Below are 70,499 nucleotides of genomic sequence, written 5' to 3'. Positions count from 1 at the left end.
ACAAATCATTGCTGCAAAAACACTGCAAAACAAAAACATACGATGCTAAATATAAATGTGTCAACTACTTGTCTCTGAAATGGTGGATGAAAGACAAACGTCAGTGTTTCATTGCTGGTGTTTACAGAAAACACAGCCAGTAAGAGAACCTGTGTACAGCGGGTGTTTTACAGTTTATAGTCAAGTTGGCAGCCGGAGATGAAGGTTTGTCAGATCCTCAAAGTGACAGTTCAGGCTGTTTGAAAACATTCATGTTTGGTTTTGCACTCTCTCTTGTTCCTACACTGTCACTTTCTAGTCTGTAATTTGTAGTCTGTAATAAAAGCTGTAAAATGATTTACCCAATAACCAATCAGTGTATAAAGTATCAACTAGCAGTGAAACATCCCGATGACAAATTCGAGGCGACCTCTTGTTTTGCCTTGTTTGTCTCTTCTAGGTTTGTGCATCCAACTGTCTACAGCCAAAATAAATAAAATAAGACTAAGACTAGTAAAACTCAATATTTTAACGAAATAGAAAACTCTGTAGAACCAGACCAGAAAATGTTGTCTTTTTGATGTTCTGTAGCTGTGATTTGCCGTAGATTTGCTTGTTTTGCTGTTTCTGTGCCGCTCATCTGTGTCTAAACCTATTGCCCCTCATCGCTGATGTGTGATAGCTCACCTCCTCGCAGTCTGGATCACAAGTCACATCAAAGGTCTGCTTGGCGCACCGATCCTGGCCTCGTGCTGGCTGATAAAGCAACACCTCATCCGTGACTTCAACCACATCCCTCAATTCTGTACAATCTTCCTATCTGCTTGAAACCGGTCTATACTTGTACGTCTGGGGCTTATTTTCAAGAAGGCAAAGCAAAACTGCATGAACGTGCCAAAAGGTGGAGAAGTACAGCAGAAAAGAGAAGGCCAGTAAGAGAGTCAATGGTGTGCACACGTAACTTCACTGTAATGTCTGTGTGTGACGAGAAGAGATCGAGTTACATGCTTAAACTACTGTCTGGGCAAATCGGAAGCATTCAAGACACCCAACCCCCCTCCCAGATATTGCTGATTAAATAATAAAAGCATGATAATCGAAGCTGCATTTCCATTTATGAAATCTAACTCACAGGCTGTTCTACCGCGGGGGCTGTCGTCCCGTCCCCCCAAATCATTCCCAAACAGTCTGCCTGACTTCTGCACCCCATGCCAAATGCAGAGAAGGAAAAGGGAAGGAGAAAAATAAATAAATCCTCAATTTTAATGGCTCATTTCCGTGGGACACTACCCTCAAGCCTTGGGCCTGACATCAGTAAAGAGACAGCCGCTCAACCCCAATCCTCCATTAAATGTTCCCATCCGCACAAACTCTGAGTAACGCATAAGAGCAGGGAGTATGTCTAATCTGATTTCTCAGTTTGGTCCTCCTCCCCAGAGAGCAGACAGGCAGTCGGACCCGCTGGTGGCAGGGCAGGTGAAGCTCCCGGCACAAACAGGCTGAATTCACGATTAGTTATGTATATGCTCGCTCCTGTTTGTTTGTGTCTGGGAAAACTAACTGAGACAATACAAACTGAATTTCTTGAAACATACAAAAGAGATAAAAAAAAGTAACAGTGACGGTTCATGAGTAGAAGTTGTATTTTCTGAACTTTAAATCTCCAAACCCAATCTGTAAGTTTTGGCCATATTAATAAAACCGCTGGTATTTTTGGATGTATAATGAATCGCTTGAAAAACATTTAGCTTTTGATTGCAAAACTAATCATGATTGAAATTATAGACACAAAATAATAAACCAGCAAATAAAGAAAGAAGGAGAAAAAACAACAGACTTCAAATGAAAAAGATCCGTGTCCTGTTTACAGATCTTTGAAAAGATAAGTGATGTAGAAAAAAAATACATGATACTTTTATTCCCCGAAACTTAATGACAACTAAAATAATTTTTTGCTGTATCATAAAATAACCAATCTTGATCATTTATGTGATTCATTCTTGGATTACGATATCACAAGATATCTTCATGCAGGTTTTTTGGGGGGGATTGCTGCTGCGTGGCTTGAAGTCCACTGAGACTTTGTGTGATACTGGACGGTGCAAACAAACCCGATTTAAAACTTTAACCCCACGATTTAGCATTTGTGAGCAGTGTGCAGTGTATTTGTTCATGTATTTGCTGACAACAATCTGTGACGCATCTATAACTGGTTTATAATGTTAATGAATAACTGACAGCATAATATAACAAGTTGTGAAAATAAAACACTGTAATGTAAAATATGTATTTACTCATTTTTGGTATTACATCTATTACTTTTCTTATCAATGAAATGCTTGTTGTTAATACTTATTTCAAACTTTCATGAGCAAACATCATCCACCGATGAAGTCCACAAGCTGTAGCTGAAAGCTCATGAAGAAATCTCATTAGTGGACCTCGAGTTAAGACTTTGTTTTTAGAAACTAAACCTGCCTGGGAGTGGTCGTACAGGAAGAAGACAAAGAAAATGTTTTATAACACGGTGTTAGAATCTGTTCATGTGTGTAACCGCACATCTTAAATATGATTACAGCTATGTTACACTGTGTTGTCAATCATTCATTACATGTGTTTATACGCCAGTTCAAAATGTAAGGAAAACCCTGCAGTTCATTCTGGCATCGTGTTGGTGACATTCTGATGTAAACAAACACGCATGTATACATAACGGCCAATATAGAGGTCAGCAAAAATGGTCGAGGCCATGTCCACATGTCATGCGATAATTCCTTAAAGTAAAAATGTACGAGGTCACGTCCACATATTGTCGGATAATCGATAATGTACTTAACGTTGCAGCTCTAATTGGTGTGTTATGAATATATATTACGTGTTAATATAGTGCATATAAATGCTTGCAAGTGTTACCCAACAATCCATCATCAGAAACGAGGGCAAAATGATCACGCAATTGAAGATATGTTTCATACATATCTCGGAATACATGATATCATTTTGCTCGGTGTGTCATATAACTTCTGTCTGATGCTTCAGGGAGCAGATGTGGAATCATATGAACAAAGAAGAGAAGGAGATATTTTGTTCTGCGCTATCAGTCGCTATCTGCCGCTCAGTCTCACCCTCGAATGGCCTCTGCTCCTCTGTTGTCTCCTCGCAATGATGTTATGTACACACACCTGATTATTAACATGCAGCCATGGAGCAGTGAAAAGAGGAGCGAGGGGTAGAGGCAAAACAGAGGGAAGAAAGGCCTGATGGGAATCTTTTCGGGACAGTAAACACTGCATGAATTAACCTATCAGAGAGCTGACGAAGTGAGGCGTGACCAGGAAACAAATGAGGAGAGGGCGAGAGGAGTAAGAATATATAATAGTATATACTGATAAGATAATGTATATAATATCCTGGTGTTTTTACTGTGTTTTTTGCTATATTTGATATACCGCACTTAGCGCAACTGTTATTTTTAAATGTGCTTCATGAATACATTTTTGATTTGATTTGGATTTAAAATAGAACAACAGAGCTTTTGAGAATATATGTTTACATATATGTACATTGTTGAATTCTCTTAAAATATACTTATACTTCTATTACACAAGTCAGAGATATATTTTATTGTTTTAAAGAACGCTTATGTATGCATGTGTGTATAAGTGTCAGTGTGTATCAGTGTGTATATAAGTGTGTATAAGTGTGTATAGTGTGTATACAGGTGTATAAGTGTGTATAAGTGTGTATGTGTGTGTATAGTGCGTACACGATGTCAATCAACCCGGATTCTAATTAAGAGTTGCTGTGCAAGGTTAGCGATTGTTGCTAGGGAAGGAAATCACTATCAGCATCCCATTTTCATATGAGCTCTTTTAATTAAACTGAACAGCTAATGGGGAGCCTATATCAAAACATTAAAATGTTTTACCAGCTATGGCAGAAATGAACAAAAAAAGCGTGATGATGACATATAGGACGAAAAGGAGCTGAAGAGAGAGAGAAAGACAAACGGAAGTGAAAGGCAGGCAGATTAACTGGTTCAGAGCAGAAAACGGATATCTGTTGTCTTTGAACCTGTTATGTTATTTCTGCGCTGACAGAAGTTCAAAGAATGTGGAGGCACAGATTGAGTTAGACTTTGGTGCACAAAAGGAACCAGGAGGAGAAAGAGATGTTGTAAGTCTGGTGCGTATACCAGTCTGAGAGAGAGAGAGAAGCAGAAAGGGAGATCTCAGATGAAAAGCAGAAAAAAACCCTCTTCTTCCATTGTTGGCGTCTGTGTGGTTGTGTGTGTGGTTGTCAGGCGTGAACGCATACTTGTGTGCCAGCTATAATTTCTCCATTTGAAGGTTAATTAACGCTTGAAGTAAAAGCTACAAGACTGCAAATCAAAGACAGTAAACAGTCTTCCAGCCTCAGGGGATTATTAGAAAAATAAATGAAAGCTGCATAAAACAATTAAAATATTTGAAATGTAAACTTTTAGAGGCAGTTTTCCCTCCGCTTTCCTTTGATAACACTAAAGTGATCAAGGACAAGTGAAATAAACTTAGAGGAAAACTATGTGGAAGAGGCTGTCATTGCAATATTAGGAGAAAAACAGTAATGCTATAATATTTACAGTAATACAGTCAAATTCATGACTCAAGTATAGAAAATGGCGATATGATAATCATAAAATGTGAGGTTCTCCACTCTGCATCTGCCACTTCAAACAGAAAACAACAGATTACTGCAGCAGCCTGTGGGCAAGCAGCAAAAAACAAAACAAGGGGAGGAACAAAAATGCAATTTAGGCTCCTTGAAAGTAGAAGAAGTAAGAAAGTGTGTGATGTTAGCGGTTGGAAGGGCAGCATATATATTTGATTTGGGGCTGTGCCTTGTGCATGTCAACACCCTAAATCTGGCAAACCAGAGGGGTATGAGCTAATTAAGGAGAAAGACAACCGAAGGGGCAAAACAGAGGGAAAAAATCAAATTAAAGGCAGGAGGGGATTAGTGAGAGAGGGAAAGTACTTTCTACTTTCTCTAGAGTTCAGCTCAAACATTTGGAAAGAGTGAGGACAAGACAAAGTGGGCCGGTAAACGGGGAATAAAGAGTTAGAGAGACGGATGAAGAGAGATTTTGCTAAAACTGGTTTGGAAGTTATTTCAGACCACATTTGCATCAAATGAACCCCCCTGCCCTGTTTTTAAGTTGTATTTGTCTTACTGTCTCTTTTTCTCTCTGTCTTTGTCTGTCTGTCTCCTGTTAGTTTTCTCAGAGGAGCTGTCCCTGTCCCAGCCCCAGAGCTCGTATCTGATGGGCAGCGGGCCACTGTTTTCATAAACACAGTTTTTGGAGAGCTAGCATACATACATAAACAGCAGCACCACAGGCTGCAGTGTCAGATCTCCTCTAAACCTCCGTCACTCACTCTGCTCTTCTAAAAGCCCCCATCAGGCAGTGTTTGGGCCAGCCTGACAGTGCCGGGCTTTCAGACAGGTCCCAGACAGAACCAGAGCCATGCTTGTGTCCCCCTGCAGACACGGAGCCCCCCCCGGGCCTCGTCAGAACCCCACTGTCCCACTGTCAGTCCAGGATTAACTCCGTATACACACTGGCCCATTACAGTACACACAGTGTAGCCCTCAGGGCACAATAAATATCCTTTCATCTGATAACCTTGTGTTTGCTTGAAAAAGAAAGTATAGAGGTTTGTGTGGGTTTAAAATGGTACGTTAGCATATTACTCTATGAAGAGCTTCCAAATCTGTAAACAGTTTTTTTTTCAGTTAAAGAACCATTTGTGGTTTCCTACAGCTGAGATTCTGAGGTTCTTAAGTGTGCTTTTGGTTTTCTGTGTCACCAACATCCTCTGCATGGCAGTGCAGCAGCTGTCCCATCTATAAAAACACATATTAAAGATATATCCACCTTCAAATAAATAGCCCAGCAACTCAGTCCCTGAAAATACAAGTGTTCCCAGACTACACTTGCATCACTGAGGGGTTTTCTCCAAATACTCAAGTGTTTAAAAATCATTTAAAGCAGCTATTAATCAATATTTCTACATTCACAATGGATCAAATGACTGCATGTATCCAAAGAGGTTGCTCGCAATGATGAACCCACATAATTATCACTCGACTATGCAGTTCCACTCGGGTCTATGGAGCATTTTAGCGTCTATCAGCTCATGGTTTTGGTTTCTGTCTCGCAACTTTACTGTTTTGGTTCACTCACAACTGCTCTCATCAGCGTTGTTCTCACAGCAGCTGTTTTTACCAAAGAGCTCTTAAAACCCCACTGGACACTACCTGTTTAGCACCAAACAGCAGACAGCAAAGTTAGCGATAGCTGTTGAACATACCGGAGCATTTAGCCGCTAAAGAGACAGATATTTAAATCAGAACAGACCTGAAAGAAGACCGCTAATTGGACCTAAAGAAGAGTGAAGAATTGTCTTAAATTTAAGCGGCAGGACATGTTTACCAAAGATTTCTAGCCACTAAGATGAACTCGCAACTACAGTGGTAGAAAGCAACGAAATACATTTACTCAAGTAATGTACTTAAGTGCAAATTGGTGGTACTTGTACATAACATGAGTAAATCCCATGCTAGTACTACTATATATAGTTCTACTCCACTAGATTTCACTAGGAAATAGTGTACTTCATACTGCACTAGTTTCAAGCTACTTTACAAATTGAGATTAAACATAACAAAGTCTAAGCTTACAAAATGTAATGCCTTTGAATAAATCCAATTACCCAACAGTATGTAAAGTGAATTAATTAGCTACACCTCCACCAGCTTCACCAGTAAAATGTAATACATATAATTATATATCAATGCATTAGTAATAATAATGTGATTTTAAAACAATCTTTGGTATCCTCCATTTGAGTATTTTTGACGATATTGCTACTTTTTAATAACGTAAATGATCCACTCCTGAACACATGTCATTGGGCCATTCTAGCCATGGGATCGAACTTGATTCTAAAGCCATAATAATACATAATAAATGCAATATTTAGCTTAACATATTTTAGGCTCTGGATTCAGACAGCGAACGACACAGACTGCGTAACACATACGGAGTGAGTTAGGACTGGTTTCTTTGTTTAGGACTAATTTGTTGACTAATCTAAACATAACATCTACCTCTGGGATGCAGCAGACCAAATGGACTCCCCTGAAGACATTTCATTAGATTGTGAAACAAGCATGAAAATTCAAGAATCACTGACATCTCTTTGACATCTTTTAGAGTGGAAGTGACTTTTCACATGACCCCACACATCACACGACCCCACCGGCAGCAATTTTGGTTGAACTGGACCTTCAGTTTTAAACGCTCCTCTTAGCCTGAAGTCCCCTCAGCAGTAACACAACGCTCGAAAGGGAACAGCTTCAGGCCTTTCCTTCAAATTCATTACTATGTTGGTTTAACATAATTATTGAGAACAGAGCCGCAAAGCAATATCCAAAAGTTTATATATATATATATATATACACATGTATATATATATACATATATACATATATATATATATATACACACGTATATATATATATATACATACATATATATATATATATACATACATATATATATATATATACATACATATATATATATATATATATATATACATATATATATATATATACATACATATATATATATATATATATATACATATATATATATACATATATATACATATATATATACATATATATATATGTATATATACATATATACATATATATATATGTATACACATGTATATATATGTATACACATGTATATATATATATACATATATGTATATATACATATATATATACATATATATATACATGTATATATACATATATACATATATATATACATATATATATATATATATATATATATGTATATATATATATATATATGTATATATATATATATGTATATATACATATATATATGTATATATACATATATATATATATATATGTATATATACATATATATATATATATATATGTATATATACATATATATATATATATATATGTATATATACATATATATATATATATATATATATATATATACATATATATATATATATATATATATATTGTTAATTTGCTTTGAAAAACATTATTTGTATTCCACTTCTCTTGAGTCAGCAGGTGATAAATAGCAGTGTGCCTTGTAATGTGTTGCCAGGTGTGTGATCGTTAGCTTAAGTATTTTTAAGTACTTACAAACATGTCAGCCTCACTAAATCAACACACTGAATAGAGCCTGATTGACTACATTGTACATAAAATATACTGAAACTGATATTTAAGATTTTAAGAATCTTACAATTTTAAAACAGCTAACAATGACATATCTACAGATGTTTGTTTGTTTTTTTTACATAAAAATATAACATAAACAAAGGAACCTTTAAATTCGTTTTTTCAAAGAATATTGACCAAGATAGCTACTGAGCGGTACATTTTACATTTGGCAGTGCTTGTCAGTGCTTGTTTCTAAGATACCACAACCATGTCTTTGGCATTTTGCACCCGTTTCTTGTAACTTAGCCAATATACTAAAACTAATATATCAGCATTAAGCTGATATCAACCAGTACATTGACCGGGCTGAATTATGAATTCATCTTGAACACGAAACAATAAGAAAAACACACCCTCCCCCCTTTCCTCTGTGTGAGAAGGTGAGCGACGTCGGCAGGTACGCAGAGTACTGGCTGGCATTTTTCAAGGTGAGGCCGCAGGTGACCTCTCACCTGGACGACTGGACTTTGCTGAACTCAGCTGTAATGATCGACTGTTATTCTTCACACATCAGCCTCGTCCTTTCACAAACTGTCCCTGAGGTGACGAGAAGGGAGATGAGAGGATGAAGGTTGCAGTAGAAAACAGACGTGTGTGTGTGTGTGTGTGTGTGTGTGTGTGTGTGTGTGTGTGTGTGTGTGTGTGTGTGTGTGTGTGTGTGTGTGTGTGTGTGTGTGTGTGTGTGTGTCAGGGTATGGAAGAAGCATATCAATACATTGCTTTAATGAGGTGCCAGCACAAATCTGCATTTTCTTTTCTTTTTCTGCATGCGTAAATAAGACGGGAATAGATATGGCAACAATTGAGTGGTGATGGGAGAACAACGGTGGTCTTAAAGGCGTTTCTTTCATTCGAGTGAACGGCTTAGCCCTGGCAACAATTTTGTGGACATAGCAGCTAATGAGCCTCTTTGATATGCAAAGGAAATTTAGTTAGCTGATTGCAGAATGTCCGGTCTTTTCTAAAATGAAAGACTCCAAGAGTCTGCACTGAAATTCTAAATGTGTTCATTATGAAATGTTTACTATACGGCCATGCAGAGGAGAAATTAATTTAGAATTGAAATCGTCAATTTAAAGCAAATTTTGACAACAAACTTAACACAGGTACCGATGATCCTGAATGGAGCGGAATTATAAAGAATCTCTCGTTATCATCATCTTAGAATACTCATCCCATTTACAAAAACAATCCTCCACTGCCAGACTGAAAGAGCGAGCGGGTTAAACGCGAGTGCATAATCAGTTACTATGGACAATGAGCAACAATTGATTTAAAGCAAAAAGGCTGACACAATAACACTCTTTGTTGTCGGCATAAACGATTAGTGTGTTCACAGGTAATTATTTTCCTCCTCTTTAGTCTTATATATGCAGTAACAGCATATGATATTAGTTTAAGTCTTTGTTTAGGGTTATATGCGTGCTGACATTTTACACGTAATATATAATATAAATATATAATATAAACTACTCAGTTACATTGAGCTGCTCCACTAAATATGTGCTTTGACTGAGTTATTTCACAGCCACTACCACACAAAGCAACAAGTAATACAAGCCATACAATTCAGAGGCTCTAATACTTTGCTTATATTCTCAAACACACCAAACTATTTCCCTGCACTACAGAGGGAAGTTTTGCGCTTTTTATTCCACACTGGGATAACAAACCGGCTGAATTCATTGAAAGAATTAATTATGTCCAACAGGATACAAATGAGTTAGCGTACAAAGTGCAAGCTATTGCATTAAAACACTGCTTACACAATACAGCATCAATAAATAAGAGTAAGTACATTTTGTCTAATACTTTGAATGCAGGACAATTACTTTGTGGTGATCTGAAAACTAAATAATACAAGACTTCACACTATTTTAGGAGCAGTGAAAACAAGTCTGACGTTAAACCTTAGGTATAATTGGCAAAGCCCGTATTTCCAATCATGATTTATAAAGGCATTAGTAAAAACTTCCACAGCTGATGGGGGGGGGGGGGGGGGGGGGGGGTAGATAAGCAGTGCCGGAAATGGAGGAGTCGACTGAAAGAGGCTGCGGCGGTATTAATTAAACAATGCCCATTTTAATCATAGCTAATTATATTTGCAGGCGAGGGTTGAGAGGAGTGAGGGGGTTGAGGGTGATTCTATCTGTGTCTGTGCTCATTAGTACGGTGAAGCTGTCTGATACAGCTTCTGTCATCAAATAATCAGCAATAAAAAGAATCTGTCGGAGTTCGGTGATACTGTTAAAACTGGTACAGTGAACACCAACACCAACACGGAAACAAAGCTGGTGATGGATCAACCACGGACAAATGTGAAAAGAAGTACATAGAGCTGCTTTCAAGATTAAAACAGATGCCGTGAAACAATAAAGAAGGGAATATAACAGTGTGAAGTAAGATGGGGATTTATTTGAGGAAAAGAGCAGCCTAACCAACTCCCCACTGGTTAAATTGTTAATTAATGTTGCACCCATTTATCAGTCAAACGGTTGCTAATTAGTCTTTTCAATCTCTCCTCTGCCTTGAACCACAATTCCCCCCCCCCTCCTTCGCCTTGTCAATAAACCAGCCACCGTTCGCTTCCCTCTGTTTCTTTCTCTTACTCGGCTGCCTGTTATCTCTGCTCATCAGTGACCGTTTCCCAGCTATAAACATTCAGGAGCTCAGATGTTGACCCTCGACTCCTGGCTGACCTGGAGGTCACCAGCAAAAACAGTACAGAGGTATTGAAGGGAAAACATGGTGGCTGTGTCTTATCTCTATGAGGGGCAATTTAAAAGGACAAAACTGCAGAGAGTCATGCAGTTAAGAATATGAGCACTGGGCCCCAAATACAGGTCAAAATGAACATTAAAGAACCTTGCCCTAGCTTGGTGACAGTGAGTGTGAGTGTGAGTGTGAGTGTGTGTGTGTGTGTGTGTGTGTGTGTGTGTGTGTGTGTGTGTGTGTGTGTGTGAAGCCGAGGTGAGAACACACTCCTAGCTGCAGTCCCACAGCCTCCCTGTTTGTTACTTCCTGCCACAATCAGCTACGGCTATAAAAAGCGGATGATGCAATCCGCCCAAACCTCCTCACCTAAGCTCGGAAAAGACCGGGGTGTCTCTCTCTCACCACACACACACACACACAACAGGATTAGCATGCATGTTAAAAAAGAAGGGGACACGTGGTATACACAGCATCTTCTAACAAGACACATTGTCAAATTGATTCAGTGTTTACAATCATATTAAGGCAAAAGGCATTTTATTTGTTCAATTAGGTTGAAATGCAAGTAAAGAACAGCTTTCAGCTGATGTATTTATTAGTGGGTATGGTTTAAAGAAGGATAACATGCAGATAAAGATACAGATTAGATATTAGATATGGATCTGATTAATATGAACACTAGTTTTTAGATCTAAAAAATACACTCCGCTTTTCAAAACAATATTGCAGCATCAACACAAATATGTGCATCATCATGGTCTGCTTGTGAAATTATGACATTGAGGAAAATCTTTAGGAGCCTAAAAGATTATTTCCATTTCTGTCTCATGATGAAACAAATGGGACCAGTAATGGACAGAGAAAAAGGGTTTTCAATAAAAACGGGAATGGATGGAGAATGAAAGAGGGGGGTAGAGCGAGAACGAGAAATTGGAGAGACACAGGAGTAAAAAGCGAGAGATTTTCTTTTTCTCTCCCCCGTCTGGTTTCCTATAAGAGGAACGAGAGGAGATAAGACTAAAAGGACTGTCACTCAGAGGAACAATCCTTCCAGTGTCCCCTCTTGCTCGTGCTGCGTCTCCCTCCTCCCTCCAATTTCCACAGATTCCTGCTGAGATAGAGTCGCTGTTCACAGGGACAGTTTGCTGACATCATCCACTACATACTTAGTGTCCTGCACTCTCACTGCCCCCCCCCCCCCTCCCCCGCACTTCTGTGACAGGCTGGACACACATATTTACAAAACCCTCACAGACACATGGTCATTTCCACCATGTAGTTATCAATGACGAGCTGATTAATAGCACTATCAATCACATACGCTCGGGAAAGTCATTGATCATTTTTGTTCTGACTACTTCCTGCTTGCTTTTGTATCGTTTACTCATTGAAACATGGTAAAACGTGCACTGAAAGAGAAAGAAGTTCAAACATCATAAGTACACACGTGGTTACAGATACTGTCCATCTCTAAATAGTCCAATATATGATTTAACTTTTCAATTCAAAGAACAACTTTAAAATCTGTATCAAAATAACTATAATGTACACAAACAGCTCCCTTTTCCGAGTGATGTATTGATCGTTTGCAGGCCACTGTAATACGATTCAGTGGTCCGTTTCAAACTGCATGCTACAGTTAGTTACACTTCTTTTGGATATTAGTTACAGCAGAGATTGCATATGTATAGAATTGATTGTGAACAGTGTGACATCTGGAAAACTCCTTTAAAATGTGCCCATTATGCTGCACCATATGGATGACAGCATAACAAACTAACCGGGGAGAGATGCCGGTTAGACACACGTTCAAGTTTATAGTTCAGCATGTATTTAGCCCGTAGGAATTGCAAATAAAATATGTGGATACAGTGGACTGTTGTACACATGCTGCCGTAGGTAGTGCACATACAAAGTGCAGCTAGCATGGAGAGCGCTTTATATTGTTCATAATTACTGATGAATTCAGCTTGTTCTGTAAATAGAGTTTGGGACACAACCATTATATCTGTTGCTATCATATCCCTATTGTATACATCAAGGGCAGTACCAATGATTACAGAGAAAACAACAGTCAGAAATAAAGTTTCAGCATTGGTTTGCTTTATTCATCATTCTGAAAAGATCAGTATTCAATTCAATTCAAGCAACCTCTGGAATAACGGCTGTTCTGTGTAAACTGCAGCTCTACAAAAACACCACGAAAGTAAAAATTCAATGAAAAAGAAAAAATATAGAAATATGGAGAAATCATACAGATAAAGAAGCCTGAAACATAACATGACCGTCATCCCAGCGAGAGAGCCAGACGCAGACAGTGAAGGCAGAGATCTGTTGAAATCCGTGAGTTCAGAGTTCCTGTAACACGAGCCGATGTGTTTGTGCCAATCAGGGCTCAGCTGAATTAGAAACGTGCAGAAAAAAGTTGCACGTCAAAAGAATTGATTCTGACTTACAACAAAGAATAAAGATACTGATTTGTTTCAAGACAACTCAAATGTATCAGGATGGAAGAGTGGCCTCAAAGCTTGTGACGGCGCAAACTGGATTATCTCCATAAAGGAAGATTTTAAAAGAAAAAGGGTTGTTTCACACGCATTCGGCATTCCACAATCATTGCATTGTAGCAGACTGTCTCCGTCAGAGGCTGATAGTAGAACAAGATCATACCTCTGATACAGAGGCCAGTATTCCCCTCACCTCCACATGATCTCTGAAGCGGCCCTCTGCCTGTCTGAAGCACTGTGACTCCTCGATGTCAGGCTGAAGTGAGCGCAGCAAAGGTCAAGACTGAACCATCTTTTTATGGGGATCAAAGACGAACCGCTTGAAATGCAAGTGGATGCAAACAGGCTGAGAATCTGTTTTGGGCTCCTCTTCATTTGTTGGTCCACCTTTGCTTCCACCCTTCCCTTTCTTCTTAGAGGTGGAGGACAACAACCGCTTGGTTTCAGGGCAAAGACCCTCTGAAGAAAAGATAAACAAGCAGGTCAAGTAAAAAGGTTGATTATCTAAAAAAAACAATTATATAAATACATCCCTTCCATGTAATACATCTAGATTATAACTGTGTTACACCATCTACAGCACTGAGGTCAACTTAGTTATGTAAGTGTCATCATGTAATGCTTGATAGGGATCTTTTCCTCCTGGTTATGTGTGCAGTAGGTCCTGTATCGGTGCTGGAGCCTGCTCACTGTGCTGACCTCGCAATCAACTGATCCTCCTGACGTAACTGATGAAAATGTGCAGCGTAGTTAACCAGTTGCTCCTCGAGTCTTCTGCGTCTGTGGGACTCATCCCGACGCTCTCCACTGAGCCGTTTCCTGTGAATGCTGAGCTCAAGCGTGCCCTAAAAACATGCAAATCGAACCCCTCGTCTCTTTGTATGTGGCTGCTTGTTTGCCGTGTTGCACAAGGAAGGTACGACGTGTTCTGGGTTGACTGCTTTACATAGTGGCTGCCTGACCTCACGTACAACGGCGCCAGCAGTCTTCTTGTTATCGTTATGCCAATGTGAGGGTTGTTGTGGTTATAGCGCAGACAGAAATCTCCTCTTGTTATCTACGATCAGCTGAAAATTTTCGTTTACCACCACAGAACACACTCACTCGCCCCAAACTTCAACGATTTGTGTTCACATACAAATGACACATTGGAATTGCACTTTTACAAATTTGTTCTCAAATAAATTTCTAGGTATTTGTGTGAGGAAAATATATTTAAAAAAATATATACAACATGTACTATAGAACAGAAACACTGTAAACACTCCAAAATAAACACCTAATAAACACAAAATATGAGTATAAATTAGCTTTGGTGGAAAAATAAAATAGGCCATGTTAGCAGCAAGTTTATTTTGGAGGAGCAGTATAGCATCATGTTCAAACCACTGCGTTTCCTCTGCCTATACCAGATAAGAGTATGAAGGAGTGATTATCTCACTCCACCCCTTACGGTAATTAATCAACACAAAATTACAAAACACTCTAATTCTACCTTTTCAAATGTACAGATTTACTGCTTTGAATATTACAGTAAAATTTATATTTTGTTGTCAAACCAAACAAGAAATGTGATGGTATCGCCTTAGGCTTTAGGAAACCACATTTTAATTGAACAATACAGAAAATAGTCAGCAGATTAATAGGTTATGAAAATAATCGTTAGTTGCAGCCCAAAGAATAATGAAAGTATGAGTCGTAGGTATGAACGAAGTCTGCATGAAAGCAGATATTCTTACACATTTTCATTCCCTCTCTTCATCTTATGTACGTCTCCTTGAGAAACTAAATTAAAGACAAAGTCTGTGGAGCAACAGGCAGTGAGCGGAAACTCACGAAACTGATATTCAACCGCATTTAGACATATGACCATATCGATAATTTGACCAACACCTTATCAGCAGAATAGTGACATCTTTGCTCTAATGTCAGGGGGGCTGTTCGATGAAAACCACTGGATGTTTATATTATGTCCATGCGTGAAGACGTGAGCGTTAGTATGTCTGAGACTTCTGAGTATGTAGGCAATAAAGAGGATGTAGGTGAGGTTCTCTTTCTAAATGTTTTTGTTTTCTCTTCCCTTCCCGGCGTGGAGCAGCGGGTTCGGAGTAACAGAAGGTAAAATAAACACAGAACAGACTTCCCCCGGAACACAGGCAATCCCCAGAGGAATCCTGGGAATGCGGCTCAGGATGTCGGGCCTACCACTCTTACCGCATCCTGAAAACGGTTCGCAGAGCCCCAATGTCCCGGGAAATAGAGAGAAAGTGCTCTGGGTGGGTGTATTGATGAAGGTGGAGACGTGCCTGTGCGACCTTATAATAAAAAGCCACAGAGAGTTTGATACGCGTGACACGGCCTCCATTAAACAGCATCAGTAGTTTTAGTACTGGAGCGACAGAGGAGAAGAAACAACAACGTCTCACCTCGGGTGAACCTTACCTTGTACTCGGATCTTGAACTTGCCGCTCTGTCCAAACCCACCCTCCACGATGCCAGTCTCGCCTGTCGACAGTGTGACCGTCAACCCCAGAAAGAGCTGCAGGTTGGTCTCCTTCTTGAACAGGTTGCGGCCAATCACAGTGTAATCGTCAGTCACCTGAGCACAAGAGAGCGGGAAAGAAAAGAGCCTTATGAGCTGCAGCACTCGTGAAAGATGACGTGAAAGCACAAAAAGTGACACGCATAACAAGAAGTACTTTTTAAACATGCGATCTATTTATGAATGAGAAAATGTCAGGACGTATTTTAGGAGCTGAATCTCATTTTTACTTCCTCGGATGTCTCAATCTTGTGGGATGTCATGATTTCACTCATTACAGCAGAGTGAGGAAGAGCAGCTGATCCTCTGCACTGTGCCCTCACTAACTGTACCACATGCCGTAGGCCACATTCTCCGAGGCCTGCCGCCATGCTGTCTCACTCCTTCTTTTTCATCCTGCATATTTTATGCTGCATTTGTTTGTATTTCTTGTCCTCCATCACTAACCCGGCACTAATCTGATAACATGAGGGCACCGCTCTGTCTCAAACCCCCCCACTACCAGTTCTTCCTCTCTCTTCTGCCTCGCTCTCATTCATTCTTGAACATTTGACCCAGACGTCCCTCAAGCGTGACTGATGCGCTGATTTAAAAAAACCACAGTCGCTTTACACGTCTGACAGACGCGTGAATTGTGACTGGATGAGGCCGTCATATCTCGACAATGCCAGTAATGTGTTCTTTTACAAAAAGGAATTTTTAAGTCTTGCAACATAACTGCCTCTTTCTGTGAGACAGATGAAAGACAAAAGTAATGTCACATGACCACAGTCTAACCTCTCGCACACGCTGTTCTGCTTCTGAGTCACTGACTGGAGCTGTCGACACCCTGAGGTGCTAACAGCAGGAAACTAGTGCACACACTTGACCCCTGACTTCAGGCTGAACCTAACAAGGGTGCACACGGAAAAACTGAACTGTACAGCGCAGAATGAGAGTCACAACATCTTCAGCGCACCCACAGATGAAAATACCAAATGTAAAAAGTTGGAGGGTGTTGACTTTTTGAAAAATTCCCAAATCAGATGTTGAGGTCAATCACAAAAAAAAAAAAAACAGCATCAGATAAGGTGAGATAGGGATCGGATCGGTATGAACTGGAGCTCAGGATTTAGGACAGAACGTAACAGCTGAACCAGAGACAAGTGGAGGTTAACTCACACAGTCATGTGGGTATTCCTGTGCAGCTCAGGTGTGTCCAAACAGTGGCAGCCTCTGACAGCTAGACAGAGCTAGTGGCGTCAGTCGGCCACCCACGCACACCTCTGTGTCACAGCACACGCTAAGGCATGCGTACCCATCCGTGCCTCAAACACTGATCACCGGGGCTGACTGTGCATGCTTGTTTGTGTGTGTGTGTGTGTGCGTGTGTGTGCGTGTTTATGACTGCACAATAGGGGCTCTGTCTGAGAGGCACGGTCCACTGCCACCAGCAATGAGAAACATCCAAAGAAGAACCACAGCCAGAAGGAGCACAAGGTGACAGAGAGGGCAGAGGAGCAAGGGTAACACTCAAGGGTAAGCAGAGAAGACGACAGTCAGAAAAAGGAGCATTTTAAACACACTGCTGAGTGTCCCGCTCACCCTTTCCACCTGACCCTCCTTGTGTTTGGTCTTGTAGATGCGCAGACGAGGCAGGCCAGTCTCAGCGTAGCCTTTATCGTCAAACCCCTGGAGCAGACGGCCCTGGAAAGCCAACCGGCATGCATTGGCGTGGATGTCTGTGTCCAGCTTGGAACCAATCACCAGGCAGAGTGAGGGGCATGTGACTGGCTGCTCAAACTCCAACAAGGCCCATTGTTCTGGCTCAGGTCCTAGACTCGCCTCTCCCTGACCGGTGACATATTCATCCTGGTAGACGTACTCTCTCTCGAAGGTGAAGGGGGAATCCAGTGAGCGGGGCTGAGGTGGAGGTGCTTTCGTGTCTGAGGGCGGCTCTGAGGGATCCACAGGTGGCAGGCCAAAGAACATAACCCTCGCCATGACGGTCTCATGGCCCACTGTGATGTGGAACTTGGCACGGGTGGCAAGAGAGCCCTTGAAGTAGCCTATCTTCCTCACAGAGATGACTGCTGCATAGAGGGTGCGCAGGGACCCTGGGGTGCACACCACACCCCGCTCTAACAGTTTAGGGTCAAACTGTGTCACGCACACACCCACACGATCCCCCTGCATGGCCCCCGACACTGGCTTCCGAAACATCTGCACCGATTTTATCTTCTTGGTCACCTGATGTCAGAGAGCACAGAAATACAATAAAAAACGAATTTCTAACATCAATTCAATACTTAACTAAAACATCAATAGAACATATTTGGAACACAACAAGAAAGTACATAAATCCACAGTATGCTACATTATTGCTGATAAACGTTCATAGCTCACAGTGCTACAGTCATGCATGCGTTTGTTGTTGTTTTTTTTATCCTTTGTACCAATACTTCTTCTGGTTCCACTTTAGTTTTATATTTTAAACCTAGAAACTATACAAACAGTACAGCCTAAGATTAATGGAGACAAAACATCATTATTATTATTATCTTCACAGTACAGAGATGTTTTACAACATCTTTAAGGCAAAGGTCTTACGTGTTTTTTTTGTCAATAAAATGTGCACATAAGTAAGTACACACAGCTCATTAAATATGCACTGTTGTTGCACAACTTGCAGCTGTGCATCATATTTGAAATATGAATTTTTCAAATATTTATATTGATTTATAGATTTATTTCAATAATATCAGGTTTTGATAAAAATAGAATTGTGCCTTGTTTTGTTTGAACTATACATCTTCAAACTAATCACAAATACGGAAACGAACATTTAAAAGATATCTGTCTGACTACCTGTCCATCTCACATCTTTGATTGTGGGATCTGGCGTACCACAATGTTTATGTGCTTGTTTTTGTTGTCTATTATACAATTACCAAATCAACAGTAGTGGCACAGATCAAGGCTCCATAACAAATTACTGTTAATTTAGCCATTTGCTGCCACCAAGCGGTGGACATTAAAACTGCATAGAAAACTGCTGAGCCCGGCTGAAAGTGTGCATCTGGTCTAAATTAGCCACCGCTGCACTGCCAGTCCAGCCAGAGTCCCCTCATCCTCCCCTCACATCAAACTGACACACGGACATCCTTCCCTCTGTCTGCCCACTTCCAGTCAACTTCTAAACTTCCGAATCTCTGTGGTTTCTACAAAAGAATTCCCAGCACTCGGGTATGTTACCTGCCTGTAAATATCAGAGATTCTGAATTCATGCATTTTTTTTGGAGCATACCTTTAGTGCCGGGATTTCCACAGTGTCATTGATGGCCAGCGACCCCTGCAGGATGGTTCCAGTCATGACTGTTCCCTGACCACGGATGGAGAAGCAATGGTCCACAGCCATCAGGAGGTCGCCTCCAGGCTCTCTCTGAGGGAGGTATGTCTCCTTCTTCAAAAGCTGACACGGACGACCAAAATGGCAAGAAGAAAGACACGTTTATTTATACACACAAAAGAGAACTGCAGGGTCCCACATACACAAATATTAATCCAGATAAAGGAGAGAGAGAGAGAGACACGAATTAGATCCATATCTAGCTGTGATTCACAAAACCTGCATAACACACACTGTCTCTGGTGGTAGAAGTGCTGCTCTGATCCTGATGTGTGAGTCATACTGCTGTTTTTTTAATTAAGAATATAACCTTTTTCAAATACAGTGCAGAGAATACAAAGATTGTGTTTACGGATATTTAAGACACAGTTTATTATCCACTACATAGTTTTTCCATCAGAAAGTACTGACAAGTTTATTTCTCAATGAAAAGTGTCCAGCTCAGTACAGTACATATCTTGATGAATTCAACCAAATTTGAGATATACTTGTCAAAAATATTGGTTCATGTTATGCGCTTGAAACAAAAAGTATTGTCCGTTGTTGTCATCTTTCTTTAATATCGAATTAAGTACGCTTCAAAATCTAGTATTGCGTTTGCCGCAGTAGCTCACTGAGTAGAGCGCGTACTACTTGGCTTCCTACTTGCCACAGCGGCGGGGTTTGAGTCCAGATGATCAAGATATGTACTGCACTGCATGTCATCCCCTCTCTGCCCCGCCCTGTGTCTCTCTCACTGTAAAATAAAGCATTAATGCCTAAAGAAATCTGGTACTGGTCAGGCAAAAGACCAGCGTTGTCAACAATAAACATGTTGGTATTTCTTAAACTAATGCTTCTCCTTGATCATTTGAATCATTACCAATCAGATAAGTAATATACAGCAATTAACAGTTTGCCAGTAACCACCGACATTTTGTACACAGTGCTGTACTCTATCAACCATATACTCTGTTGACTGGATGAAGACAGTCTGCTGTTGTTAGTCTTAGTCGTGTGGTAAATAAACACAGCTGAGGACTTGCTTTACTCATTTACCACCACTTGAACAATGACAGCTGACTAACATGACTTGTTCATAAGTGAGAACGCATGTGCTCTTTTGAGCTACATTAGTAACAATGGAGGGGAAACGGAGTGTTTCCGGACTTTACCTCTATTAACTCTGGCAGTCCATGTGGCTCCTCTGTGTCAGGAGCCTCCGGGCCCCCGGGCTTCGCTGCCACAGCAATCACTGGACATTCCTTAAATCTGGCCAACAGAAAAACATAATATTGAAATTACTTCATGCTTTGATGTTGAAGTAATGATTAAAGTTACTTTGAATGAAAAACAAGTGGGTCTGACGGACAGACCACTGGAATGCAGAGAGGGAGACAGAATGTGTAACGAATGGGGGAATTTTGGCAAGAGATTCAATCCTGGCCCCTGGGAGTACATGGGATGCCCAAACCCACTTAGCTGCCTGGGCCTTCATTTCCACAATATCCAAATTTATTCTGATACTTGTAATGAATTCAGACCTGGTGCTCTCCAGAGTTTTGTGCAGTCTCTTGGTCATTTTCTCAATGGCACTCTGTCTTTTGTTGGGTGGCAGTAGGTCAACTTTGTTCAGGATGACCACCATGCGAGGGCAGGTCAGCTCTCCTATCAGCAGACACTCTGCAGTCTGAGTCTGCACTCCTTTCACCACATCCACCACCAGCATCATCAGGTCAATAATTTGGGCACCTAGAGAGAAAACAATAATCAAGATGAATCAGAACAACACAATAGTTTGCCGTTAAAAGAAAATTCCAGCTTTTCTGTTGTGCACCTGAAGAAGAACTGTGACTAGAGACTAACCCGACAACAGCACACAACCAGGAACGGACACAGATTCCCAAGAATAACAGTGAAACAAGAAGAGAACTTAGGGGAGGGGTGCATAAAGGCAAAAGAGAGAGTAAACGGCTAGAGGGTTGAAACCAGAGCTGCAGCTCACTTGGTTGTCTTTCCTTTCCCTCTTTTCTTTTCCTGACTTTGGCAGTCTCTCTTTCCTGTGTTCCCCTCTTTTCTCTCCTTCTATTTGGCTCCTTCTCTTTCCTGTGCTTTCCCCACTTGGGACAGGAGGGGAGGTTTAATACATACCCCAAACCCCACACTTTCCTTCCTCCCTAATCTACAGCATGTGACACCCCACTGGCTCATAGGTTTCATTCAGTTCTTTGGTAACACAACACAGCAGCATTCAGTGGTTGCGTGCCTCAACTCTGCTATCATGCCAACGCCAATACTTCTACCAAAATCTGCAGATTTCATTTAAGTTTAAAACAGTCTGATCAATCAAGTCAATTAGGGCTGCAACTAATGATTATATTCATTGTCCATTAATTCATTATTTTTCAATTAAATTATTAATTGTTTGGTCGACAAAATGGTAAGAAACATTGATCAGTGTCCTCAAATGCTCTGTTTTGTCCACAACTCAAAAAATATTCAGTTTACTGTCAAAGAGAAGTAAATAAACTAGGAAATATTCACATTCAAGAACTTGGAAGCACATAAAACTAGTTAAAACCAATAAACTGATTGTCAAAATAATTAATATAATAGTTGACAACGAATCGATTAATCTTTGCAGCTCTTAGTTAATATGACATGATCAACCTTTCTGCTTGTAGAGGAACAGCGCCCTCTGCTGGATCGTTTTGAGGGTTTCTAAGTAAACTATTCTGTTAACTTAGTTTGCACAGAATGAAAACAGTCAAGCTATATAAGGGTAGTTTTTATTAAAATGTAATAGCATGACAGCATGGACTTTATCCCCGGACATTCAGATTAAAAGTCAGATGCTGAAGTGACTGTTCTGCTGCTTTGGCAGTTTGTATGTGTTTCACATTTAGATAATGTGTGTGTCTGTAAATAAGGTTAAAAAACGACATGCACTTTGGTTTCAGTGTACTTGTATTGTGCATGCTGTTAAAGTTATACACCTGTGTTTTCTTTTGTGTGTGACAAGTCAGAATGTCTACTGTGAAAAAGGCCAATTTAAGAGGCATGCTTATTATATTAAGTTGTATATATTCAGTACATTCAGCTGGCAGTGTATTAATGACACCTCGCTTTAACTAATGCAGTCAAACATAACAGCCCTGAAATAAACCCTAGCTTCATGGAGGTTACAAATACATTGTTTCATTCACAGCCTGCCATCAGTGACATTAAGCACCAACACTTGCAGAGAGTTAGGAGAGCTCACCCCCAATGATAGTGCGGATAAGAGAGGCGTGACCCGGACAGTCCACCAGGGTGAACTGCAGGCTGCCGTACTGCTGCTGGCCTCCACTGTCCCGCAGGTGATCAGGAAGGTCCACCGTGAAGGAGGAGAAGCCGAGGTCCAGCGTGATGCCTCTCTCGCGGGACTGCGGGTTCTTGTCGAAGGCAGCCGTGGAGGCGGTGCTGCTCAGCGCCCTGGAGAGCGACGTCTTCCCGCTGTCGACATGTCCAAGCACCCCGATGTTGAAATTTAACGTATTGGTGCAACTGTCAGCAGACTCTGACATTTTGACACCAGAGTTTGCTGTATAGGTAAACAACAACGTGCGCGTTCTCTATCAAGTCAGAGTTGGACGTTGAACTCGGCTCCAACGGAAACGTTAAAACGGCAGTATTCGCTGTCCTTGTGACTAATCCCGAAACACCTTAAAAAAAACAAGTTGTTTTAATTCATTTGCGGCTTTCAAAACACAGATAGCTAAAAGTAGGACGTCAAAGTTACTTCAGCAGTTGAGAGAAACGTCTTCCTCGCTGTCAGTGCACTCCTCAGGACAACATGCTAAAGCGGAACGTTTGTTCAGTGACAAACAAAAGTAAAAAGGAGAACTGACATGACATAATGTCTGTTTGATTAAAACCTAACGCTAAATATAACATTTCGACGGGGAGATGAGAACATGTATCGGTTTAGTTCTACATTTATTTTTAGTGTCTCATTTACACTTTGACCAAGTTTGTTTGCTGTTTCCACTACGACAAAACCCACGGAAACACAAACGGAAATGAAAACTGTCCTAGGCGGGGCTTTTGTGGGGGGGGGGGGGAAATGATTGACATAGACTTCACCCAATGAATGTGCTGCATCAGGTGAAAGGGTCCAATAGGAGTAGTTATAGGAACGGTCCTTCGAGGTATCACTTCCGCTGATTTTCCCTAGTAACCCACATGGAGACCGATTTCCCTGTGTTTGAGTTTCTGCGCCGATTCTGGCGGGTGAGAAATTAACGGAGGCACAGGAGGTAGTTTCTCCATCGTAAACCTGTCTTACAATATTTTACATCACATATTTATAAAGTAACAGTAACTATGAAGATCGAAGAGGTGAAGAGCACCACGAAGACTCAGCGGATCGCCACTCACAGTCACGTTAAAGGACTCGGGCTAGACGAGGCCGGGAATGCTAAACAGTCAGCATGTGGTCTGGTCGGCCAGGAGGCTGCTAGAGAGGTAACGTTACTGTCCCTGTTTCACTGCACCGGACGTGTATTGCTTGGAGGAGTGCGGGAGAGCTGGTGATTTATTTTGCAGGGAGGATTTCGCTCACTACGTGAGGCGGTCAGGTGCACACACAAGCTAGTTCCGTTAGCACTGTAGTGTCGCTGTTCTCTCGCTCTCAGGTTAGAGGTGAGCTAAAGGGGAGGTCCACCATAAATAAGTTCATTCGTTCTTTCACGTTCATTCATATTACATGTCTTAAAATATATTATGCTAAACGTTTGATTTGTAAAGTTGTATAAAGAAAAGGTGTATTAATGACAAAAGACCAGCTTCAACATTGTCAACATCTATCGTCACGATGCTCTGACTGCTTGGAGGTATACATTACTGTCTAGTAAGGTGTACATTACTGTGTAGTAACACAGATTAACAGTCAGGGGTTAACATACACAATGGGGATGGTGCAGATACTAAGGGATATATTAACTAAAATCCATCACACCTGCTTTGATGTAAATTCTGACAACATCCCACATCCTGCTGCTTGTATTCTTACCATTGCTTGTCAATATACACAATACTGTTGCTTTATATCATCTTCTCTTTCCAGGCTTGTGGCATCATTGTTGACCTGATCCGTTCAAAGAAGATGGCAGGAAGGGCAGTGTTACTGGCAGGACCACCTGGAACAGGAAAGGTAAGTGTGCAGTGTTCATTCACTAGTAACACAGCAGTAAAGCTTCATTGAATGTGGCCTCTGTTGTTGTTGCAGATTGTGACTCTTTTCTACTTGTTCCCCCAGACTGCCCTTGCCTTGGCTGTTGCACAGGAGTTGGGAAACAAGGTGCCTTTCTGCCCCATGGTTGGCAGTGAAGTCTACTCATCTGAGATTAAAAAAACAGAAGTGCTGATGGAGAATTTCAGGAGGGCCATTGGTGAGTGTCACGTAAATATGATTTGGCTCCTTGGCCATAGTTCTTACCCCCAAAACAGTCACTGTAACCGACGTTGTTGTTTTTGATAGGATCTGATCTTTGGTCTGAGTTGGGAGTTGTAAAATGATCATGATTGGTTTTAAACAGGTGCCATTTTTAAATATAGGCAAACGGTTTAACAGAAGAAAGCAAATAATGAATAGAGGAAAATGCAGATTAAAAAACAGACAGAGTCATATAATCATCAGACTTTCTACTGAGACTGAGAATTATCCTAACTAAGCATATTGTTTCTGGAAAAACACGAAACCAACCCAATTCACTTCCATTGCATTAGGCCAGGGCAGTATACGAGCTGTTTCAAAGCTTCAGCTCATAAAACTGAAATTGTCTGGATGACTTCATGCCTCGCTGGCTAAAAGAAAAGAAAGTACATATATATTTGTTCCTCTACTTTCTTTCATCTCTTGGTGTTAAAGGACATTATATGATCAACTCTCCCTCAGTGAGGAGTCCTTGGGCAGGACGAGCAAGGTGACCCGCAAACACCGTTCTCATGAGCTGAAAGGCGACACTTGACAGCGGATTTATGAGAATTGTGTTGAGAAGGAACGAAGGCTTGAGAGGGGGAAGGGGTTTGTCAGACTGCTGAAGGTACCTGTCACAGGACAGGAAATGGAGCTGAGGTAGAGGGAGAGGTGGTCATCATCAGCACCTTTGCTCCTCCCCTAGAACAGGATCTTCAGGGGGAAGGGGGTTTCATTTTGAAATTGTCATCACTCTGCCGATAAGAGTGGCCTGACAGACGGTCCCTGCCGTAAGCATTGCTGCCTGACCCTCAGCACGGCGGATCAGCCACCTGTGTGCTGCTCATACTCTGTGCCACCGGCTGCATGAAAGAGGAACAAGAGTGTGATCACGTTACACAAGATTATGCCCAGACCTTTCATGGGCATGCACACACGCATGTTCCCTCTCTGTAATAAAATGCGTTGTTCAGTAGACTGAAGGATGCGGCGGCTTAGTTGATACAGGAATATAAAGGCCCAATTGAGTTCTCACTCTGCACTGTGACTGTAATGTTGCCCACATTCAGGACTGCGTATCAAAGAAACAAAGGAGGTGTATGAAGGGGAGGTGACAGAGCTGACCCCCTGTGAGACTGAGAATCCCATGGGTGGTTACGGAAAAACCATCAGCCACGTCATCATCGGCCTGAAGACGGGCAAAGGCACAAAGCAGCTCAAGGTCAGACTCTGAGCTTTAATCTTTGTTTCTTATATTAAAAACTGAATTCATGGGAACTTTGTCAAGTCTGTTGTCTCTTTACACCTAGCAAGGATGTGTATCTTGATTGTGTCTGGATTAGATTTTCCTTGCATCTCTTTCCCTTCCAAAAGTCTTACCTGAACATGGATAATAAAACGCTTTCCTTCTTCCTTAATATCAGTATTTTGACAAACTATTTCTGTCACAAACAACCCACCTTACTTTCACCGACCAATTGTTAAGAACCAATGTCTTACTTGAAAATCTCTTGTCTTGTTTCCTCAGCTGGACCCCAGTATTTATGAGAGTCTTCAGAAAGAGCGTGTGGAAGTGGGAGATGTCATCTACATTGAAGCCAACAGTGGAGCCGTCAAGGTATTTGTGTTACTCCCTCACAACTGCCACACATTTCGATCGGAGTAGAAAAATATGTACATACTAGGCTTTAAGTCACCAAATTGTTTAGTTCACAAATGACACATTTGAAATAAGTAAAAACCGAAAGGAGTATTTGGTGAAACCAAAGTTCAGTGTTTTCTGTCTTGTGTGTCCTCGTCAGTCCTTCATGGTGGCGTTCTTTCAGCTCTGCATCAAAGCTTTGCTGTATTTCTGCTGTACTCTGGAATTAGCCTCTCTCATTCCTGCAGTTCTTCGTGCTCTCTCTATCTCTCCATCTCCCACAATGCCTCTTTTCTAGCAGCGTGGCTTGTGTTGACAGACCCCAATGACGGTTCCTTTAATCGGTGCAGGTGGGCCGGGGGCGCAGGGCGGCTCAAGTCAGAGGCCACCGGAGGGGGGCTGGACAACACATTTGTTACTGATGACAGCTGTGTCATGACCTGCCTTCTGAAACTCTTTCATCCCTCAGCTGCATGCCCTCCTCTCGAGGATGGCCTGGCACTGGGTTCAATTATACACCTGCTCTACCTCCACCCCCTACGCTGTCTTTTGTTTCACTGTTGTCCAGAGCAATGTGTGAAATTCCTTTTTGTTCAACAGTGGGGTCAGTTTTTTAATTCTTGTTAACACTTTGTGGTATATGGTGTCTTTGCAGAGACAAGGTCGCTGTGACACTTTTGCTACAGAGTTCGACCTGGAGGCAGAGGAGTATGTGCCACTGCCCAAAGGTGATGTCCACAAAAAGAAGGAGATTGTCCAAGATGTCACACTGCATGACCTGGATATTGCAAATGCCAGACCCCAGGTATCTAACTGCAGATGTAATATAATATCAGTGCAGCTGTTTTCTTCTTAGAAACTAGATAACCAGTTTGCAGAGTTGTCCCCAGTATGTTTAAAATAATTACTCACTGTTTGATCTCAGGGAGGCCAGGACATTCTCTCCATGATGGGACAACTGATGAAGCCCAAAAAGACTGAAATCACAGGTGGAAATCGGACAACGTCTCAGCTCACATTACCAGCTGGCTTCAACACTTTTTGACCGTTTTAATATTTATCCATCCCTGTTTTCTCTCGTGTTTTAGATAAACTGCGTAATGAGATTAACAAGGTGGTGAACCGCTACATTGACCAAGGTGTAGCGGAGCTCGTACCTGGAGTGCTGTTTGTGGACGAGGTGCACATGCTGGACATCGAATGCTTCACATACCTCCATCGAGCACTCGAGAGCACCATCGCCCCCATCGTTGTGTTCGCCTCTAACAGGGGAAACTGTTTGATTAGGTAGGAGGTATACAAGAATTGGGGGAAATTCAACAAATAGCGTTTTTAGATTTGCAGTATTAACAATTTTTTGTTGCTCACCAGGGGGACAGAAGACATCAGCTCTCCACACGGGATTCCTCTGGACTTGCTGGACAGAGTCATGATAATCCGCACCATGTTGTACACGGCTCAGGAGACGAAGCAGGTGAGTCTCTGCATCAAAGTATATGCATGTGTGCTGTGTGCCATCTGAGCGTGTGTCACTAACGACGACGTGGTTTGTAGATCATCAAGATCCGTGCTCAGACTGAAGGGATCAATATTAGCGAGGAAGCTCTTTCACACCTGGCAGAGATCGGCACCAAGACCACCCTCAGGTAAGAATATACACCGTGCATCACTCAACGGAGTGAAGAACTGAGCCGCCTCACATTGAGTGTCCACAGTGGTCCTGTTTTTGGAGCAACTATTATCAGTAAAAAAATAAGTGCTTCTTTGACAAAAAATAATTATTTATCTAAAGCGTAAATAAACACATTTAGGACCTGCTGTAACTCCTCACTTTTGTCTTTATAGTAAACTGGCTTAGACTGTATATGTGTGAGTATACTGAGTGGCTCTTTGTTCCTGTTTCCTCTCAGGTACGCTAATCAGCTACTGACACCAGCCAGCCTGCTGGGTCGTGTTCAGGGAAAAGAGAACGTGGAGAGGGAGCAGATAGAGGAAATCAATGAGCTTTTCTACGACGCAAAGTCCTCCGCCAAAATCCTCCAAGATCAACATCACAAGTTTATGAAATAAAACTGGATTTACACCTTTTCTTTCACAACTCGCAGGGGCTGTTACATGGTTCGCTTTGATTATCCGTCCTTTCTTTGGGGCTTTTTCCTTTGTTTTTTCATCTTTACCCTCTACACACCATGGCTCATTCTAGTGTCCCAGCCTCATCTACTGTAGTAGTTTTGTTCTATGAAGTTTTATCTGTTCCCTTTGTTGATTAAAGTAATTTTTTGAATACAAAGCAAAACACAAATGACTCAGTTTTCTTCAACAGTTACTTTTTTACTGGCACTTCTTACAATGAAACAGGATGGACGAGACAAAAGATTTCAACTTAATTTTCTTCCAATTGTTTTGATTGCAGTATTGCTCATTCCTTAAAATGACCCTTAACCTGAAACTGGATAAATGCTGCTGTTACAGAGGCAACAAGGATGGTTAAACATTTCTCTAAATTTTCTTTTTTAAATGAAAAACTGGCTTGCCAGTGTAAGTTATTCTGTTTAATGAAGAACACCTAATTTAAATTTTAAAAAGCTAAATTTTCATGGACTGAAGTGCAGCTGGAAAATAACTGATCCCGAACCCATAAGGTGAAGGGAGTGTTGTCCAATCATGGTCAGGAAGTCCACTGCTACTTCCTGATAGGTCGAGCTGACTTCAAAACAGTCTCCGCTCCCGACCTCACTCCGCTGAACACGGAGGGAGCAGCTTTACCAATTTTCTCTGTGAAGAAAGAGAAACAATCAGAATATTTCACTGTTAATACTGCAGTAAGAATGATGATGTCAAATTGTGGAAATACTCTAAATAAATAGACTTTATCCCATTGGGTGAGAGGGAAGACTGTTGATGGGAATCTCCTATCAGTACAACCCTCCTTTCCTCACTGTATATGGAGTGGAAACTTGAGAATCATGAGGAAACGCCCCCTCACACACAACTCACTGCCATAACATGATCTTATCCAGATGCAGAAAACCAAAGACTGCTTCCTTTCAGTGTCATCTGTAAGAGAAATGTCAAATTCTATTTCCATGTCTTTGTATGTGTCCTCACCACACTCCTCCAGTACTTCAAATGTCTTGCTCTTCGCTGGCCCACTTGTACCCAGTTTGGTCTTCGCTTCGGTCAGGTCCTCATCTTTCACCTCGGGGCGCTGCGCTTGTTCATCTTCTTCCTGACCTGGCTGAGGGGCGGTGAACACAAGCAAGTACGACAGCACACATGTGATTTCTGGCTCTCTGCAGAAAGTCTTTTTTTAAACAATGTGAAAAGATGTCATCTCATTTTAAAACAATGGTCTTACTTGAGACATGTTTGAGCAGTTGAAGCTGGCCGTAAGAAAATCTGTCAGATGTGCCTCTTGTTCTCTTGTGAGTCCAGCCTAACACACATTGCTCTCCAGTGGATAATAAATCTGTTCTTGAGGGTAATAAATGACGCAGCAAGCGTATACGCTCCTCCTCTTTTCTGTCTCTGCCTCTGTTTTTTTCATGGTCTGCTGTCATACTTGCTGCTTCATTAGGATGTCACTGCTACAACTTGTGACTTTACATTTTCCCAAATAAATCCCAGAGATCCAAGAAGGTAACAAATGTATGTCTGTGTATCCTCCACCGGGTAATAAGCAAGCCACGCAAATTGGACTCAAAGTTCAAAAGGTATGACTCAAAAGATAAGTAGCTGGCTGTCTTAAGACATCAACACACTTTATACCATGCCTGGCTTTTGTACAAATACAAAATACATGTAACAAAAAGCAGCAGAGAGGAGCATTGCCATCATGCTGTTTCCACCCCTTCCTGCTTATTTTCCCTGACATCATTATTCCACCCCATGGATCCTAAATTCTTTAGCGATAAGAACAGAGGAAGGACAAACAAATAAGAAGAGTTTCCAAACATGTTGAATGGATGCTGAACTCAAGCCTACTTAGCTCCGCTAAAGTTAAATGTGATAAAAACTTGGGCTGCTTCAAGTTTATACATTTATATTTGTATCTCTTCCGGAAACAAATTCAACTGCTTTCTTAAAATACATTCAATTCTTTATCGGCCACAATCAGATTCCAAAACAGTCAGGACACATTTGTTTATACTTGTATCAGCCAACACAGGAATGATCAGAGGAAAACATATCAGCATCACACACACACACACACACACACACACACACACACACACACACACACACACACACACACACACACACACACACACACACACACACACACACACACACACACACACACACACACACACACACACGTGTGAGGTCAATTTAAAAAAAGTTGTTCCCTCGTTGCTTTCACACCGTCAGTAACTGTCCCTGAGCAGCTCTTGTTAGAACGGTTTGTAGTGAAAGAAAAGCTTTCTTCCAGGCCAGTAAACCCATTTCCAGTCCAGTTTAAGTGTGTTTCTTTCTGTATTGGGGCAACAGCTGAGTCCTCACAAACTGAACAAGCCGAGTCTCTGTGACAAGAATAGCCACAAACACACCGAGCAGACACAATGCTCCTACGCCGACATGGACCAGCCTTAGAAACCAGCCGCTGTCACAGCAGAATACACCCTGCAACCAGAGAAAAAAGAGGCTAGTTAGGGCCACTGATTTGCAGAAGATTATATGGAATAAAAATCCTATGTAACGCTTGATATTTAGATATAAAACCTGAGTGGAGAATGAATAATATTTTATTTTCTCGTACCTCGGACAGCGCTGTGACGACGGCACTGACAGCAAGTGCCAGTATTAGGAGCGGGGAGGGCAACAAGCCTCGCAGAGGTTTCCATTGAGTGGTATGGAAGTAGTGATGTATGTAAAGCAGGCTGTGCACGATGCGGAGGCCCATGTTAAGGCAGTTTGCCAATATGAAGCCCACACTGCCAGCCCACCATGTCAGCATGTAGGACAGGAACAGGAAAGACACAGACAGAGCCAGCATCACCAAGTTATACCTGAGGACGAAGCACCAACAGTGTTGACTGACAGGTTGCATGATGCGTTACTGGCTGTGTATGCGTGTATTTCTGCATTACTTACTTGTCAACTTCTTTTTGGCTCATGGCAGCAAACACAAAGCACTCTGTTACACCGTTTACAGCGAGCAGGAGAACATAGCAGCTGTAGCATCGCAGCAAAGTGGGCCCTTCAACCAAAAAACACAAACACAGAGCAATGACTAAGAACAGCAAGCAAAGCTAGATTTGTCACATATATCCAATACAACCAGTGTGTTGTGGCTCTGTTACCTGCACCACTGCTAAGCAGAGAGCCGCCGTAAATATCCAGAGCCAAGAGAGCGTAGGCGTAGCCAAACACGGAGATAATCAGACCGACCACCAGCACCAGTTTCAGCAGACACTCCAGGACCTCCGCTGCAATGGCAACGTCCTCCTGGAGACAAAACCCGCAGCATGACGTGAACCCAACAATTCAATTCATTTCCCAAAGTTTATATCCGAGACTCACACCTGTTTCTGACTTTTGACATCACGTCCTCGCTGCAGCACTTTGGCAAAGAAGATGTAGAAGCTTTCCTCGATCGGCAGGAAGATGAAGCGAGCCACCATGGAGCCCAGATTGTTGACAATATCGTAAACACCCTGGTCTCCAAAGCTGAGGACGTTCAAGAAGGTCATGACGTACCGCTCGCCCTCTGTCAGGATCTGCTTCAGGAAGGACTGCTTGAAGAAGCTCCATGTGAGCTGGGCCAGACTCCAATCAACCAGCGGCTACAAACAGAACAATATAACGATCATTAATCCTGTATGGTAACGGCTTATCTTGTAACTTGTCAGTTTGATTTCGTGACGATAGATCATGAATAATAAATGTCATATATTGTCCTGCCCTATTACCTCTCCATCAGCTCTACAGGGCAAGAGCTCTCCAACACGGTGCAGAGGAAACCCCTTCTTGGCTGCCTCTTTAGAGCCCAAGAAACGAATGAAGTAAACAGCGTAGCACAGCACCAGGAACCCTGTGTACACCAACTGAGAAAAGCCCACAGCTTAGAATCACTACACACACAGCAAGTAATCACAGAAACAATGCAAAGAGGACATCAGCTGATTTCTTACATGAGCAGCAGAGAAGATGTAAAGGCCCCATTCACGGGCAAACACCATCAACAAAACGGTGATACTGCACTTCGCGATCATTGCTAAGCTCTCAGCGACCACCTTCAGTCGGACAAACATGTGAGCTTGAGCCAGGACCCAGAGGGGCTCAGCCAGGAGCTCCTGCACTCCTGACACAGCAAACATCACCACAGCGGGGCCGTAGTAAGGGACGGTCTGGGGGTCTGGGGCCTCCAGGAGCCACAGCCACACACAGATCAGCAGAGCTGCCCATAACACACCCAGAGGCAACCTGAGAGGTAAGACAAGACACACAGATGAAAGTCCAAGCTGAATACACAGGATAAAACACACTCTACAACTCTAGTAAAATCACTCAACTCACGTCAGCCATAGCAGGTTGATAACTTGTCTCCAGCTGTGGTTTGTCCCCGATACCCCACTCAGACAGGCTCTCCGGAAAGCTTCTCTGGATAAAAATACTAATGTGGAGTACAGTAGTGTAAGCCTGCATAACACACACACACACACACACACACACGTTAAATCAGCTGGTGCAGAAACATGGTGGCGTTGTGTCCTCTCTCCTATCATCCTTACCTGACATTGACGACACCAATCAGCTCTTTGGAGACAAACCGCAGCGTGAATGCATTCAGCAGGAAGGTGAGGACACGGAACATCACCTGAGATCAATAAAAACAGAAAATCATATCATTGACCGAATTATTATTTGACCGACATTTTTAAATACTGGGCTTCTATGGTGGTGCTATATCTCAAATGAATGTGCCCACGTACCTGTAGCAACATATTATACGATGCTAGAGTGGACGCACTCCTCAGAACATCCTGAGAACTCATTTTGAACTTCCTCTGACTCGCTGGAAATCTTTGTCAAGCGTGGATTTCACAGCCCTCCCGCTGCTTTCTACGAAGTAACATCATGGTAGAGTCATACCGTATAACCGGCAAGTGTGGCAATAACAACAGCGTCTCATTTCTAATGAACCGGTGCAAGATCAACGTTACATTTGTTGCACGACGGCAGTGGTAGTTACACTTCCGTACACATTGTAGGTAAACACGTTACGCGGTGACGTCAGGGGGCGTTACGTCTCACGAGGCGTCGCTAGAGGGCGTAAACATCCTTCTGATGATCTGCCGTGAATCTCCATCTGTGTCTGTTACTTGCATGTTGATACTATTAAAGACATTTTACATTCACGACATTTATTCTGCAGAGAAAAGCCCATTTATGTATTTTATTTTCTCACATAGATGTCAAAATAAAATGTAAATGATTAACAATAACGTTGTTCAGGTACAAGCTGAAGTAATCTACAAAGGCTTTTCTTTTTTTTCATTATGTATTTTATTTTTACACACACAATGCCTTTATTTTTTATCACCTGAACATGTCATACCAATTCTAAGCACGTTTGCATCACTTTAGGAACAATTTGATAATTAAATTGACTGAGCTTTATGCTTTATGTCATTGAGCAGTTGACAAAGTGGATCCAACCCAAGCTGCCTTCTATAAGTTGTATTGATCTGAATGGAACAAACTTGTCTTTTGTTTTGTTTGTCAATGGAAAGTGAGGCAATTTAAATCTTTACAACAGAAAAATACATTGATACAAATGATACCAAAATGAACATTCATATGGAAGTACTAAAATACAACATAAACACTTTCATTCGTCACCAGAGATAAACCGTGATCTGACTAAAGCCTCGAAAGTTTCCTCTTGTTTTTGAGAACTTAATCTTTCATAGTACGAATTCAATGTAAACTGCAGATGCTTTTAAAAATAGCACAACACACTTGGGAGTTGATGTTTTTTTAATCAGATGTAAAAGATGGAGACAGTAAAAAAAGTACATCCTTTGCTAACTAATATACATGTTACAACCATAGACATACACATTGTCTATATACAGAATTTCAGTGACCCCCCGCTGTTTGAAGTCATGTACCTATACTTGACCTTTTGCATCCACTACATGCCTTGTACACAGTTTCTCTGTTAAAAAATGTTCTTTACATGGCACTGGAGAGTCAATCGCCACAAGGTCTTCTTTGTCAGCAAAACATGATTCATCCAAATTAAACAATTATGATGTTTCAAAGACAGATAACATTCATTATTTATCTATATTTAAAGATAGTTAGGTTTATGTTGGTCTGAGATTTCTATACGTGCATTCAAGTCATTCACACAAATTCCAAGTATACAGTAGAATTTATTCCTATAGGTTTCTTTTCCTCTTCATACTTTTCATCCCCAGTTGGGTTGAATTAAATGTTACAAAAAGAGACACAAAATGGGTGCAGATGGTAGCGGTGACGTCAAGTGGAATGTAAGGATTTTCAGCCTCCCGCCCTATTATTATTATTATTACTCATAAATGCCTAAACAACCTAAACAAATAATAAGCATGCACACAAACACAATGACGACAATATGTACATGGGCTCTTCCTACTCTGATCATTTCTACACGTACCCAAGGAGAATAGTTTCTGCTTGAAATAAAGACACACAAATACTGATCGGGGAACAGCTCACTCGTTCGTAAGTTTAAGAATGTGACAGAATCAGGAAAGTGTCCGTAAGCAGTAGACATGTAACCCAGGTCTGGATCTCATCACAACAGTTACTTTTCTAAAAGGTGCTCCATCTCAGGGTTGATGAATGAAAAGCCAGCGAATGCCGTCTGATCCATGGAGTCTATGAAGTTCTTATCGCTGTAGGAGAGACGAGGCTTCTCACTGAGGAACTCCCGATCAAAGTTGCTACAATCATTCGGTGCTTTCTGTAATTGACAACAAATAAATCTCAGCAAAAACATAAAACAGAGTCGCTCATCACAGATCATAGATTCAAGCAAACACAGCCCATGATCTGTATTTTTTCCTAATTTAATCCTCAATGACTTGTATCAGCGGCTTACCACTTTGGGTTTGAAGGGGGGTTCAACCTCTCTCCTCTCCAAGGCCTGCCAGTTGATGGCGTTGAAGAACGTGTGTGAACGAACATTACCCACGATTCCTAGCCTGCGAGTTGGGTCTCTCTCAAACATCTGTGGTGAGACAAACTCAGTAAGGGTAAGTAAGGAATGTACACAATTACATCTCAAAAATAGCTGATTTTCAGCTACACAAATGTACATTTCTTGATTGAATTTGAAGTCATCCTTAAATGTAACCATAACATTATCAAATGTGGAAATACCTATTTCCCTGAAGCAGAAATGGAGCCCTGTGACAGATGTATTTTGTATAAAAGGGTTGGTGCTCACCCGCTCAAGCAGGTCCTTGGCCTCCTTGTTGATCCAGCGGGGATAGTGGGGAGTGTCCATGCGGATGGACTCAAATAGCTCATCTTCATCATCTCCGTGGAACGGCGACTGACCGACCAGCATTTCGTACACCAACACCCCAAATGACCACCAGTCAACGGAGAATGAGTATTTCTGACCCAGCAGGATCTGAGTTGAAACACAATAAGAATGATTCTAGACAGCCACTAACTTGTTTGCATGCAGAATGACAAAAGCAAATCAGTATATTTAAATATTTCAGAACAAGAACAAGTATATACTGTCAGTATGAAACACTACCTCTGGAGCGATATAGTCAGGAGTACCGCAGAAAGTTGTGGCTCGATTCTCTCCAAACACATTCTCCTTGCACATGCCAAAGTCGGCTATCTTTATGTGCCCGTCCTGATCCAGCATCACATTGTCTAACTTAAGATCTCTGGAAACAACACAACCACAGCAGGATTGGAAATAAGCACGAGTGATTTAGAAGATAACAGATTGTGAGTTTGCAACAATAAGGTTTGATCTGAAAATGTTGTGTTTATCAGAATAAAGTTTAAATGCCACTAAATGCTTCAATGTTTAAAATGAACTTTTAGATTAAGTATGTGATCAAAATAAATGCTGGGAAAGTTTTGCCAGCTGGACTGTGAAATCTTGAATGCCCACTGCTTTAAAACACCACTCAAGCCAGAAAGAACCCTTTAAATCACAGCTTAAAAAATGCTTTGAAGAACCAAAACATTTCGCATTTACTTAATGCTTTCATATTGACAACCATTTATTTTCAAAGCATACTTTAAAATCTATGTTTAATTCCTATTTTCAGGCAGCCATTGTGTTGAGTTTGTTTAAATATCATTTGAAATATCAAAATCTTGTAGCGATCTGAAACTTGCCTGAGATAAGTAATCATCGATCCACTGTTAATGTGTTAATTTATTACAAACTTTGTAGATGCTATTATATTGTAACATGGTTATGCAATTGCAAGCAGCTACACTATTACTGGTTATTTAAAATCAACTTTTTACTGCAAGAAATGAATAAATTCAGTTTCCTAAACATCCCCTGTTCACAATTGCATTGCAAAACATAAAGACACTTTCAGAAAAAATGTGTCAAAATACGAGGGACTATCTAACCAAGCAAGTTTCAAGTGTTGCAAAATGCAATATGGTCAGCTGTGATGTAAAGCATATAGTAAAACATGACAAATGACCAGTATGGTCATTCAGTGTATTTACTGTACATCCAGGTATAACACATATTTTTTGCTCTGACCTGTAGATGACCCCTTTGGTATGTAAGAACTGAAGACCGCAAACGATCTCAGCGGAGTAGAACCTGGGAAGACAAACGAGGCAGACGGATATGAACTTCTCATCTCTGGTGCTAAACTACAGGTCTGCTCTGTAGCGATCTCACTAGTGAGTTGGCAGCTGAACACTGCAGGCTCATTTCAGTGTAGGGCTGAATTATTGAGGAGTACATTTGTGTGGAGTAGCAGACAGGTGAATAATGCCCTCATAATGGGAAACCTGAGAGCCGCGGTGAGCCGAAATATTAGCTTGTCTTTGCCCTGCTTCTCTTGTCGTCTGTGTCAGGTGAAACAACTGAGTCCTGAGAAGAGATAGAGTGGCCTTCGCTCTAAAACCAATAACTGGTCTTTCAATGTAAGTGAACAACTGGCCAGGTCTGAGTAGGCTGTCAGGTTTTATTTATTGATCATCTCTCACTTAAAATACAGAACAAGTTAGCAACCAACCTAAACCTACTCTACAGACGACACTACAAACATAATGTAAACTGAAGTCGAGATACAGCACGAGTAAATACGTTGGGCTCTGCTACTGTATGTGAGGAACATTGAGACGTTGGACTGGACTCTCTACACCACTAAGAGGTTAGCTGTAGACACTGGGAGAACACATGGTATGCTAAAAATGAATGCATTGACAATGAAACAACCCGCTCTCTTTTTGTCTCACTCACTGAGGGTAAATTATCCATCCAGGCTGAATACAGTCACTGAGTGAGGAGGAGTTAAGTGGATGCCAACACAAGATCGGGTGTCTGTGTTTGCTAAGCAGGGAATTACTCCTGTCGTCTCATAGGCTCAGGACACAGCCTCCAGTTTAACTACAGGAGAGGTAACGGCAGACCACATTTCAATGTCCGTGTTCAGCCTGCTTTTTAAACACACACCAGTTTGTTCTAAAAGTTTTCATTTGAATCTAAGTGGGACCATAATTTACCAAATGAACATCATGCTGTATTGAAGAATACTTTAAACGAGTGATTGAGACCATAAACCCACGTTTACAATGTTTACTGAGGTAATAAATCCAGTGAGAAGTAGAGTCATTTTCTCACAGTCAAACTTCGTATTGGCCCCTGATGGTGATCAGAAAGAATGCTAGTTTAAGGCACTTCTGCATTGGCTTCACTTTTCACACACGGAGGTTGCCACCTGATAAAAACAAGGTGAAATCAATGGAGGTGACACGAGTTACTGGAAAAACCTTTTAAAAAGACCTTTTAAAACTTTTGTTGGCGGTGGCGCAGGTGCCAGCAAGCTTTAGAATTCACAACATTCTCTTTTACTAGTGTGCCATTGTTGTTGTTTTTTGGAGGGATTCCCACAGAGTGAAGAGAAGAGAGGTGGGTGGTAGTAACCGATACCTCCCCATACAAACAGTACACAGGCACTAAGAGCGGCTTAGTCCTTACAAGGCAAGTCTGCTAGAGAGCTGCAGCTGATGGACACCAGCCCCAGTCCATCAGGGTTCAGTATATCATGTAAACCAAAAGAACGCATAATGGCAGAGAGACAAAGAGAGTGACATGGGTAGAATAAACATGTGCTCATGTTTTCCATGAACTCATTGATTGTGTATGCGCGAGTTCCTGCCCAGCTATAGGAACTAGAGAGCACTGAGTAACGACGGCAGTTTGTGCTTTTTACATTCTTTTGACACCAACTCTGCATGTTGTAATGTCGGTGTTACAGGTGTGACTCACGTGGTTCTGTAAAGTTCAAAGCGGCCTTTCTCCTGAATATGAAACATCAGGTCTCCTCCGTTCAGATACTCCATCACAAAGAACAGATGCTCCTGTTGACAAGTTTCACTTTGAGTTTTGAGGGCACAATTCCAACTAGTGGTGTAGAGTAGGGGAAAAAAACACCGAAACACCAATGAGATGAAGCGGACTACCTTGGTATGGAAGGTGGAGTAAAGGTGCGTGAGGAAGGGGTTTTCCCAGGCTAAAGCCAAGACCCTCTTCTCCACCATAGTGCACTCCACATCGTCATCCATCAGCACCACGTCTTTCTTCAAAGCCTTCACTGCAAAGTACTCACCACGACCCTTTAGCTCTGCCAGGAGAACCTGAGAGGCAACGAAGAAGAGAGTGCGTGAAGCTTGAAATGTCCGGTTAAGTTAAACAAATATAAACATCTTGTCGACAGTTCATCGTTTGATTCAACACCCACATTTTATGTCATTGTTTCTATATGAGGCCTGTGTGTGCCAGTGTGCATGACCGGAGTGTTGTTGATTGGTTATCCTCTCACTCTTGGGGTTTTTATTTTTTTTTAAACAGCCGTCTCACAGTAGACTTCACACTTGACATGGTTGCTCTGTACCTTGCCAAAGCTGCCTTTTCCCAAGACCTTGTGGAAGACGAAGTTGTCCACGTTGATGCGGGTCAAATGTGTGATACGAGACTGAGGCCGTGAGTTGGCCCCCTCCCACAGTCTGCCATAGGGAGATCCATCTAACGAACAAACAATTACCAATTACCACACGTAAACAATTACACTTTTGCATATTATTCCGCCAGTATCATTCTTAATACAGAGCCTATACCGCTCACATGAAAGCATGTAGGTACATGCACATACAGAAAAACACTCACTAACCATCGATCTCCAGTCCAGCGAGCTTGCTAACTTCATCGTAGATTCCAATATCAGGCAGATCAGACAGCTTTGGATCCAGGTTTGGATCTGAGTGGCGGGTGGACGATTTCTTTTGGAATCGAGAAAGAAACAATAAATGAAAGGCAAGGAACAGTCAGGCTAATCTCACATTCTGCTGCAGCATACAGCATAATAGTTATTCCGTTCCTTTTTATTGGGCATTAACCTCATGTTTACACACGTATTGTAGACTTGAAGCCCAAATAAACTCTTCATTTACAGTTACACCTGTGAGACGGCGCTGAGCCGTGCGCCTGTACAGAGCCAGTAGAGACATCTTAATTGATTAAAGTGAGTTTGTATCTGTTGAGTAGAAAACATGTCTGATACACTTGCAGTCTAGACGGGGGGGGGGGGGGTGGCCAATTGTGGGTTGTGTTCATTCAATCAAACATTACAGCAGTGGTTGGTGCATGTACACCTGGCGGAGACAATAGCTCTACTGAGGGCACCTTTCTAGTTTGTTCTATTTTTCGCCTTAAGATTCAGTACCATCTTTGGACTTGGACAACATCCAAATTAAGTGTTACCAAGCTCACTTCAGACTCGCCTCCAGATACCAGAATAGAAAACGATGCCATCTTTGTAAATATGAAGGTTTGTGAAAAAAATGTTCAACTGTAAATATCTTATTATCTGAGGAGGGCATTCAACTGTATCATGTGCTTGTATTTTGTTGTGTTTATCATCTCATTATCAAGTTCCATTAACGGCTGAGTAAGAGATAATGTAATGAGATGTCCACAATGTCTGAAAGAGCCATGGAATGACTTAATCAGGTGGCACGGTGCTTGAGTCAGACTCAGATTCTTTATTACGTTGACTTGACACTTGATAGGACCGAGCATTGAATGACTTGTGACAGTCTCCATGAACTCACCTGGCTGACTTGTGTGAGTGCTTCAGCTAGTAGTTTCTGATTGATACCACAAAGGTTGGCTACTTTAGCCTGACACTTGTGATGGACATTCATGGCACAATCTACAAACGGAACAAAGAAATGCTGTTTAAGATAAAAGCACATTTACACTCCAACAATTCGTCAATTATAGTGGCACTGTACCTTCGCACTTCAGGCCTTGTTTGACAAGACCCCACAGCAGACTTCCACAGTGGTCGCAGAAGGTTGGACTCATGTAGTTGTGGTTCTTGAAACGGTGTGGCATGTCAATCTTAAAGCGCTCCTTCTGGAACTGCAGTGACAAACGAGAATCGTCATCTCCACGAATGACCCGAGGCAAAATAATTCTAATCAGTAAGTTGTTTTTCCTTTTTGCTTTGTCGTCAATTTCTCCCTCTCTGAGCTTATACTGTCAGAAGTGACCACAACGCTGGATAAAAAGTTCCTTGTTTGTTCCCAGGTCTACTACTTCACTGATTTAGAGTTCCCCTCTGAGACCACACCCCATGTTTGTGCTTGATTATATCCATGCCACCATTATCTAGGTCAGTTGGTCTTTGATCATCTTTATCTGTAAACATTGATGATCACTGAAGAGCTGGTCTTACTGGATGTGGACCCTGACTGGTGTCTTTGTAATAAACTCTGACTCTCATTGTTCAAACTGTTAGGGAGAGATATTTATAACAGCAAAGAGAACAGAGTGAGAAAAGCCCACACTAAACTGAGACGTATGGAGAACACTTACAGTACATGGTGTACTGCACAAAAAAGTGATACGTACCACAGTATCGCGACTGTTGGCAGCAGTGCCAGTACATCTGCCGATGATTTTGTCGATGCATTTCTTGTGGATGGCTGCATTGCATTCTGATAACAAACAAGATAAACAAGGTTTGTACACTTCGATCCAGTATTTGAGCATATCATGTAAACTGGCCACACAAATAAAAGAGTGAAGTACGTATTTTTAATATATATCATCTATGCACTGGGTTGCTATTTCAAGTATTGCATAAAGCCCAGGAGTTTTTAAGTTATTGTACACTTACGTCTGCATTTATAGCCTTGCTTGTTGAGTCCCCTGTGGGAGGCAAAGTGACAGAAATGGGTCAGACTGTATCCTTCTTTGATCATGTGAGTGTTAATGGTTTGCTGATTCATCACTTAGATGGTGATAACGGACAGCTGCAGTACACCCAAGCTGATTTGTGTATCAGGGTTTCCTTTTCTACTAACTTCCTCTCCAGAGACCAAAATGAGCTTCAAAGCACATCTGTAGCCAAAAAAAAGACAAATTTTGTCTTTGACACAGACAGACGTTACAACTTGAGGGGTAAGTTGACTTTATTCATTTCATCAATAACTTGACAAGCAACCAGTTTGTTTAACTCACTTTGAGGGAAATTAGCCAACTCAGAGAGTATTGAATATATCGGCAAATAACAGGAAGTTCCGAAATACTGGTTTTAATCTAACGATGTCGTTCTCTCTGCTGTTTGACTTTATCTGATCTGTGGATTATGAGTTGCCCTTAAGTAGTCTGATGTAGGGCTGATGAGTAGGCAGGTCTTACCAGACAAATTCTCTGCACACGGAGCAGAAAGTGGGCTGCCTGAAAAACGTGGCAATGAACTCGTGGTTCTTTATGCAGTGGATCTTGGCCTGCTTGATGGCCCCTCGTCTACGGTTCAGGTTAGGAGTCTCCTCCTCCTCCTTGGCAGCCTGCTTATTCTCTTCAAGATACACAGAGAAACACTGATCAGTAAAAAAAACACAGCAATGGAAAAACAATCATTTTGTATATTTCCATATCATTTTTTCAATTTTCAAAGTAGGATACTTGTAACATAAAGGGACATTGAGCTCTTATGGCACTTAAATGGAAAATAAATAGCTATCGTCAGCAGAAATAAAAATAAGTCCTATAGCACCGCCCTGCTAGTAGTTTGAATGTTGCACTAGTGCCATTGTCATGCAGATGTCAAGTGTAGGTGCTCATTGGTGAGCCTGGAATGGTTCTTGGTTTTAATATGCTCATATTAGAGAAAGCTGACTCGCAGCTGTTGATCCATGGTGACGGTGTGTAGTGCTACTTTGGCTAGACCAAGGAAACAGCTGCCTGAAAGTAGCAGGGAGTCGTTTCATGCTGCATGCTGTCATCTCTCTCATATCTCGAGATTTGATTGGCTGCCTTGAGTGCAGCTATTGCCATTTTAACCAGATTAGTTGAGCCCACAGTTTATAGCTGTGAAGGCTATTAGTCATTCTCATTCATTTATCACAAATTGGTCACAGGTCCCAATAGAACCCGAGTATGCCATTTGGTGATGCCCGTTATAGAGGTTAAGATTTGGAACCACGTTTACAGGGGATTTGGTGACAACATACAAAATGTACAACTAGAGAAAAACAAATCAACCAGACAGCTACAGAAAATGATATAAATCACAGAGTACAGAGGAAAGTAGAGAATGTTTCCATTGTATTTCCTTTACCTGTGTCCACTCCCTCCAGAAAGTACTGCACAGCCATCATCACTTTGCCAGACGGATGGAGATCCACCTGAACACACCAACACATACAAGCAGGTACACTTGAACGGCCGGTGAGATTGCTCTATCTATGGGGACAAAGGATAATGTGTGAAGTCCTACCCAGAACTCAGCGCGCCCGTTGGCTTTCTTGCAGCGCTCAGCAAGGACAGACACTCCGACAGTGACCTCAGCCAGCGGCTCCTCCGCTGTCTTCATCAACAGTACCTCGAGCACACGGCCCTCATAGATGTGCGCATCAAAACTGGCCTTCCAGGCCGGGTACATGGTTGGTTTGCGCTGAACCAGGGTCTTACCTCGTTCTAGGAAGAGGGAAATGGACAGCAAGAAAAGAAAGAAATATCTTTGAATGTTTTCAAGTGCAGGAAATAAGAAGAAAGTGACTTCTTCTTTTTTTTACAGGAACAACTTCTGTAAAAGGATGGGAGGTGTAAGCGATCAGTTTCTCACCAGTTGTCAAGGCTTCCTTCATCTTGATTGCACAGAAAGGCGCGTCAACCAGAGGAGGCATGACGCCCAAGTCGTACGAGTTGAAGGCGATCCTCAAGAAAGGAGCCATGGTGCCGAGTACCAAGGTCACCTGCTTTCAGAGATGGACAAACACAGTGTTACCCTGGTGAGATGTATCTATAATGACATGTTAGTTACACACACACAGGTAGTTGGTTATTATATCCACTTATTGCATAAACACACACGCTGGTGCATATTAACACTCTTGTGTTCACAGTTAAGCATCAAGATAAGTGTTCCAGTATTTACGTTGTGAGACAAAACAATATCAGAGAATATTCCTGACATCCTGTCAGACACCCGCACACAAAACAGCAGATCACTGTGTCAGCGACGCAAAAACAAAAATGTAAACAGAGAAAAGAATTGGAAGAAAACTCAGGAAGCGCAACAGAAGGAATCCCTCTGCCAGGACAGGTAGACTACTGACAGATGTTGTGTCCGGAAATAAGTACGGAAAAGTATACAGAGTAGACCACGGTCACATTTGTTCTTTGTTATCTAATTTTGAGACATTTCTACTCAGTCACAACCCCACGGAGGAGGGACACAAAGCACTTTTACACCTCCGTCAACAGCACCTGTTTTTGTGTGGAGGACTGACGAGTGAATGTGTTTTGTATCTGATTCCAAAGCTGATTGTTCGAGGTAAAAAGAAAAAAAGTCTTGGGATGAGGCATGTCCTGGCAAATTCAATACTTTAAGATTTTCCCACTGCTAGTTAAAATAATTTAACAGTCTGAGACATAAATATTGAAAACTCGTTACATTAAAGATGACGGACACTAGTTGCATTCTTGTGCATTGAAGGTGAAATATATGCTAATATATTGGCGAGAGATCAATATCACCCTACATGCTGGGCACTAGCTGTTGCATGCGTGATTTACTGGTTGCATACGCTTACTTGTGCTGCAGATGGAACCACAACTTTTGCTGTAACAGCACCGCTAGTTTCCATATGTGCAATGCAAAAAAGGGACGCCCATCAATCTCACATGTTGGCCAGGCACTTCAGTTGTGGTCTTGCATGTTTTGCCCACCCCTCAATAACGTGACACAATGTAACCACAATGTGAAATGTGCCTGCATCATTTGAGCCTCTGTTGCTTGTTCGATTCCCTGTCGCTGTGTTTTCTTCTCTGAGAGGGTTGCAGCTGCACCAGTGGTGGTGTTTTCCTGTATCACAAAGGCAGAGCAGGCCTCAACATGCCGCTAACCCAAACACAAGCATGCAGCACACTGCAGTAGGCCCAGCTGGTATTCACAATCCTGAACCCTTAACCGCCCACTCTGAGACCAGATCAATAGCAAGCACACTGTGTTATTGAGGTCGGTAGTGATTGATTACTTAGCAAATTGTCCATGTTGCAGTTTCGATTTGGTCCATCTGTTAAAGTCAGTAGTTGTGTCCCATGCGCCGTTATAATGTAACTTGCAAACTTCCACCTAACTTCCTACTATTCATTTTTATGCTACCTACTTCCTGATACCAGCATTATGACGGACACGAAGGTGTGTTTGTAAGCCTAACAAGTATACTACAAAGTTTAAATGATACTATGACACCTAGAATTTGGGCTATGTAATAACACTTAAGACAATTCTTTATTTGGGCATGTTTGCTTGCATTTGAACTTCATATCTTAAAAAACAAAAAAAGAAAAGATATGCAGCTATAATACAGGTTTTGGATGTACGTTATATTATACAGTTGTAGCAGTTTTATTTAAATGAAGGAGAAATAGGGAGGGGTATAGTATCTATCAGCTGTGACCGGATGAAAAAGAGAGAAGTAAAATACAGAAAAAGAGAGGGAGCTTGAGTGATCTGCTACAAAAACCCTGTACAAAGCACCACAGTACTCATCAAGTGCAGTGAAGCTGTGATAGTGATTTGCACACTGACGTTACATCTATACGAGCCATTTGAAGAGAATCAAACATCAACCGAGAATCAGTAAGTGCACCTGATTTTCTTACTGGATGTGGTTGATAAACGAAGATGTCACCTCTCGTCGGTATCAGACAACAGTTTGCAACCGGATTTGCTTCATTACATATGAATGTAAAAGTTTATATTTAAAAAACAAAACTCCCCTTTCCTTGCAGTCCTCCTCACAACCAGCGTTATAACGTATTCTGTGACCCGTGATATTACAGGTCACAGATTCCATCGCACGATGTCAGATGAATTAAACGAAGCGACGCTATCCGAACAAAGTTCGTTTGCGATTATAATTTCAATCAGAACGACGAGTCAACGTTAGGTAGTGAGAAAGTTGTAATGGAACTATAAACGGCGTCAGCATTGTGTTTACGTTACTACTGTAAGTTAACGGTTGAACGAGTTGCCGTTGCAGTTCGTTTCATTGAGACATTGAGCAACTTTTTACAAACTTCACACGTTAGAAGACCTTAACTCTTGTGAAAACCGTGACAAAAAATATGAATAACAGTCTCACCTCGTCCTGCAAGTGTATCTTCTGTCTCTTTATCAGCCCAGCACGATGAACGTCTCTTTATCTTCCTCTCGTCTTCAGCTCTGTGGTTCCGCCGATTGAGGAAGTGTGGCGCTCGCGCGCAGTTTACTCGGCAAACTGTGACGTTTACCTGCTACACGCACACACACGCACACACACGCACACACACACACACGCACACACGCACACACACACGAACACCGCGGTCTATGCCTCGGAAGTTACAATGCACCCAGTTGCCCCATTTAAAATAAATACGGTCCTCTCGGTTATTATTTTTGACTGTGCACTTGTCCTTCTCACGCAAATTAGTTTCAGCCACTATGTGTCATTATTTTCCATTTCCTCCCCGCAGACATGATGATGTGTGTTCATCATCATCACTGCAGACCTGTTGATCACCTGAGCTGAAAGAAAACCTGTCAAGACAACTATAACTGTAGATAAAGATCCGCATTGCTGAGTGCGCCCTAGATTACTGTAGCACCTTGTATGTGGGGGTAGAGATGGGTTTTTTCAACTTTAAGTGTTTGTGTGGCAGGGGGTGGGGTCACGTGGCTGGTACTGTAGGCTGCGGGGGTAGTTTTGAGGTTCGAGCTAGGTTTTGGCTGGTGAGGAGGTGGCTGATTTGGCTCCTGAAGCAAGAGGATCTTTTCTTGTTCTGGACAAACAAAACCCTTCAAATTATCCATGTCCTTTATTTATTTCATGCCTGCACTCACCCCCTCACAAACACACCCCCTGCACACATCCAAATATGTCGTGTTTGCGTAAAGGAACAAGGGCGGCTGTTCTTATCTCATCACGTGACGCTCATGAAATCTTGGCTGATGTGAACAAATACATAAATGAGGCATAAGGCAGATCCATTCCTCCGGAGTGAGTCATAAATAAATGTGTAAGTGCGGTTTGAAAATGGGAAAAGTCAATGTAAAGTGAAACCTGCCATGAACAGGCTGACCGTGCACAGGTGTGCCAGTGTCCTCTGAGGACTTGCATAACAGGCAAATTGTGAGTCGTGGCAGACGCAGGATGTCTAGAGTGGAGACTTGGTGTGTGCACTCAAAACTTAATTATTCGGCTCCTCTTCTCTGACAGATGCACATGCAAAGCTCGAGGAACCTTCTCCTTCTGTTCTTCCTCTAGCAAACACACACTCACACACACACACACACACACACACACATTACCGTCATGATCCAGCCTTGGGATGTATAGGCTGTTGAACAGGCTGATGTTAAATTTAGCATACAGAGCCAGATGAAGATCCACATAGAAGCTTCCTGTATGGAGTTGATCCATATGGATGTATCGTCTGCTGGGGGAACAGACAGGATATATATATGGACTTTCATCTTCCATGATGAGGACCATCTCTTCGGAACAACCTACTTCCATCACTTCAATTAACATCTACATTATTGTTGTTTGAAAACACAACTGAAAAGGTCTTTACCGGTAATTAGCAAAGTTTTATAACACATCATTTCATTTTTTGTAATGAATCACAACTTGTAAACTTAAACTTATATGTAATTTGTAAATTTTTATAATTTTTTGTATGAGTGGTTCGTCTTGCAAATTCAATGAATTCGGCAATTTTTGTTTCTTTATCTTTTTCTGTTCTGTCCTCATGACTGTTGATATCTAATCACATTGGCTTCTAACCTCTCCTGCACATGGTTCAAACTTGTTTACTTACTTACTTGTTTTCTATTTGTACATGTTCATGTGTGCAAATAAACCAATAAAACATAAAAGTATCCGCCTTTAAAAAAAGGCAGATGAAGAAATACAGTTGGACACATGAGATTGTGTACAGAGGATAGGTCATTTTGGGCAAAGCATGCCAAGCCTTTATGATTAGTAATTTTGATAATAAAATAATAAGGAAAGCTACACTGTTTTTGGAGTCACCAGCAGAGCCAAGACTCTTTAATTGAAGTAGGCAGCAGCACTGTTGGTATCTCTCTGGCGGTGATGCTTCTACAGCATATACCCGCTCTTAATCCACAGCCTCTTTATTTGATACGGTGTTGTTGTTAATGATAAGCAGGAAAATGGTCAGCCATAAGAAAACATGGTCACTGAGCACAATAATTCAGCATTTTAGGTAGTACACTAGAGTCAGAAGAGAAGATTGACGACACACTCAAATCTGTCCATTGAATATGAAGCTACAATGTAGCTTAGCATAATAGTTGAAATAGAAATAGTCCCGTACAACACAACTTGTCAGATTAAACAAGACAAGATGAAACATGTTAATAAATGAGCCTTAGAAGTCCACGTAGGCAGCTTTTGTTACCTTTGGACAGAGCCAAGCTAGATGTGTTGCTCTATTTCCGGTATATATGCTAAGCTAAGCTAAGCAGCTGCTGCCGCTAGCTTCATTTTGGATGGACAGACCAGCGTTATCAATCATTTCATCTAATGCTCGGCAAGAAAGCTATTAAGTGTATTTCCCAAGATATCGGACAACACGCTGACTATCTGTGGCTTGGCTCAAACACTTCAGACAGATTTTCATCCCTCAGTGACAACTGATGGCCCTGCTGACACGTGTTTACACTTCTCTCTCTGCAGGAAGTTGCAGATGACATAATGGTTACAGGAGAATATAGGGCACGATGCAGACTCCATGTTTAGGCAACAGGGATGATAAATGTTCAGTCGGAGGTGCAGAGTGCACTGAAGGCTGTTTCTCTGTTTGTCCTGTTGAAGGAGAGTGGGCTATTTAAAGCTTTAGGGGAGGTGGAATAGGTGTAACATTGACTTGGCAGTGTAGGCTGCAAAGAGTTTGCAAAGTGGGACATACTAGTGTGTCCCTCTATTCTTCCAGCCCCTCCACATCTTTTTTTCTCTCCCTCTCCCCATCTGTTAAAGGCGCAGAGAGAGACAGAAGACAAGGTGCAAACCCAGGAATGTCAAGCCAATGTCAAGTGAACACAGATATTTTCCCATACGTCCTACTTCTCAGTGTTTTTTATCTCAAGCTCTTAAGTCCTTACTTTTCCCCTGAGGATCTGCCGCCCACACAACTATGAAAGATGAGACTGCATGCTGCTGTAACTGACGACGTCAACACAAACACTGCATTACCTCCTCTAAACTAAAACTGAAAATGGCCAGAAAGTTTGTAGCACAGGAGGAAGTTCAGCCCAGAAAACTATTTCAGCTTCTTCGGCATCAGCTTTTAATAACTCCTGAGGCTGAACACAAATAACAGAGCTGAATGCATCTGACCTTATTGAGTAGGCTGTGTGTGTACAATTCATTATTTGTTGTTCTCTGTATTGCTCCTGCCTGCAGCGATATGCTTGGATTATGGCACTGTTGCTGCCCCACTGTAAAAAAAAAGAAGTTTTATGTGCAACTGGACTTGTCGTTTTGGTCGTAATGATGTAAACGATTTCCTGTTTCTTGCTGCTTTGTTATGACCAGAGAAATCAAAAGCAGTATGGTAAAAATGTCAACAAAACATTCATATTTAAATCAAGTACATTTTACACAGCAATGAACCACAACCGATGTTATTCCACCAGATCGGCTCAGAGAGAAGGAACAGGAAGTGTGGGATGATAAATACTTAAAAAAAAACTGTAACTTGGAATGAATTTGTGTTTTGTGTCATCACCAACAGCAACGAAGGAGAGAAAGCACCACTTGCTAAAAAGGTGAAGCGACCGAGGAGGGAGAAACAGAATTGGGGCTAGAGTAGAGTGATGAATGGTCTGTCCTCTATGTAGGACGAGGTGTCTGCAGGAGCCCCGGAAAGCAAACTTTCTGCCTAATATCATTCTGGGTCAGGAAGCCTCGCGGGGAGACGAGAAGCAGGGCAGTCCTGGCCTTTCTTTGGCCGTGCAGCACACTGGTCCGCACATCACTCAGTCCCCGGTGTCTTCCTGATCTGCTCAAAATGTGATCTGAAACACTTCATCAGATCAGGCCACATATGGATGACATGTCAGTGCAGACTCATATAAGAAGCGGTCCATTTTGAATGTACATTCTGAGCGCCATCAGCAAGGACACAGTGACAGGAAGTCAATGACAGGATAAAGAGAAAACACAGACAGACGGTTTCCATCGTTAAAGCCTTTTACTTGATTTGAAAATAATAGTGTTAGAAATTCGAAGTTAATAAATGCAGATCAGAGAACTCCGTGAGTCATGGTTCAGTGCAGGGCAACAACATCTGCACTCAACTGGATGTGGAGTCTTTATACAAATACAATATACATTGCACTTGTTTTAGGTACTTCAAACCATAAACATCGTTTTAAAAGTACAGTAGCTGAGGATCTTGGCCTCTATGATGAAGGTACACTCATATTTCTTTTTCAGGTTCATTCCTTTTTATATCAGTGCAAAACAAAGCATAGAAACTGTTTATTCACTGGCAGAACCATCTCCAACAACACAGTGCATGTCGACGCTACAGACACTTCTATACATATAAGATGACTAATTCTTTATACAGCCTGTGCTTCAAAGTATTAGTCACATTAAGATGCACTTAATCCAGTGTAAAAACACATTTTTTTCAAGGCATTAACGATAATTTATTTTTAGCCTCCGTTGGAATGACAGTAAAATAACTGTGGTTAAAGTATTTGTCCAGTTATTTGTTAATTGTTTAAAATGTTGAAAGAAATAGATTTTCTTTCTTTTCCAAAAATCCATAATGTTCTCCATGATTTGGAGGAATGTCGCTGATCAGCTGCTGGGGGAAATACAGGTCACATCAATGCAATGTTCCACACTGGCAGGTATCTGGGCCAATGCATCTCGTGACTCTCAGCATCACACCTGCTGTAACAGCAGGCCAAGGGACACTGGAGGTTAACAAAGTAGGTAATCGTGTCCCTTCTCAAAGAACAAGATGTCTTCTCTTATTCAGTCCAGCCAGACAACTTGCAGACATAATCAAATATATTGTTTTCTTATTCCCCATTTTCCCCTTTTGGTTTCACAGTCTGTAGCAGAAGAACGGCAGCAGATTTCCATTTTCGGCGATCCACCCAGAGTAACTTATCCTATAAAACTGTGGCTTCCTCCATGGCATTTACCCACCTGTATGAGTAGAGGATTTTACATTAGGAGAAAGACAGCATAACATGGAGGAATTTCAGTCTGCTTCACCTAAACTGTGCCTTTCAGCAGGACATATCGCTGCATTATTTGGTGAATTTGTAAAATGATTTTAGTAGTATTTTGTCCTAGAGGAGTAAGTTCTACTAACTTTATTTTTTAAAACTCTACACTTCTGCTGCTGTTCAGAGAAAACACTGAAACTCAATACATTTGGCGTTGATCATGTTTCCAGTTAACTCAAGAATGACATGGTCATCTGTGGGTCAAGGGAAACTATCCAATCCTGGATCCATAAAACCCTTTGAGACACATTGAGTGAAAACAACAAAAAAAATGTGACTGTTTTTCTTATTTTTTTCCCCGCAGACAGCAACCTATCAGTAAAACCCTGTTGGTCATCAGACTAAAATCTTTAAATTGTCAATCTCTATAAACATATTGACACTAGATATCAAGGCTTCATGCTTCTCACCTCTGGGCTGTGTAGTTGTCCTCGGCTCTAAAGGAGTAATACAAAGTGTTTTTGTGGTAAAGCTGGAAGATGTTGGCCTCCTCCTCTCTCCCCTGCATGTCAGGTAGCTTCACTGTGAAACCCAGCAGAGGTAAACTCTCAGATGCTACTTTCTCCTGCAGAATTTGTCAGGGGAACAGAAATGGATTATAAGATACTGCGAGGAAAATGTGGGTTTTTCAGCACTTTCAGTCATGATGGCTATAGAGCTCACAGTGTAAATCTGTTTAAGTGTAAATATGTGTTGTTCAGGTTTAAGGGGAGTGCATGTTTCCCCTCACCTCTTGGACTCGGTAGGTGTAAAGCACCTTGTCTCTTAGGAGGAACCACAGTCTCTTCCAGTTCCTCTTGCTCGTCTTGCTGCGCTGCAGAGTGCCACTAATGGAGCCTTCCTCTGACACCGTCACCTGCACAAAATAGCAGCAGGAAGGGACAGATAACTATCTGTGTTACTTACAAAACACGTCACAGCTGTTGCTCCTATGATGATCAACTATTCAGTGATCTGCACTGTGCAGTGAACATGGCCCTCTCATGTTGCAGGCGTACCTGGGTGAAGGAAGCGGTGCCTTTCCGATGTCTCCAGATGTTGGGAGGATGAATGTTTTGGAACACAGCAGAGAGAGGACGACTGGAGCGGTTTGGACGAGGGCTACTCTGACCTGCCAAAGCAGACACGTCTCCCCCTGCAGAAATATACAACTGCTTTTTTACCACAGCTGAGGACGATACAGTAACACTGACAAACTAAGTGACATGGCAGGTTACTTGTGCACCTTGGTGACCGAACTGTACTGCAGCAGAGGCTTTACATTCAAGTAACAATGTTTTTTTACACAAACGTGCTATAAAGGGAAAATTACTTCACAAATGAAACTCAGCTTCAGTTTTGCACTTTTCATACACGCATACGACACAAACTGGAGTGTAATTTCTCACAACCCACATGTGCAACCCATTTAAATCAGTCACGTATATTTTAGTTTGGGCTTGTTTCATACACTTTACATGATGCTTATCCTGTACCCAGTGTTCCTTGAGCAAAACAGTACCCATGTCTTACTTCTAGTGATCCATTTCCCGTAAAATAAATGTATTTGTCCAAAATCTGCGAGCTCTGTCTGAATATTTCAGTCCATTGTATAAGAATAGCAATACTAAATGTGTGGGCTGATAAGCAGACTGACAATCAAAGTGATCAGTTAATCATAAAAACATATTCAAGCAGAGCTTCCCCACCTCTCTTCTTCAGATCATTGTAACAGTGATCACACACTTTGGCCATGCGGTCTTTCATGTATTTCAGTGGATATCGGTTCCTGGAGCAGCTCCGACAAACAATCTGTGTGAAACAACATAAATTCACCACAGGGACATTAAAAAGAACATACTCTTTCAGCACACTCACAGCTCCCGGCCAAAGACACATTTTGTTGCATCTCCTAACAGATATTAATGTCTTATAGAGCACTGTGTTGTATTTGTGTGTGACTCACTCTTCCGCAGCCATGGCAATGGTGTCTACGGAGAGTGAGGCTGAAATCTGAGGTGCAGTTCATGCACATCATCACTTGCGAGACCGGAACAAGCGTGGGGGCTTTCTCTCCGAGAGTCAGACGCAGACGATCTCTGGCCTGGAGCAAACGCACAGAAACACACTGGAACACACTGCAGAAATTGATGTCCGATGACTTATGACATCCATCTCGATCCGGTTGGATGAGGATAAGCACGACTGAGGAAAAATGATTAATACAAAGAGGCAGAGTTTGCTCACCTCTCCTGAGCAGCTGTTGAATGCTACAGATCCCCTGACATGTTCAGTCACAGTGCGGCTCAGAGTGTAAAACCAGTCTTCTCTTTCAATGAAGGAACTGCAAAAAAGCACACTACACTACTGAGCAAAAGAATACTCAAGGCTCTACTTTCACTAGTTAGTTTTAACCTTTTTTTTAAATCACTGCCATTATTAGCTATTAGTCATTATTCAAACAGGACACAGTACAGTGTCACCCACCTTGCAGACAAAGTGATGGAGATGTCTGTTCCTTCAATCCTCAGTGCATTTTGGACATTATCCACGATGGGTTTACTGACCTGAGAAATCAGTCAGATCATAAATCAAAGACCAGGTCGTAAAACCTTTCAGTCTGCCAGTTAAAGAACAGCAAATTGTTTTATTCTCACATTCTGTTAACTGCAAACAAGTAAATCATTTAATAAAGAAAACATATGGCTGTAGATTTTACACATGTACTGCCAGCTTTAATTGCATATCAGCTCCGTGGGAATTTGATGTGAAACATGGTTAGAAATCAAATCAATCAATTCGGCAACTTAATGAAAGACTGACCTTCAAGCCAGTGAGTGGCAGAGTATTCTTTAGTCTGTATTTCCCGTCCTGCTGAGGGTAGGTGTACAGCAGCACATCATTCATCTGACAACAGACAGAGATAACGCGCATAATTCACAGAGAACAGACAAGTAAACGCCGATCAGAGAACATGTTGAAAGGACAAAATAAAATGGTACCGACTTCATCATTCATGTATGTGCAGACATTCTCCAGTAGGTGACACTCTACTACAAAACTTGAGTTGATGAGTTCAGTTGAGTCACTTGATGGGTAGCAATTCAAAACAAACTAAATTGTGTGTATTTGTTCTCTTATTTTTATTAGGGTGATGCACAGTCACACCATTGTCCATTACACACAGTACAGATCTCGAACGTTAAACACAAAACCTGTAATTAAAGTTCCCCTCCATATAAAAATGTGCTTATTTAGTTGGATGTTTGAGCTTCACTGTGCATCATGATGTATGTGCAGAGTTTGACACTAGAAGGCTGTTTTCACCAAAGGGGGACATTTCATCCATGTGGGGGATCTATAAATTTAAAACCCCTACCTTGAATTGTTATGATCATACATGATTGAGACACTTCCGCAAATAGATAACAAAGTAGTTGAAATCAAACTGGATCATTAATCTCTGTATCACTTTTTTGCTGTGTGTTTAAATACTTTTTTTACGAGACTAGCTGCTCCTGCAGACTTTTTTTATTATGCTGTCTCCAACATTAATAATGGCCGATAACACGTGATCGGAGTCTGGGTGGATAAACTGGCAGGATAAAAGTAACACAACGATGATTACCAACATTCCTCCAGAAGAGACATTTACGAGCTTTTTTTAGTGTCGAGCCCAGACCACAAATTTCAAAACCGCCACAGGAGGGGAAAGCAATGCGCTATGATGATGCCCTATGGATAATTTGCAAAGGCGTTTCATTTTGTAATCTTTCTTGATTATAACATTTCAAGGCTATCTCTATGTTGTGACTTATTCATACAACTTTATCGATTACATCCTTCTCCCCTCTTTCTACATCCCTGTTTCCTGTTGCATCATCTTAGTCAGCTGAACACATTTTCTACAGTAAAGGTGCTGAAGACACATCAAACTAATATTTAACTGACAGAATTAAAGTCATAAAATTGAACAGGAGGCACACATGGATAAGGAGCTGGTGTTGACCTTCCCTCTGCTGTCAGTAAAGAACTAGCTCAGGAAGTCAGCATTCAGAAACATCCTGCCAGGAAACCCTGCTCTTAATAGCTCAGTCTGGACATAGAAACACTGCAGGCAAAAAATACATGACTCTTCATTTTACACAGTGATGCCTTAGGAACGCACTGTGGTCACTGTACGGAATGAAGCAAACAAAAAGATAATACAACTTAGTATGACAACTGGCACATGTCTGTTAACGTAAAAACTACAAACAGGAAGCAGCGGTTACCAGAAATAGATGGCGGGGCTGGTGACTCTTCCTGCTGACCTTCATCAGGGTGCCCTCCTTCACAAAGACCTGATTAAAACAGCAAATACACAGTACCAAACTCAACACTTCACACGTCTACTGATCATGACACCCAGAGGCCATCTGCAATTATTATTGTTGTTTTAAAGCCTGGCCGGCTGGGGATTCCCAGCTGAATGATTGTGTAAAGGGCAACACAGGGTGGTGCATGGCAGACAGGGTGTGCTGGCAAGGAAACAATGCTGTTATCTGAGTCATACCCTGCCCGGTTGCAGCAGATCCCGCAGGCCACGAACACTGTACTCTATGTTGACCAGATGCAACAAGTTCTCCTGAGACACACACAGACAAAAGAACAAAAAGAGAGGGAGAGAAAATGAGACAACAAAAGAGAAATTATGAAAGAGTCCATTAACCGTCATTTTCCTGTAAACCCCAAACTATTTTCTTCTACTTGGCTATTTCACGGTACGTCTCTTTGTTTTAGACATAGTTATCGCCTGGATCAGACAGGCATGTTCTCTTTGGAAAGAGCCACATTATTTAGAAACGTCATTATTTGGCATGCGGCTCTAACTAGATCGACTGTAGCCATCAAAAAAAGTACAGCATTGCTTTGAGCTAGATGCTAACAAGCTCTCAGTGGTAATGGTAACATTCTGATGGATAGTAGTCATCTCAGTTGAGTGTGTTAGCATGCTAACACTTGCGAATCAGCACTAAGAGCAAAGCTCGGGAGACTGTGGGTGTTTCCTGTGGGTGCTGTGACCCTATGAGGCCCACAGAGGAAGAATAAAATAGAGTTGGACCTGTTGCTGACCCGAAAATTCACATTTCACAGCACATTCAGATTTTGATTGCAGCTTGTTTCTCGGCTGCCGGTTAAAGCCGTATCCCTCAATACTTGACCAATCTCAACCCACAAATAGGATGTGTACTTCAGAAGGCACATGTTTGTTTGTTGGGTTCAAGAGTTTCAAACATGACACTCACCCCATGTTTCAAGCTGTCATTCACTTGATCTGCAATGTCAGACACGACAGCTACAGCAGCTGTAAAAGAACACAGAGAGGAATCAGGAAAGACGCTTCATGTTAAGAAGTGAATAATGAATACTCATAGCTGGTTAGATGTTCCTTTGTTCTTCTTCTCCATTTAGAAAGTCACATGGAGACAACATAAAACCTGAAATGAGAGCGTGGACGTGTCTGGACCGGGGTGGCTTCCTTATTGGAGATAAGAGATAGTGTTGCTGCATCTGGCCTTCTCATGAATTTATCATTACAATCTCCACACAGAAGAGAGCTGAAATGTCTGCCTGGTGGGTCTCCACCACAAACAAGATAATCTAGGTTGGCTCTCTCAATGCCGTCTTTCCATGCCAATGTGAGCAAATAAATTCCCTGCACACACAAAGTCACAAACACAGGCCAGTGATGCTCTCCTGTCAGTAACTGCCTCTGTCCACACTGAGGCCGCTGTTTGTTTAAGGTACCTTGTGTGTCTTTATATTCCTTGGAATCGGGGGAGAGGTTGTTCAGGTAATCTGTAAGAGGAGTGGGAGAAATAGAATGCCTTCTGAGAGTCCAAAATGTAACCACTATGAGTACAGTGTATGTTTTAACAAGAAAAGATACTAAATCTTGTCCTTTAAACAAGACTCACCAGTGAGGAGCATGCTGTACTGAGCCACACGCACAATGACCTGCAACAGTTGATGTTTCAGAGACACTTTGTCCCCAGCTGGACTCTGCTGCTGAGACAAATAAAAAAATGAAAGAATTGAACATTTTCACTGTATATCTCCTGCACACTAAGGCCAAATGTATTGTGGAAATCCACATGAACTGTGGCCAAACGACATTTTAGGTTATTTAAAACAGTCAAGGGATCTCACTGGGTGTATACAAAACTTTGGTAAAGAAAATAAAAGTTGCACTGAGAAGCAAATTATACAACAGCACTGGAGCTTTGAGCAGAACCACCCCTACTATTTTAAGTGTGAACAAGGGCCAACAACACTCAGCACGGTGTCTGGCAGGATAACGAGTGTGTGTTTGATTGTTCTTATGTGTGCATGTGAAAAGACAGCAATACTGCCTAACACCCTCTTTTTCATGAATCATTTCATCGATAATTGGTAATCTCTCTCTCTCAGACACACAGTCATAATATTATCTTATAGAGCTTCGTTTTGTTTTGTTTTTTTGTCCTTCTGCATGTTAAATACAACAATCAGATTTTGAACAGATTTATTTCAAACGTGTGGAAAAACTATTTTGTCAGCGGAATATCTTAAAATTAAAAACTCATTTAAACGTTGGTGCTATTTAATCGGACAGAGAAAACTGCCGCTCTGCAAGGACTTGATACCAAGTCTTCTCCTTAGTGGTCTATAAAATGGAGGGAAAATATTGAAAACATTCTTTTGTCCATCGCTGGGTAGTATTTGAATGTTGCTCTGTCATGACGATGTCATTTGTTATGTTTAATATTTTTAACATAAAATTACATTTAATAGCTTTTCTGGATGACTGGCTTTAAAAACATTGTCTTGTGTGTGTTCATTCATTTCAGGCCATTTATAGCGTCGCACTAAAGTGCATTGTTTGAATATGTTGGGAAATTACATTTTAAGATCCCCTTGTTTTAAATGAGACGTTCAGTGGTTAATTGTTGTTCTCAGTGGCTCATACCGAACATATTAGTTCTTTAACATCCAAACATGTGGTCTATTTTTCCTTTGGGTGTCATGACGGTCTCTTTTAACTGCTAGGAACACTGTGTAGTTGCTCTAAATGAAATCACTACTTTTATTCACTTATCTTTCTGCCTTTAGCTTGAACCTTTCAAGGGTTTACATCTTTTGCTTTCAGTCACAAGGTCTCTCTTATCATACACTTAGTCATCGCCATCTCTGCTACCACAAAACACATACTTCATCTTTGTCATTGCGCGCGCACACACACACACACACAACTCTCTGATAAGAAATAAAGCGCAGAGATAAGTAAAGCCCTTGATAAGTATCAGATATATGAGGTTGAAAGCAAAGTTTCCCTGTTATTTGTTATCAAAACCTCTGTAATTTTTCACCACCTTGTCAAGTGTTTTCTATGAAAATATCTCAATTATTCCAAACGTCCCCAGTAGTCCTCTGTTTTCGTGTTGTTTATTCATTTAAGCAGGATTGCATTATGTGTTGCATTATGTGTTGAATTACACGTTGTGTGTTTAGAGTTAGGGAAGCACTTTAGGTCTGACCTCAAACTGGTGAACAATGGCTGCAAAGGCAGGCGAAGCTCGGCAGCTCTCCTCCAGCAGGCTCATACTTCGATCGTAGTGGCCGATATAGGTGGTGAAAACCAAGAACTCTGCTTTTCTGGACAAGTAGATGTCTGCGATCCTCTGGCTCTCCTCCCTGAATGATGGAGAACCAGAGGTGAGAGCGTGGAAGGAAATTCATTTTTAGTTGTATAACATATGTGTTCATGCGTCTGCGCATCATTCTCACCAGTGTCGGATCCGATTCTCCAGCTCGCTGAGGATTCGGCGGTGCAGGGTGTAAACATCGGGCAGCTCGTTGAGAATTTCTCGAAGCCTCTCTTCGTCCAACACGGGATCCCCCTCGTCCCCAACTGCTGTCCCCACTGCTTCCCGAAAGTCCTAACATGCAGGCGAGTGTGGAGGAAGGCTTATTTTGTAGTTTATGCTTAAAATCTCACAATTTCACTGAAGTCTGCATTTCTCTCATTTTTCCTTCCCCTGTATTCGCAATAGTGTAACAAGATAAGCTTATATATATCAGATCTCATCATTCATCTAAATATTGGATCAGTGTTGGTCTATGTCACCAGATTAATCCCCACACCAGAGACATACATCTTGGAAAGAGAAGTATTCCTCCCTCATGACCTGACAACTGCTGTGGTGGAGCTGCTCAGAGGCCAACAGATCAGACTGTGTTTGTGGTGTGCAGTTTGTAAATGAGAAGGTGAAGAGTGTCGAGCAAGTGTTTCTGAAAATGAGCAATTGTGCTCAGTGAACCTACTCTGGTTAAATAAATACATGAATAGCATTTAATTAAAGGAAATCATGCAGAGCTCAGCCTCCCGCTACCTAGAGTCAAAACCGCTGCCATTCCCTCCCACAGATAGATACATACATGAGAATTATATGACAATAGTAGATTAAAAAAAGAATGTAGATGCATCACTCACTTCCTGGAGGAGCTTGAGGGCTTTCACGTGTCTGTGGACAGAGAAATAGAGACACCATCAAACAGGAAGGCGAAGGGAATCTGATTTGTTTTGACCGCTTAGCCGAGATGTTTGATAGAAGGAATTATTTTACATGTCACTTACAATCTCTCTGTATCCACCAGCTCTTTAGCGACGTAAAAGGCTCTGGATCGGCCGTCAGGCTGAAAACAATCACATTATTTACTTGTAATAAGCCCAGGGTTAGGAAGAGATGACGCATTTATGGCACCAGTTCAATAAATCCCTTTTCTACATCGTCTCCAAGTGGCACTCATCATCTAAATAATGAGGATAGTCTTGTAGTAGCCCATTAACCTCCATTAACCCACATTAAAATCCTGGCTTGTGTGGTCAAAACTGTTGTTTTATTTTTTTCTGTTTTGTTTTTTTCTTCAAATTTGTCATTATTTCTAACTACCAGTTGGAAAAAGGTGACACAAAACAGAACAAATTAAATCATTTTAAACTTTTAATTAAAGCAGGCCAGTGACGAGTTGTTTTTACATCATGCAGGATATTAAAAATATCACAACGGGTATCTAAAATACTAAAACATGTATAAATATTTATTTCCAACTCTGCACAAATTCAACACACATTTGTCAGAACTAACCTGTCTGTCATAAATGCTGTCTGAGCCGCCCTCTTCCTCCTCGGAGGTGCGTCCTTGGTCTTCTTCAGCCGTCGTCTCTCCCCTGACATCACCCACTGAGACAGTCTTTGGAGCAACAGCCACCGAGCACACATTGTAGGCTTCTGTATAGGCACTGGTGAGAAAGAAGGGGTGCCGTGGTGAAATATAGCATACAGACAATAAATGCATACAGTAAGTAGACAGATCATTATAAAGGCCGAGGGTCAAGCTGCAAACGTCTGAGTCTGAGTAACACATCAGAAAACCTTGACTGTGTAGAAGACTAAATGCATCTTTTGTAATAATTCAACACTGACTTAAACCTCAAAGTGCTGCATTACAATTATCCAGGTCTAGTCCAGTGGTTCCCAAAACGTTCAGGTTTTGAGCCCGATAATGTAGTACTGTAATTGTGACCGCCAATGATGACGTTATGGCCTTGGAAAAAAAAAAGTTCTTAAAAGACAATTAAATCGTCTTTCTTTTTCCTTTACTCACCTTGTGAGCCCTTGGTTGGCCATTGGTAGACTGTATGCCTCACTGGTATTATAATATGAACTGTGTTCCGTGCCCAATCCTTTATTCATGACAATAAATCTGATGAATTTCATTTAACCATCTAAGCCATCTTTATAGTCCTCTACATTGAAATATCACTACAATAAACATATTCAGCAAAAGAAGAAAATGTGAATAGATAAAACATTGCCGATCTTGAGAAACCAGTAAACTGATCCTGAAAGGCCTGCAGTGACAACTGTACCCAACCAGAGGCGCATATCGGTATTTTATGCCACGGGATTCTCTTCTGCAGGGAGCCCAAATGAATATGCTAATGAGTGCGGCTCAATTGGGAGAGTAAGCTATGCAAATAAAAACACATCCTTAACTTAAAGTAGTGATGCAGTCGTCCTCTCTATGTGACCAATTGCCTTGCCAATGTCTCGGCCATGTTTCACTCCAAGCACCAGTGGATTTGAACCCCACTGAGATGCAAATTAGCTACGTATGAAGAACATATGTGAGCAGTTCAGATCTCTGCATCACACACATTAGAGCTGCATGGCCCATTACTGCTCACTGGATCAAACTCTGGATGGGATACCAGAGGGTGTTTGAACCACAAATTACTTGCACGGTTCTTATATTAGGCTTTTATATCACCCCACAGGAACTGCCTCTGTCACTTCTCACAGCCCTGCTATGTTGTATGAAGGCTCAAGGCAAACTCTATGGCGATAAATTACAGAAGGAGATAAAAAAAAAAAAGTATCCATTTTCATTTTGCCTCAGGTTCATCTGTGAGCCTCTTTGTCCCGATGATAGCAGTGATGGGGGCAAACGACCTCCAAACTACGATCTGCTAATATTGCCCCTTCGGGCTACCGCAAAACTTACTGCATCAACCACCGACTCTTGTCCATCCAGATATCTCTTTGCTGTAATAACAGGCACTGTATCCACTGGAAGTATGGAAAATGACTATCATACCATAGTCTGTGTTCAGTACAAGCATAGACAGCTCTGGTTCTTACATAGAGGCATGTTACCTTTACTGTTGTGTATTTTGCAACGGAAAAACAAAGATCTGAAAACTAGCTTTTGCTTAATGAGGCGTCCGATGATTTGTTACTGTTAATGGCTGTCAGCATCCCCTCTTCACACGCACTCAAACAAAGTGAGACGGGAGAAGAAGCTGTGGCTGTCTGGAAGGAGATGTCAGTCAAATCTTCAGTTTGGACATTTGGCTTCCTAAAAAAAACCACAGCAGTACTGGGATGTATGTATCTAGATGTTTTCTGTGGGAGGAAGTTAAACAGGTCATAGTTCCATCTCTAGTATCTATTTTATATTGCTGTGAAAACATTTCCTTCATACAAATACTTATTAGAGTTTCTCGCCAAAACTACATTTTACAAGATTACATTTGAACACATCATTATACGGTTGTAATTTACAGTTTGGAGTTTGAACGCACCACAATTCTTCTCAGTTAAAATGAAGATGTTGTATTTATTAGTGTGCATTGTTTGAGTGCTTAAGGAAATGCAAAAGATTACGTTGTAATATCAAACTAAAATTCTATCTTTCCAGTATTTTAGAGCCTTCGTGGTACATGTCTTTTTGCACACAGCCACAGTGGTATACATGATGAGAGGGAAGCACTGCAGTGAACAACTGCTGACTACAGAACACACTGAGATTTTATCTCAGCCTGTTGTTTCTGACTGGATAGAGAAGAGCAATGACTCCAAAATGCTCTCACTATTAATCATCCTGATCATCCTGTATGATATGGGTACAGCCAACAGGAATGCAGGGGGGATGGGTAAATGTCAGCACAGCATGGCTGATCATACCAACAAATAACACTACAGCAGGGAGGCGAGAGGCTCTACCTACAGCACATGGGCCCGTTTTCACAACTAAAAAAATGATCTATGAATGAAACCAGCCTGTTTTCACTTAAATCTGAAGATACCACCCCCACCTCCAACACCACCTCCAGCATTTCCTTCTCTACCACCCAACATGCCCCAACAACACACGGACACCACAGCTGAGGCTTAGTACATATCACTGCATAGCAGGGAAGCTACTGCACTGTCCTCCCTACCACTGATCACCACTCCCATGTCTGCCGTGATGGCAGCGTCAGGGGACTCAACATAATAAATAGTTATAAATCCTCATCCCGAGGGGCAATGTTCCCTCTAAGCTGCGCGCTTGAGCAATCGCGCACTGCTCGCACATTCTCAGCGCACAAGAAAATCTATGCAGCGCATAAAATAAAATTCAACATAAACATATTAATTAATATCTAATATTAGTCCTAATCTTATCTAATCAATTAAACCAATAATAATAATAATAATAATAATAATTTTGTTTTCTGTACTATTTTGCAACGCAACTCAGTGAGTGACAGGTGTCCAGCCAATGATACGATTCGGTTCACTTACGCTACGCAGCCAATCATAGCATTGACACTATTGCCCTGCCCATTCGCGCCGTGCAGGTTAGCTAAATAACAACAGTGCGGCGGAGTTACGAGACGCAAATGCTAACCCCTTATCATGGCGAAACGAACGGGCAGCGACACATCCACTCACCAAGCCATTGGAAAAAAGAAATGTGGTTCTTTTAAGATGGAATGGCTGTCGGAGTATGTTCAAATAGAAGAACAAGCGGTGAAACTGGGTGAGATTTTTTCTTTTTCGACGGGGAAGGGTCTACTCTGCAAAACATGCAGCGAAGCTAAAGTAGCAAATTAGTTTTCCGAGGGAAAAATGTGGACTGAATGGAAGTTGGACTACCTCAAGCGTCACATTCAGCAGAAAAAACAAAAAATAAAATCAAAACAGCATCCAGAAATCGTCTTGAAGTGGCACATTTGGACCAGCTGATGCGCTTAAAGTCAAAGCAAGAAGCAGACGAAGCCATCAACCTGGACAAAGTGTACAACCATTGGAGAAGTGAGAAGGACAGACGTGAAAAATAAGGTAAAATTTAAGTCAGATTTGTGCATATTCTCGTGACATTTATTAAGATTTTTTACTTATGGATATTAATCATTAAATTATGTTACTACTAGATCATTTATGGGTAGTAGAAATGATAATAAAAAACTGAGTAATTACATATTTTACAGACAGAGTTACAGGAATTTACACTGTATCACAAGCTACAGCACACATCATTGTGCAAAATATGAATGTTTTAATGTGAACAAAATGTTATGTCTGAAAGGTGTATATGTATCATTTCTTCCAGAACAGGACCCTCACACAGGCCACAACAGGACCCTCACACAGGCCAAAGCAAGACTCTTCCCATGGCCAAGCAGGACTCTCACATAAAACATACTACACATCTCATGAACAACAAGATTTTTGTCTTTTTCCTTTAAAGTTTGTCAAATCACTTATATTAAAAGTAAACTAGTGAAAATTGCTGCTGTAATTTGATTCTTTTAATAAGCCATGTAACTTGCTATGATCCAAGGTTTTGAAGAGGTGTGATACTGGTGTGTGGCCACAGCGTGCACATCTGATGTTGCTCACAGTGGTCCTCAGTGTGCTCAGGGAGCTTGTGTGTATGCCCACACACATGAAAAATTAGAGGGAACATTGCCGAGGGGCATTGTTAAACCCACACAGTGGCCGAGCAGTCATAAAAAAAAGCCTTGTGCTCAGTGTAAAACATCACTAATATTATGTCCAGCTGCATCAATCTATGTGAACACACACATGCACACAGACACAGGTTTTAGCCACACTAGCGACATGGCTCTATGGATGGTAATGGCAGCCGGTCGGTCCTTTTGTCCGAACTAAAATATGTCAATAACTATTGGAGGGACTCCCATGAAATTATGTACAGATGTTCATTTGCCCCAGAGGATGAATACCAAGGATTATACCCAGATACCTAGAATTTTTATCTAGCCCTATCATGATTAGTTTAAGATTTCAAGACTTAAATTTCTCGATTCTTGTTTACATACCTTTCTGTTTCCTGTTCAGGTGACTGTGTTGTATTCTTGAAACCCGGGAGGCTGCTCATGTCCACGTAACCATCAGTGTCATTGGCAGAGGACAGCACCCGACTGGGACGGTCAAAGAAGTCTGTGAACGGCGCCTGGTAGACGGGCCTCCGCTGTGGGACCTGAAGGTTCTCGTAGTCCGAGCTGATGGCGGGAACATTCTCATAGTCTGAGGTATCTGCGTTGGGGAAGGAGATGGAGCGAGGCTTGGTCAGGGGAAGAGGTGTGAAAGGCGCACGGGAGCGTTCCTCAAAGGACTCAACCCGGACGACATTGCGATTGAGAAAGGCCACAGAGTTCCCTTTTCTTTTGCTTTCCTTGTAGAGCAAGAAGGAGGAGGTTGGCTCTGATGAAACATGAGGTTTACTAGCAGAGCGCGAGTTGAGCTGTGGAGAGCTGCCGATGCTGCGTCTCTCTAGATCCAGCAGTCTGCTGGGCGTGTGGTGGTTGGACTCTGCTGAGGACTTAAACAAGGACGGGTTCACATCTACCGGCTTGCTCTCTGTTTTCCGCCTAAATTTAAGCATCAGGAAACGCTTAATGGAGGATTTCTTTTTCCTGTTTTTCTCAGACGAGTCTCCTTCGATGAAAAGCGAGGGGGAACTCTTTGTGATGGGTCTCTTGGTGATGTAGGCCAGCTGAAACGGAGGAGGGATATCCACTACAGATGTCAGTGTGGACAGGCCACTAGAGGACAGCGGCGAGCACCGTGAGAAGCTTCCAGATGAACAAATGGCGCCTCCCTGTCTTGGGGATCCATCCCTGTAGCTGTAGACACCCAGAGGCATGCCCTGTCCCTCCATAGAGATGGAGCGCGGGTACAGGGACAAATAGTGGGGTTGGCTGTAGCTCTTGTGCCGCGTTGAGCTTATCATGGGGCTGCTGCTCAGTGCAGGTTGTCCAAATCCACTCATGTAGGGCCTCTGAACGAACTCCGCCACATTATTATTAATGCGATGTGCCAGTGAGCAGGAGAGCATCTCTGGTGTCCTCTTATGAGAAGGAAAAACATTTTCACCCTCTGAGCTGTGCCCTGGTTCCTCATAGACGTGCTCATCACTGATGTCCGGTTCTGTGTCAGTGGTGTCGTCCAGAAACGGCACGATGTGACCCTCCAGGTCTTCTTCGAAGACATCCGAGTCACTTGGAGAAAGCAGCTGGCTTTCCGAGAGAGAAGATGTCAGCGAGGTGTCCGTGTCTGTCGGCACTGAGACGGATACAAGCCTGAACCTTGGCTGCCAGTCCACGTGATCAAAAAAGGCCTCCGGTGTCTGAGCTTTGAGTTCTTCAGTCATTTTCAGATATGCTCTCACCTTATTTTCATCCCTGTTGTAGCTGCCGTACTCAAGAGGGTTACCAACCTCCACGTAATCCTCAGAGGACACACACTCGGTTTGTCCATTTTCTGCTGTTTTCTCAAATGTCCCAGCTGATACTCCACTGCTGTTTACAGATGGAAGTGGACTCTGTGGCAGTCCATGAGCTTTGTTATTCCTAGATATCATCTCTCTGTTGATGATGTCCTCCGAGGAGACGTAGTAAGGCTCATGAGTCGGCTCATCCACCACAGCCACATGTCTCTTAGTTGTGTCACAGACCTGTTTCTGGTCTTCAGGTTTAAAGTCGTAACAACTAACGCTCTGTATGTTTCCGCCCTTGTCCTTCACTTTATGGCCACATTTAAACTTCAGGATGTCACAAGTGATGCCACAATCAGGAGCAGTTTCCTCTTCTTTCTCCTCTCCGTCTATGAGAAAAACTTGTTGTGTATCAGTGTCCTTCATGTGTCCATTGCTGATGAGACCAGGTTCATCTGTGAGGGACTCAGTTATATCATCTGCCGTACAGTCACCTGTTTCATCCTCCTGGATCAGGTGAGGTCCCTGCCTCTCCCTCACGTCTTGATTTTCAGCACAGTAGCAGCCTGCCTCCTCATCAATGCTATTAACAGAGATGTCTCCCACTGAGAGGCCATCTGTGTCGGCCAGCGCCTCACCTGCGTCACAACCTTCGGCGTCCATGTCTTCCGTCACGTCTGTGTCAACCATCTCCACTGCGTCCTCAGAGTCAGCTGTGAGCCCAGCATCACTGACCCAGAGCGTGTCCAGGGAGTCCACCTCCTCTGTTAAAGCACTGTCAGTTAACCTCCAGTCCTCGTCCACCTTCTGAATCATGTCTTCTTCCTCTTCCTCCTCTGTCCCCCCTCCGTCCTCCAACCCCTGAACATTATTTTGTGGTGATTTGAGGATGTAGACGTTAAATTGTTTATCTGCTGGTAACTCCTCTGCAACCACTTTGTTTTGACTGTTCTCTGTCTCATGCTCTTCATCAACCTCGCCATCTGAATTTAGTAAGCCACCATTGAAGCATCCTCCTTGGTTACCATTAAGCTCTGGTGTGACTTTAGGTTTCGGGGCTATAAAGGGTTTGGGACCCCTGGCTGCGGACATGTGAGGGGAGGGTAGCTTCAGGCTGGCGTGACAAACAAACCTTGGCTTTGGAGCAACAGAAGGCTTGGTGCAGTCTGAAAGAACAACAGGAAAGGGAAACTGTAAGATTACGCGCTTTAAAATAGCTTACAGGTCATTTATATTGTGTCCCTTTGACCTAAAACTGGTCAAAGATTCTAACTTTACACATTATAAAATGTTAATAGTGTGTGTAATAGTCACATTTAGATGATTATTATCATGTGGTCGCAGTTTGACCATTTTCGTCACAAAATGCGGAAAATATTTGTCTACACCTAGTAAATCTGGCAACCTATCAAATGCAACTAAGCTGGAAAACTTTCCAAATACTTTCCAGAATTAGCTATCCAAACAAAAAGTTTGATCATAAAATGACAAAATACTTCAAATGAGTAATGTGTGATTTCACATCCTTTGATAAAGAATTTAAAAAAAAATCTAAGGGAATTCCCTGGCTCACTTCCTGTGATTCAAGTTAGAGAAACCCCTCTCAGGCTGCCTTTACTTCTTTAAAGAAAATCTCACTGGCCACATTTGTGACAAAAAAAGAACACATGTAATATGTAATATATATATATATATATATATATATATATATATATAAATAAAACTAATGCACACCATTTGGTCACTTTCTGGAAAGAACCTGAATAAGCTATAAGGATAATTAGGCTTCATTGTTTCTTGCAAACAACAATGAACTCAAGATTTGGCATAAAAGGCAAGTTTACCCCAAAACTAGAAGAAGAAAAAATAGTTTTTAAAAGAGTGCATTGCCTGTGGATGACTGCAATGTTTGCTTGAGCTTTTACAACAAAAAATAGCTAACCTAAGCAGAAACCTCTTTATTCTACCAGAAAGGCATAAAGTGAATAATTTATCAACATAATACTTAACACTGTCCTCTGCTCTGACAAAGAAACACTGCGTTAAACACACTTTGGTTTGCTCCACATCCTGTTGCTATCGATGTATTCACCATATAGCCTCTTCATATAAACTACAAAGGCATATAAGATAATACGAGACAAACTAAAACTCTATGTCCAGCTCGCTTAATACTCATTTACTCTAAATACATAAAATACCAAGCAGTGAAACACAGGCTTTGGTTTCAAAACCCTTGTCGGTTCAAATAAATCTCACCTGTGTTCATTTTTGCGAAGCGACCGTCTCCAACATCTCGTCCACGAAAGCAGCTTCTGTACACTAAAATGTTGAATAACGTGTAAAAACGGAGGCAAACTCCGCTGAACTGTGCAAACAGAGCCTGAGTGAGTCTGACTGAACAGCAGCTCTGTCTGCTCTTCCTCTGAGAGGGAACCCGCTGCTCAGCTGATCGCTTGTGCGTTTCACAGCGCGCAGGACGCGACTGGAAACCAAATGGAGAAAAAAAGAAAAAGAAGCTCGACCCGAAGACCAGGATCCCGGTGCCGCTAGCAGCAGGTCCAGTCAAGTGTTGGAAATGTTGACATCAGCCTTCAACTCAAGACTGATCAGCATTTATTATAGCAAAAATGAAAATGTTACTGCTGCAGAGGAGGTGATGTCTTGACGGTGGCAAAGTGATCTATACATACATATTTCGGACATTTTCAAGAACAACGTTTCTTGATTATTTACCTGTGAAACGACCTTTTGTGACAGAAATATATAGAAATAATTCCAATTTTTTATATATATGTAATATATTTTTATAAAGTGTTTATAAGTTCTAAATAACTGCTTTATTACTGGTAGATGACTCGTTTACTATAGCCCAATGCGTTATAGATCGGTCATCATGAATAAGAATAAACTTTGATGGATTGTTAATAATTTATTAATGATTTAGGAACAGCTATAGTTGCACACTAAATGGCTCAATATGAGCATTTGCTGACAAACTACCAACATTAATTACTGTATTATTAGCAAATAGAAAAGATAAACACCAGGCAAAGGGATTTCCAAACCTGGCAACCCAAAAGTTGTTCTTATTCATGGTTTACAAATAAATAACTAATTTATTTACCATAAACAAAGCCATCAGTTACAATATTACTTCCATTAAATCAAAGCTTCCCCTCAAAGCTTTCCACAGTTTCTGTCTGCATGACGTTTAGATCGAGTCACGATTAGGTGAGAACAATACATTCTCAGATCCCTGTTGTTTCTGGATATTATCGTAAAGCTGTATGACTCAGTATTACTGATCACATCTCATTAAAACAAGTGTGTGATCTTAAACCAGCTCTCACTTATTGATAAACCAGTCTTGCTTCCCTGGCTGGTGCACAACAGGCTCTTTCTCTACATAACAGGAAACTGCTCTCCCTGTTTCCTGCACAACCCAACTTCACATCCTTCAGCTTATGGACATCATGCTCACATTTAACCCCTCTGTGAATTAAATGTGACTCACTGGGAGTGAAGTAAGGGAAGCTATTTTTACTCAGCTGGAGACTTATTACACTCAAACAATATCTGTGCTGTGTGTTACAGACTCAGTAGCAGCAAACAGGAGCAGGAACATGGGGAGCGGCTCAGAGGGAGGATCAGCAGTAGGAAGAGAAAATAGGGATTCAAGTCTCGGCCGTTTTGACTCCAAACACAACACATGAATCCAGTTTATATTTGGTGCCATTCACAATGGTAAATGGACTGACCTCACACTTATAAGTTACCCATTTGTCAGGCCATGAAACATGATTAAATGTAATAACAT

At 41.7% G+C, this 70,499-nt stretch overlaps 6 protein-coding genes across 7 annotated transcripts; 1 reads left to right on the top strand and 5 right to left on the bottom strand.

Moving 5' to 3' along the window:
- Positions 1 to 13,109: 13,109 nt before the first annotated feature.
- Positions 13,110 to 23,258, bottom strand: eefsec (eukaryotic elongation factor, selenocysteine-tRNA-specific). Its single transcript, XM_079266497.1, has 7 exons — positions 22,707 to 23,258; positions 20,989 to 21,196; positions 20,620 to 20,716; positions 19,364 to 19,528; positions 17,662 to 18,306; positions 15,978 to 16,134; positions 13,110 to 13,994 (listed from the first exon to the last, which is right to left on the bottom strand). Exons 1-7 carry the CDS (start codon positions 23,008 to 23,010, stop codon positions 13,813 to 13,815), a joined length of 1,758 nt encoding a protein of 585 aa, XP_079122623.1. The 5' UTR covers positions 23,011 to 23,258; the 3' UTR covers positions 13,110 to 13,812.
- Positions 23,259 to 23,654: 396 nt separating this feature from the next.
- ruvbl1 (RuvB-like AAA ATPase 1) lies at positions 23,655 to 28,835 on the top strand. The gene is made up of 11 exons (XM_079297015.1): positions 23,655 to 23,950; positions 24,552 to 24,638; positions 24,744 to 24,876; positions 25,973 to 26,124; positions 26,431 to 26,520; positions 27,200 to 27,349; positions 27,470 to 27,533; positions 27,633 to 27,831; positions 27,916 to 28,018; positions 28,099 to 28,190; positions 28,455 to 28,835. Exons 1-11 carry the CDS (start codon positions 23,810 to 23,812, stop codon positions 28,612 to 28,614), a joined length of 1,371 nt encoding a protein of 456 aa, XP_079153141.1. The 5' UTR covers positions 23,655 to 23,809; the 3' UTR covers positions 28,615 to 28,835.
- Positions 28,836 to 28,884: 49 nt separating this feature from the next.
- Positions 28,885 to 29,992, bottom strand: mustn1a (musculoskeletal, embryonic nuclear protein 1a). The gene is made up of 3 exons (XM_079297059.1): positions 29,903 to 29,992; positions 29,653 to 29,782; positions 28,885 to 29,319 (listed from the first exon to the last, which is right to left on the bottom strand). Exons 1-3 carry the CDS (start codon positions 29,909 to 29,911, stop codon positions 29,228 to 29,230), a joined length of 231 nt encoding a protein of 76 aa, XP_079153185.1. The 5' UTR covers positions 29,912 to 29,992; the 3' UTR covers positions 28,885 to 29,227.
- Positions 29,993 to 30,658: 666 nt separating this feature from the next.
- rft1 (RFT1 homolog) lies at positions 30,659 to 33,713 on the bottom strand. The gene is made up of 10 exons (XM_079297058.1): positions 33,480 to 33,713; positions 33,279 to 33,364; positions 33,064 to 33,186; positions 32,679 to 32,970; positions 32,457 to 32,591; positions 32,070 to 32,330; positions 31,848 to 31,992; positions 31,639 to 31,744; positions 31,304 to 31,553; positions 30,659 to 31,167 (listed from the first exon to the last, which is right to left on the bottom strand). The coding sequence occupies exons 1-10, from the start codon at positions 33,540 to 33,542 to the stop codon at positions 31,003 to 31,005; spliced, it is 1,626 nt and encodes a 541-aa protein (XP_079153184.1). The 5' UTR covers positions 33,543 to 33,713; the 3' UTR covers positions 30,659 to 31,002.
- An 836-nt stretch (positions 33,714 to 34,549) lies between these two features.
- On the bottom strand, positions 34,550 to 46,533 carry prkcda (protein kinase C, delta a). Of its 2 annotated transcripts, none has more exons than XM_079297167.1 (18): positions 46,429 to 46,533; positions 43,902 to 44,031; positions 43,554 to 43,753; positions 43,395 to 43,461; positions 42,473 to 42,632; positions 41,949 to 41,980; positions 41,681 to 41,766; positions 41,059 to 41,188; positions 40,876 to 40,976; positions 39,936 to 40,044; positions 39,660 to 39,790; positions 39,229 to 39,402; positions 39,035 to 39,126; positions 37,295 to 37,357; positions 36,308 to 36,446; positions 35,987 to 36,175; positions 35,639 to 35,767; positions 34,550 to 35,500 (listed from the first exon to the last, which is right to left on the bottom strand). In XM_079297167.1, exons 2-18 carry the CDS (start codon positions 44,008 to 44,010, stop codon positions 35,342 to 35,344), a joined length of 2,070 nt encoding a protein of 689 aa, XP_079153293.1. In that variant the 5' UTR covers positions 44,011 to 44,031; positions 46,429 to 46,533; the 3' UTR covers positions 34,550 to 35,341. The 2 variants fall into 2 exon arrangements, with proteins under 2 accessions (XP_079153293.1, XP_079153294.1); XM_079297168.1 differs by having other exon boundaries at positions 43,902 to 44,034; positions 46,429 to 46,474.
- A 4,088-nt stretch (positions 46,534 to 50,621) lies between these two features.
- On the bottom strand, positions 50,622 to 68,994 carry fgd5b (FYVE, RhoGEF and PH domain containing 5b). Its single transcript, XM_079297178.1, has 21 exons — positions 68,939 to 68,994; positions 65,283 to 67,845; positions 60,755 to 60,908; positions 60,244 to 60,302; positions 60,100 to 60,130; positions 59,394 to 59,545; positions 59,144 to 59,300; positions 57,545 to 57,635; positions 57,375 to 57,425; positions 56,873 to 56,931; positions 56,140 to 56,211; positions 55,859 to 55,927; positions 54,408 to 54,491; positions 54,072 to 54,151; positions 53,832 to 53,928; positions 53,551 to 53,688; positions 53,294 to 53,396; positions 52,604 to 52,740; positions 52,336 to 52,461; positions 52,016 to 52,170; positions 50,622 to 51,522 (listed from the first exon to the last, which is right to left on the bottom strand). The coding sequence occupies exons 1-21, from the start codon at positions 68,946 to 68,948 to the stop codon at positions 51,486 to 51,488; spliced, it is 4,425 nt and encodes a 1,474-aa protein (XP_079153304.1). The 5' UTR covers positions 68,949 to 68,994; the 3' UTR covers positions 50,622 to 51,485.
- Positions 68,995 to 70,499: the final 1,505 nt, after the last annotated feature.

Source organism: Melanostigma gelatinosum (assembly GCF_949748355.1).
Source record: "Melanostigma gelatinosum genome assembly, chromosome: 3".
In the NCBI taxonomy this organism is placed as follows: domain Eukaryota; kingdom Metazoa; phylum Chordata; class Actinopteri; order Perciformes; family Zoarcidae; genus Melanostigma; species Melanostigma gelatinosum.
Note: the sequence above shows the minus strand (reverse complement) of the source record. Positions and strands in the feature narration are given on the sequence as shown.

Coding starts and splice junctions, on each gene's coding strand:
- eefsec (XM_079266497.1), bottom strand. CDS start 23,010: ATGTCAGAGTCTGCTGACAGTTGCACCAATACGTTAAATTTCAACATC. Junction 20,717..20,988: donor AAAACTCTGGAGAGCACCAG/GTCTGAATTCAT, acceptor TCTGTTGGCCAG/ATTTAAGGAATGTCCAGTGA. Junction 16,135..17,661: donor AGGAGGGTCAGGTGGAAAGG/GTGAGCGGGACA, acceptor TCTTGTGCTCAG/GTGACTGACGATTACACTGT.
- ruvbl1 (XM_079297015.1), top strand. CDS start 23,810: ATGAAGATCGAAGAGGTGAAGAGCACCACGAAGACTCAGCGGATCGCC. Junction 27,534..27,632: donor CAAAAAGACTGAAATCACAG/GTGGAAATCGGA, acceptor CTCGTGTTTTAG/ATAAACTGCGTAATGAGATT. Junction 28,191..28,454: donor GGCACCAAGACCACCCTCAG/GTAAGAATATAC, acceptor GTTTCCTCTCAG/GTACGCTAATCAGCTACTGA.
- mustn1a (XM_079297059.1), bottom strand. Junction 29,320..29,652: donor TGAAGTACTGGAGGAGTGTG/GTGAGGACACAT, acceptor CTTTCTTCACAG/AGAAAATTGGTAAAGCTGCT.
- rft1 (XM_079297058.1), bottom strand. CDS start 33,542: ATGAGTTCTCAGGATGTTCTGAGGAGTGCGTCCACTCTAGCATCGTAT. Junction 31,745..31,847: donor TCTGCTTAGCAGTGGTGCAG/GTAACAGAGCCA, acceptor TTTTGGTTGAAG/GGCCCACTTTGCTGCGATGC. Junction 31,554..31,638: donor AGCCAAAAAGAAGTTGACAA/GTAAGTAATGCA, acceptor CTTCGTCCTCAG/GTATAACTTGGTGATGCTGG.
- prkcda (XM_079297167.1), bottom strand. CDS start 44,010: ATGGCTCCTTTCTTGAGGATCGCCTTCAACTCGTACGACTTGGGCGTC. Junction 39,791..39,935: donor CGCTGGACTGGAGATCGATG/GTTAGTGAGTGT, acceptor TTTGTTCGTTAG/ATGGATCTCCCTATGGCAGA. Junction 39,403..39,659: donor GAAAAGGCAGCTTTGGCAAG/GTACAGAGCAAC, acceptor GTTGCCTCTCAG/GTTCTCCTGGCAGAGCTAAA.
- fgd5b (XM_079297178.1), bottom strand. Junction 57,426..57,544: donor GTACAGCATGCTCCTCACTG/GTGAGTCTTGTT, acceptor CTCCTCTTACAG/ATTACCTGAACAACCTCTCC. Junction 53,397..53,550: donor ATTGCCATGGCTGCGGAAGA/GTGAGTCACACA, acceptor TGTTTCACACAG/ATTGTTTGTCGGAGCTGCTC.